Source organism: Myotis myotis, unplaced genomic scaffold (genome assembly GCF_014108235.1).
Source record: "Myotis myotis isolate mMyoMyo1 unplaced genomic scaffold, mMyoMyo1.p scaffold_m19_p_3, whole genome shotgun sequence".
NCBI lineage: Eukaryota > Metazoa > Chordata > Mammalia > Chiroptera > Vespertilionidae > Myotis > Myotis myotis.
In genome coordinates, this window is record NW_023416335.1 from 53772269 (window position 1) to 53844357 (window position 72089).

The window sequence follows — 72089 nt, forward strand, 5'->3', positions numbered from 1 at the left end:
GCTCTATTTTCAATGCCATACACAGTGGTTGGAATTGGAGCATAATGGGATCTCATTAAACATTTTTAATGTATTTTATATTTTAAATAAAATTCATGAATTTTTTTTGTTTATATTTCTGCCTTCCTCTTGAGGGACCCATAAGAAGAGTGACTTTGTTTTAGTCAATAGCTCAAACAGTGCCTGCTACATAATAGGCATTAAATTAATTCTTGTTCAATGAATGAAAGAATGAATGAGATAGTGTGGAATGGGAGAAAAAGTAGGACTTTGAAATCAGGTAAGATAGGGTTAAAATCATAATTCTTCAATTTTGCTGGCTGTTTGGCCTTAAGCAAATCATTTAATGTTTAATAATATCCATCTTGCATGGCTGGTGAGATATTGACAATAGTGTACATAAAATATCTGGCACATATTAAGTGTTCAGGAAATGGTGGCTATAATTATGTCATTTGCTTTTATCATTAAAGGCTTTATGTTAAAATTATTAACGGAGATCAGTTTTCTTGGTGCTAACTGAGAATATTTTTGTGTACCTCTTTACAAAGAATGAAGTGAAACTCTGTGGTGCATACCTCGTTGCTATCAGTGGAGTCAAGTATCTTTAATGGAGTATCATAATATCCACCAAACATATTAAGAATTCTATGAAAGGATTCAGCAAGAAATATTTCAACATTCCTCAGCAAGAAATATGTCAAAGTCATCTAAAAGACTCTCCAAGATTAGTGCTTCCCATTCAACCCCAGAACGCAAGGTCAAAATGGCTATGATAAGACACCCAGGGCCTCTGCAAGGCCAAAATGCCTTTGTGTGCATATACCATAGGGGGATTTGTGAAAACAAACAAACAAACAAACAAACAAAAACAATAACAACAACAAAACAAAACAAAAAAAACAGAGCAGAAAACCCACCAACATTTCCATTTTCAAAATGTTCTATTGCATTTGCATTTATTCTAGATTGTTCAATAAATTCAATTACAGCTTTAAGTTATATGATTACAGAACTTTTTACCTTAAATCATCCTGATTAGTTTGAAAGTAATAATCATTTTCTATCTGGTGTCTATGGATTTCTATCTGGAATCTATGTAACCATGTGTCTTAGGATGGCAAACACATACTGTGCACAACAGACACGTCATCTTGATTAAATGTGTAGCAGCCTACAAGACAAGGTTAGTTTTCACTTTATATTGTTGAAGAAACTTTAGTCCAAAGCAATTTTGACTCTCTCATGGCTATAGGAATCAAAAATCTGGTTGATGTAATGGAAAGAATATAAGCTTTTAAAAAATGTTGGTTCAGTTCTGAGCTCTGCAACTGGTTTTGTGTCCCTGGAAAATCTTCTCTAAGCCTCAGTTTCCTCATCTGTAAAACTGGGTTATTAGTCTCACCCCAGGCTAATTGCCAACATTTATATATATATAAGTTACCTTTGAATGTAGGTACTTCATATATTTTTTAATATCATGGAATGAGAGCATAGCTCTCCGGTAGAGTTTAGTGGTTTTTCAATCCACTCCCATGTTTTCCATGTGAAAAAAGAAAGAAAAAATAGGTAACATGCCATTTTTCTGCTTTGTTTTCTGCTCTTATGGTTGAGTCTTATAGTGTTCCTGAACTACTTCTAAAGGATATGCTCTACTTGCTTTACTGAAACTTGGTCAAATAATTTATTCATTCATTCAACAGATATTTATTAAACACCTATTATAGGCCAGACACTATATGAGACATCGGACTTGCAGTGTTAAATAAGATAGGCAAGATTTATATTCCCTTAGGAAAACCAAAAAAACTACAAAATTAAATAATGAAGCAAAACTAAATTTGAGATATTTGGATTAGGACTTGAGCTATGATAATAAAAAACAGGCTTATGTGTTACAGAGTAACTTGGGGCAGACTTGTGTCTTCCAGACACTGGTGTTGGGAAGATTTAGAAAAGATATCTCCAAGAAAGCAACAAACTAAAATCAGGATAATGAGTCATCTCAGTAAAGGCCACAGCAAGGATTCTGGATTTTGATTTTAGTGGAAGATCACTGTGAAATCTAAGCAAACAATGTTTTCTAAGGGGGTAAAGGTGGAAATCATTAGATGAACAACAGTAAGGGAATAAATATTAAAAAGTAAAGGTGGGTGCTTATCAGGAAGGCTAGGCAGGGAGAGCATCTCTGTGGAAGAATCTACATTTGAGATGAGACCTGAGTGAAATGATGGAGGAAACGTGTTTCAAGTTGCTGGATTAAGAGGCAACAGTGAATGAATGTAAGATGGAGAGATGACAGTATCTGCAGATGGCTAGGGTGTCAGGGGAATAGAGAGACCCTAAGGCTTGAGTGGTCCCATGACTCAGATAGAGGGATCTAAGAGAGAAGGAGATTTTTGAAAGGATGAGTAAATCAAGAATTTGTTTTGTGTGTAGATGATTGTTTTAATTATCTGTTAGATATACAAAAGGAAAGCAGCAAACCTTTAACTAGAAAACCAATTGCAGCTTCCTCATCTGCCATGGCTCCATTTCAAGATCCAGTCAAACTTTGACTGTCCCCCATCCCTGGTCCTATGCGCCCCTCACATGAAAAAGCAGGCCCCTTCATGGAGGATGCTGATAGGAAAGGCCCAGCCAGGAGACACGGACTCTGGGTTGTGTGGAGGTGGAAGGCAAGACCACAGCATATACCTGGAGTATCCTCCTTGAGAATCAATTTTACTCAAAATACTGAGGGGGAAATGGTATTTCTATAGAAACACAACTACAGGTAAATTATGGAGTTGAGTGAAATATTTGCATGGATTTTAAAGGTGAGACAAACTCAGAAATAATTACAATACAAATATACTGGCTTGTATGTATAACACTTTGGGAGACAACTTACTCATAAGTCAAAGGAAAGATTTCATTATTTTAAAAAATGATAATTATTGATTCTCACTTTTAGTGTTGCTGCTTAAAAAGAAAGTATGAAAAATTTTGTAAATTAGAAACTGAGAGCTTATATGCAAACTGTATTAATACTAGGGGCCCAGTGCATGAAATCGTGCACCTTGAAAGGAACTGTGGTCTGTGAGGCTGCAGTAGGCACAGGGGCATGTCTCAGCCCATCCTCCACGCCCCCGCCTGGCCCCTCCCACTGCAACCCCCATCCCCTTTCTGCCTGCAGCCCCGCTCCTGTCTCCCATGTGCTGACAGTACCAGCCCCACTCGCACCCACTGATGGTGTGGAGCAATTGGGGCCGGCGCCAGCAGCAGGTGCAAGTGGCAGTTGCTGCCCCGATCGCCCCTCAGGAGCAGAGAGAGGTGGAGAAGCCCTCAGGGGCCATCAGGGCTGGCAGCCACCGCTCGCACCTGATGACAGCCCCGAGTGATCGGGGCCAGCACCAGGCGCCAGCAGTGGGTGTGAGCACCGGGCAGGGCACATGGGAACAAAGAATTTTCAGTAACCTCCAGACTCATCTCGATGACAGCGACTGGTGTCCCGCCTTTGTCTGGCGCCCCAGCTCACCTGTTCCACTATTCGACCACAGCCAACGCCCGCCTTGTTCTGCGCACACCCCCTGGTGGTCAGCGCACGTCATAGTGACTGGTTGTTCGGTTGTTTGGTTGTTCTGTTGTTCTGCTGTTCGGTCTATTTTCATATTAGCCTTTTATTATATAGGATTGACACATCCTCAGGATTTGGGTATGAAATGGATTGCTTCTCTGTCACAGTTTCTGTGTTTTTTGTTTCTTTTTGTCTGTCACAATTTTTATAGGCATAATTACCTGTTTAATTATTCCATTTTCTCTTTAATTTTTCTTATCTCTAAAATCATAATTCTGAGATCAATTGTATTCTGTTTCTACAGTTCAGCAAACTAATTAATTAACCAACCTATTAATTTTATGGGAGGAAAAGTAATCCAGGCATTTATTTGGCATCATATACTAGTACAAATGAAGTCGACCACCCTTAATTGTTTAATTTTTATTTAATTTGATAATCTGCAACTGAAGTCCTAAAATATTTGGGGGACCTGGTTTTCAATCTAGTAAATTCTCTGGCCCAATGTCACGGCCTGTTCCTAGGTCTGATGTCACTGTGCCAGGCTTCCCAGTGGCAGGCTATGTAATCTGTGATTCAGATATATCTGCAGTGCCAAGTTCTATTTAAAGAGCAGAGGAAGTGATTATGTACTTGCCTCCCTTAAAAAAAAAAAGCCTGAGGGACAGATTATGGTCAGAGTAGCAATGCTGAAGTTATTGAGGCAGAAATAACTTGGGTGAAAAAAATATAAAGTGATCCCAAGAGGATTAACATTATTACTAAAGTGCCTCCACTTTAACCGTTCAATGATAATTTTTCTACTGTAAGTAGAAAAATAGCTCACTCAACTTCATAATTTTTCTATGGTAAGTACACTGCATTTGTATTCACAAGGGTGTTAAGAGAGAAAAAAAAATTATTTTTCCTTGCTTTTTTTCCCCCTTGCTTTTTAACAAAAGATTTTACAATGACAAAATAATTTACTGAAAATAGCAGTTGAGAGGTCTGTTAGAATTCTATTGTTACTTTCAGAGCAGATGCCATGTCACATGCAAAATGCCAAGACCACAGAAAAATATTTTTAGCTGGGTAAAAATATGTGACATTTAAGAAAGAAATGGTAGTGCCTTGATTCATTTGTTAATTGAGCATTTCAACATTTTCTACACACAATTGTTTGAAGGCTATAAAATGTAAAAGAAGATGCAATCCTTGCCCCCATGGGATTTGTATTTTTAGACAAGATAAAGTGTTCTTTATAATTTGTAATATGTGGGAGGAATAAAAGAAAGACAGATACATCGAATGTATTCTTGGACTCATCAAAGAGAGGTCTCAATGTTGGGTTTTAAATGACATAAGATTATGGTTTGGGCTGGGCATTAAGGGGAAAATATGCCTTAAGTGAACAAAATGGATTTGTTTGAATAAAAGCTGGAAATAGGAAAGAAACATTGCAGAGTGTGGGATAAACTTCAGAAGAGATCAGATAAGGGTTTTGAGAAGACAAAGGGCGGAAATTGTGTTAATGCATTGACAAGTTCTTCCAGTGATATTTAAGGTAAAGAGATGCAGGGTAGGATAGAAATAGATGACATTTTTTGCCTAAAGTCTGAACATAGACAGACAACAAAAGCAAATATTTTAAAATGTAGGCAGTCTTGGGAAATCTATCATCTATGGACATCAAAGCTAAAGGTAGTGAAACGATTATATGTATTGGGTACACTCTAAATAGAACCTCAATAAATTTCAAATAATTGTAAATGTTGCAAGTTATTTTCTGTCTTCTATGATGGAGACTAAATTTAACTTTGAAGCAGATTTTCCCATTGTTCTGTTAAACAATATAACCCTGGAAGCAGACAATTTAGAGAGATGGGGGGTAACAATTCATGTGTTTAAGGAAGAGCTGGATGTAAGGAATTAAATCAAACATAAATACTACAGCCATGATGACTGAGTTTAGAGTTCTAAATTGGGTGTGTTGTTAGGAATTGTAAGTTCTGCAAATCTTATTTCTGATAGAGACACATTTCCTTTCCTACAAGTGGGTCTAGGCAGCTTTTACATGTATATTGTATCTTCCTTTTAATAGGCATGTATGTTCCCTTGTCTAAGCAGCTACCTAGGGGTGGGAGGTAAAGAAACACTGAATCTAAAGGATATAAGGACCTGAAGTTCCCCTCACCTTGCTACCACTGCTATAGGAGGTAGACTGTGTTTATGCAGTCCACCCTGAGCAGGGCCAGGGATGTCTCACATGTAAAGGTATTTAAGACAAATAACACAGCGTTTGGTGAATGTACTGACACTAAACGATTATTTTCGGATTCCTTTTTAGTGCCATTGTAATCCTGGGTATAAAGCAGGGGTTGTCTCTATAGTAGGCAGAATGGTGGCTCCCTAAGATGCTACTCTCTGAATCCCCATGTTGTTACATTGAAAGGGGGAATTAAGGTTGCTAATCAGCTGACCTTAAAATAAGGACATCATCACGGATTGTCAAGGTGGATCTAATGAGATCACAAGGGAGGCAGGAGAGCCAGAGAAGATGCAGCAATGGAAGCATGTCAGGTGATGCAATGTGAAGAAGACTCACCACCATTGCTGGCTCTGGAGATGAAGGAAGGTGACTACAAGCCCAGCAATCAAGCAGCCTCCAGAAGCTTGAAACGGCAAGGAAACAGATTCTCTGCGGGAGCCTCCAGAGGAATGCCGCCTGCCAGCACTTTGATTTCAGCCCGTTGAGACCCATCTTGGAATTCTGACCTCCGGAACTGCAACATAATACATTTGTGTTGTTTTAAGTCAAAGTCTGTGGCAAGTGGTTACAATAGCAATAGGAAACTAATACAATTTTAAGTGCAGTGGGTTACAGAAGACAAATTATCTCAGAGGGGAGTCAATTAAGGAGAAGGAAGCCAGAGATAGCAATTTTTTTTTTCTCTTCGTAGGGGCCAGAGCTCCTGCCTTGGACTCCATGGCATGGAAATAAGCAGAACACCTTTGTGATGGAGAGTAAGGCAGCTCTTGCCTCACAGAGCTAGACTCAGTGTGAGTCAGGGAAGTGGCCTGGAAAGGGACTCCAAGGCATGTGTGAAGGTCTCTTTCCTTCTCTTGGAAACTTCAAGTAGAGTATCATTTGTCAGGACTGACTGGTCTCGGCTGTGCACTGAGAAATGGAACATGCTCAGTAAGAAGAGTACAGTGCTTTTTGTCCAATTTCCCAGAAAGAGGGTGGTGAGGGCCATGGCAGTCATCAGTAGAGAATAGCACATCTAGCAAAGCTCTAATGCCACAAGGGAATGTGTAGAAGCAATTTTAGATGTTCTTGCAGGAAAACCTGAGGTTGTTATATGACAGTACTCATCTGGGGTCAGCCTCAAATGATTATAATTTGGGTTCTAGCAATAAATACAAGATTTCTGATTCACAGTAATGAACAAAAATATGAAACAAAAATTAAGTAAATTGAACTGAGTTCAAAAATAAAATGGACATTTAAAAAAATCTGATCACAATAAGATCCTATATAATAATCCTATATAATAAAAGGGTAATATGCAAATTGACTGAACAGAACGACCAGTAGCTATGACATGCACTGACCACCAGAGGGCAGATGCTCAATGCAGGAGCTGCCCCCTGGTGGTCAGTGCGCTCCCACAGGGGGAGCACCGCTCAGCCACAAGCAGGGCTGACACTAAGGATGTCCACAAGCCATCAGTCAGACATCCCCCGAGGGCTCCCTGACTGCTAAAGGGCACAAACCGGGCTGAGGGCCCCCACCCTGAGTGCACAAATGTCGTGCACCGGGCCTCTAATACATATACAGTATAATATATATATATATATATATATATATATATATATATATATATATATTTATATCTCCAGCAATCAGAACTACCAGTGGCTATGATGTGCACTGCGACAGCCAACCAGCCTGATCTGGGCCCCAATTAGCCCCTCCCCCAGCCAGCCAGGCCCCCAACACCCCGATCAGGGGCAGAGCCAGATGCCAATAGCCCTCAGCCTCTTCCCTCCACTGGCGGGGCCCAATGGGCCCCCATCGGGGCCGGCCAGCCAGACCCCACCCATGCACAAATTCATGCACCAGACCTCTAGTACATATATAATGAATCTATTTATATAAAGTTTTTAAAATTGCAAAAATATAGTAGATAGGACTTTTAGTTTTATAGCTACATAGGAAAACATAAAAACATACATCAGAATTCAAACACATGGTCTGAAGCAAATTTTTTTTGAAGCAAATCTTTTTAAACATTAACATTTGTAATATTTGTTAGATCTAAGTGATGAATTTACAAGTATTTGTTATACTTATTCCTATCATTACTATTTTCCTCACACTTCATACTTTTAAAATCAAATCCTATATAATAAAAGGCTAATATGCAAATTGTCCCCTTGGAGTTTGACCAGGGGGCGGGGTTGGCTCCAATCGGCTCCCTCCCCCCGCCCCACGATTGGGCATGGGTCTGGCAGCCAACATCCCACATCTCCTTCCCTCGGCCAGCCTGGCCTGATTGGCTCCAATAGGGGTGGGCCAGCTGGACCACACCTGTTCACAAATTCATGCAACAGGCCTCTAGTAGAAAAATAAAGTGACTTTGCTTTGGTTCATTGAGGAATATATTTTAGATACATGAAATGTGATGAGAGGAGCTGGTTCACGTATACAAGATAAGAATACTGCATAACTAGGAGAACATCGTGTTAATTATTCATGCTGTTAAGAGCAGTAAGAAGTCTCATAAGTGCAATAGCAATCATGTGCTAGGTTTCCATTCAAAAGGACATGGACTTTGAAAATTCTCTGGGAAAACTCAAGTTCCTTAAATCAAAATTTTGCAAACTGAACGAAGGTAACCTCGTATAAATCACATTGAGGAAGTGTTCAGTAAGTAAGAATGAATTCTATTACAGCTTCATGCTTCAAAGGCTTTGAAGAAAAGCTTTTATTTCAGTTTCCATGTTCCTATCCATTAATAGAAAAACAATTTAAAGGCTTTGTTACAAGTTCTAATGCCAGATTATCAAGGGGACTGATTCAGAGAAAATAAGGTTTAACCCCAGGTGAGTCAATATATTAAAATGCAACCATGAAATCTATATGAGTGGGTTTTCTTTTCTTTTATGCTTTTTGAAAAGAGCTGTTTAAAGGTGCACATTTTCTTTGTACTTTATCTTCTGATTTCCCAATAAAAAATTTCTTCTAGAACTATTATCTGAATAATAATTGAAAACTTCCAGATAAATAAATCACACTACTTAATCACTCACTGATTTTTGATATTTCACATGGCATTAATACAACTTAAAATTATTCACAAACTAAATTTTAAATTCTTAGATTGTGCCTGCTAATAGTACTTGTGTTTTAATATCATTTGAAACTTTGGATATAGGAGGAATTTTCATTTAAATTTTGAATCAAAGCATACCAATAAACTAAGATGACAGGTATGTTCAATGCAAAGTGAACGAAGTGAAGAAATATTGGTGATTATGGAAGAAGAAACACATATATTTATGAGATCGAATCTATCAGTTAACAAATATTTACAGGTGCCTACTATCTTCCCAGGATTAAAAACAATAATAAAAGATTTATATCAAAACTCTAAGAATATCAGCCAGTTGGAGTGCTGTGTGTTAAACCCAAATTATAAAGCCTGGAGCCTTCCTCAAATGCCAATAACAAAATGCCTGATTTACTTATTTATTTTTAAAGTGTGCACATCTCCTTTGCTAATTCCTGGCACTTCACTCACAGACTTTTAGTTCTGTTGGGCATAAGTGAGTAATATATTGCAGCCATATGCTGGTATTAAGGCAAGATCAGTCACAGCAGGTAGGGGAGAAGAAAGGGCATGGAGAGTGGTTGAGAGTGGGATGTCAAAGAACCAGAGACGGCAAGGAAGGCTCCATTTAAGGCCACAAAAGAAGGGCTTTTGTAGGTACTGGAGGGAGAAATGTTTGTTATGGAGTGAAATTCATGCTAGCAGTTTCCACCTCAAATATTGTATAACAAAGCAGGATTCTTCTTGAGTCAATATTAGACAACCTTCGTGATTCATCCTAAAAGCTGAAGATAGCTGTCAGTGGCCAGTCCTGACTCTATGAGACATAATCGCTTCATCTGCCTTCGCCAGCACCACCTCGACCCTCCCGTAAACTCATCACTCTATTTAAAAGACAAATGTTATCATTGGCAGAATCATTAATGACCCAAAGAAAAAAAAGTACAACTCATAGGAAAGCCCAAACAGACTGACCACTCATCCAGTCCAGCACCCACACTGAGGGAGAGATTTGAGAGATGGCCTGAAGTCCAGGAGAGAGAATGGAGAAGACAATCCAAGTCCTGCACTCTAAAGAACTCAATTGTAGAGGAAAGTGCAGAATGCAACGGGCACATAGGCTTAACTGATACCATATTTTGCAGTGTTTGGGTCAGATATCTCTCATTAAAATATCTAGATACTAGGGGCCCAGTGCACGAATTCGTACACCTTGAAAGGAACTGTGGGTCGAGAGGCTCCCTTGGGCACAGGAGCAGGTCTTGGCCTCTCCTTTGCACCCCCACCTGAACCCTCCCACCATGGCTTCCAGTCCCCTGTCTGCCTGCAGCCCATTCCCACACGCTGATGGCGCCGGCCCTGCTAGCACCACTGACAGCATGGAGCAATTGGGGCTGGCACCAGCAGCGTGTGTGAGCGGTGGCTGCTGCCCCAATGGCTCTTCAGGAGCAGGGGATGGTGGAGAAGCCCTCAGGGGCAATCAGGGCTGGCAGCCCCCACTCGCACCCACTGATGGTGCCAAGCGAGGGGGGCCAGTGCTGGCAGCAGGTGTGAGTGTCCAGCCGGACTGTGGCATGCGGGAGCAAAGAATTTTCAGTAACCACCAGAGGCTCACCCTGATGACAGCGACCGGCACCCCACCTTGGTCTGGTGCCCCTGCTCACCTGCTCCACCATCCTGACACGGCCAATGCCCACCATGTTCTGCACTCTGCCACCTGCTGCCAACACCTGCCATGTTCTGTACATGCACCTTGGTGGTCAGCACACGTCATAGTGACCGGTTGTTCAGTTGTTCCACCCTTCGGTCTATTTGCATATTAGGTATATATATATATATATATATATATATATATATATATATATATATATATTACAGAACTAAAGTCCCACCCTAAACCTTCACTCCCATTAATTTGCAGTATCCTAATATTGGTCTTTATCCTACCGGTGCATGTGAGAGTTTTAATTTTTCTTTTTATATATTTTAATTACATTATAGGATCTAGAAATGAAATAATAATGGTCCAAAATAAGAAAGAGATTCTTTTTTTTTTAAATATATTTTATTGATTTTTTTACAGAGAGGAAGGGAGAGGGATAGAGAGTTAGAAACATCAATGAGAGAGAAACATTGATCAGCTGCCTCCTGCACACTCCCCACTGGGGATGTGCCCACAACCAAGGTACATGCCCTTGACCGGAATCGAACCTGGGACCCTTGAGTCAGCAGGCTGACGCTCTATCCACTGAGCCAGAAAGAGATTCTTTAAAAGAAATAAACATGTTTAAAAGAGGATTGAGGAGCAAGAGGATAGAAATGAGGGAAGAAAAACCAAAATTGGATCACTGACAAATTGTTGGGTGATTTCTGAGTATAATGGAAAACGTGTCCATCTTAGAGGCCTGCAAAAACATCTACACTTCAGATTTCTCTCTACATAAACTGATAAGAAAATAAAATATATTTACTGTAGGTAAGTCTCTTTCTTAATCACTGCCTGCCTTCTTATCTGTGGTTTGTTTGTTTGTTTGTTTTATTGTTCATTTGTTTTAATAAGGAGCGGAGTTTCTTGCAAAATAATTTTTAACTGACTGATACAGGAATAACTCAGTATGAATCATATTATTTAAAAAATCACTCATAAAAGGAAACATTCTCAGGGAGGGTTAATAATTTTGACATCTCATTGTTGAGCACTTACTGTACGCTCTGGCATTCTCTTGTGGGTGCTAGAGATGCTACACTGAGCAAGGTAAGTTTGCCCCATGAAGCTTGAAGTCTAGCAGTGAAGACACACAGTTAGCCATCATTGTTCAGTAGGCACTGAAGGGCATCAGTTTACTTGATTAAGGAATATAGGGCAGGGGTCATCAACGTTTTCCTTTTTGTAAAAGACCAGATGTTTTAGGTGGTGGCCACATAGAATATCATAACTACTCCACTCGCCATTATATAGTAAAAATGGCCATAGAAAATGTATGAACAAATGGCATGTCCCAATCAAAATTTATTTAGGGACACTGAACTTCCAATTTCTCTACTGTTGACATGTTGTAAAATATTTATCTTTTCTCTCTTTTTCAATTATTTAAAAATGTAAAATTCCTTCTTCGCTGACGGTCATAGCAAGGACCTTAGAGAAGACCCTGTAAAGAAGGAGCATGACACTGAGAGCTGGGGATAAATAAAATCAGAAAAAGGCAAGTTGGGTCAGTTGGGGTGGGCGATTGGAGTACTCCATTTATGTACACTGAGGAATCATAGAAAAAAATGTACGAAGATAGTTCACCCTTTTTCGAAGCTGTCTAACCGTAATAAAAGCAACTCAGAAGATACATTACAAGGAGAACTTTTTTTGCAGCTCTCAAATCACACGACATATGAGAGCACCTACTCCACCTACCAGGAAGACTGGACTACCTCTTCCTGCAAACTGTGTAATTAGCACTTTACTCCATTTGCCTGGGGGCCTGAGAAACTGGCAAAGGACTCCCTCATTTTCTTGCTACTTTAGCAAAACAATCATATCAATGCAGAAAAAATAGTATCACAAGTGTGTGTTGATTAGCAAGGCTTTGGCAATAAGTTCTTGAAGATCTTTAAGTCCACTAGTATAACTTTTTGTGACATTGGACACCTCCCTTCATCTCCTTTGCACCTCCCTTTGTACCTGCTAGGTAAAAATGATCACCATCAAACCTACCACAGTTATCCTTAGAGCACGCAAAATATTTCGACACGCACGTCACAAGAAAGTCTCTAATTTTAGAGCGATTAGATGAATATGTATCTAGGGTCAAACATGAATATTTTCCGAAGACTAGTCCAAATTCTGATTTTTAAAAATCTTACTGGGTGTGTTGTTACATTTTTGAAAATGAAATATAGTTTTTACTCTTTGGCTGTTGCCAAAACTAATATATTTATGTATTTTAGAAAGAAAGCTACAGTTTTGTTGTTTTTTAACTGGTGTGGAAAATAAAGTAGATTTATTTACTGTAAAGTAACATTCAAATTTAATCAGTACCAAATTTCTTCAGTGTGCTAAAATGTAAAGATAATCTGGCAAAAACAGACAGCATGTGTTTGGCTCTGGGTCCAGTACTTGAGTGGAGAGGAAGCAAAAAGTTTTTTCTGGTACCCAAACAGTGCCTGCAATACTAATATAACCAGTCCCTAAGGTGTTAAAGTGCTATCAAGGGTTTGACTCTACATCAGTTAGTAAATAAATAAATAAATAAATAAAACAGCCCTTCTGTTCATTAGGAAACCATCCGAGGGCAGGGAGAGAGAATCAAGTTTCTAATTTATGAGTCAGCCACTTTAAAAAAAGGCAAAGCTAACAGGGTCATCATGCAGCCTTTCCCCACTCTGATCTTTCTGGAAAAATAAATTCCTACAGGATTCCTTGGAATCACTACCAGTAAGTTCTATTATACTGTCAGATTTAGAAGGGAAAAAATGTCACTGAGACTTCAAACATGAGATTGAAGAAATGATTATGGCAAATTGTTCCTAATTCATTAAAATGACTTATATGACATGCAGTGTAACTGCACATTTCAAAGTGAAAAATACATCCCAGTGGTAAAGTAGATTCATATTCAAAATCAATGAAATCAAACTGGAAGAATAAGTCCCCATTAATGAGCTCTCCCAGTAAGCCTTCCATTTCTTCCTTGTTGGCAAGGTATCGACCAGTGGATAGAGATTTACCAGGAAATTGCTGACCACAATAATTAAACTCCAAAACAAAAATTCTCAGATTGGACGTCATGCTGTTGACCACAAGACAATTGAGAAGACGCAATCTATTTTGCTTTTAATTCCCAAAAGCAAGAGTTGTTGTTGTTTTGTTTAATGCAATTAAAATAGCCCATTAAGATTATGTTTTATTCTATTCTCATTGTCTGTTTTGCTCCTGGTTCCTTCCCTTCACCACCCCTCCTGTCCTCTCCAATTCTGACCCGCTCTGGTCTTTTGGCATTATTCTGACATTTGCTTGGCAGAACATAAAACAACAAATATGTTCAATTTGAGTGGTTTCCTGCAATGTTATTCTATCAAACTGGCAATTTCCGAAAGGATTTAGAAAGGAGCGTACAATTCCTCAGACACCAGGGAGGTCCGACAGTGACTGCCAAAGCAATCCATGCGTCCAGCGGGCCCTCATATCTGAGCACATAGAACACCCCTTTTCTCAGGTTTATTTTTATGCCTAATATCAAGCAGACTTCAGACATCGTCTAAGTGGCCTGAGAGCACTATATTTAGCACCTTAAACCTCAAAGGAGTTTAGGGTATTTTGGTACGCCCGGCACATGGAGACACAATTCTCCCCCCAGCAGTCATGTAAGGCAATGAAATGTTAATCAGGATGTTTACATTATATCTAATGGACTGATGGTCTCCCATAAGGACCAGATGCAAAATTCATTAAAAAATGGTTCTGTTTAGTCCCTGTGTGGTCATTTTCTGCTCCCCCGCCCAGCAGTTGACATTTCCAAGATGGTAGCAGCTTTGGAAATTTTATGATTTGATTGTGGCTTGGCTTGAATTCAAATTATAGGGTCTGAATTTCATCACATTAGACGTCTAATGCCTCAGGCAGAGCAGTGCCTGCCAATGTCAATGGTGGCAAGATGTACCACAGCACTAACTGGAGACAGAAGCCTGCAAACTCCTAGGGTTCATGATAGTACACTACGTATCGGCAAAGTAGCCAGGCTCGAAACCCATAATGGGTGAGTGTGGCCCATCATGTATTATTATTTTAGCTCTTAGCTGAAATCTTCTGACCCAGAAACATGGACTTCTTATGGGCCAATTCACTTGTGTTCCCCCAAAGTGTCTAACAACCAAGTCCTTTCCCCTCAGTCCTGGCAGCAGCAGCATGAGCCGTGGGGTAGGTGAGGCCTGCTCGCGAGGCTCCCTCACTTTCTGTTGTACTTATTGTTTCACTCTTCTGTTTCAGGTGAAGTTTTGACACTGGGTTGAAAGATGTTCCAGTGTCCTTTTTTGCTCTAAAACCAGAGAAATTGAGCTGATGGGTTCCTGCTCAGTGGAGACTGGAATAAACAAGCCCTTATGTTTTTATCAAAGACTCTTCTCATTTTATTCCCTTCAAACACAGACAGTCTCCTATCCCGAAATCCAACCAGCACAGGGACTTCTAAACTAACCTTGGGCTTCATACAGTGTGACAACATGGCCCTTTGGCTAAACATCCTGGCACCAGGCAATGTCCTAAATAATGCATTGTCAACAGTGGTAAAACCCTTAGTTCTGGAAGGGGTCCCATTCGTTTGTCCTCTCCCAAACTTCTGAAGCCCTGCTGGCAACTAGAGCAGAGAAAAAGATCCTATGCCTCAGGGCAGTGATGGCGAACCTATGACACGCGTGTCAGAGGTGACACGCGAACTCATTTTGGGTGACACACATCGACAGAGACAAAAAATTGCATAATTCAAATATTTGTCCCTCGCAAGAGCCAGAGTTGGGCATCACTCGAGTAATATTATTACTCACGTTACTCATGATCAATAATGCAATTCTAAAACCGGATGTAAACATGCACAGCGGTGTTGCATAGCAAAGATACATAGTGAAAACATCCAAGATACATTGTTCCAATATTGACATTAATATAAAAAGGTTAAGAATTGCACTATAAAGAGATTAATCTTTACTCATGACATTTTATTTTTACTCGAGTGATGAAATGCCCAATTCTGGAAACAGCCTCGTTATTGTCAACATGTGCCTCGGGTAAGCTTCCCGTGCGTTCGGGTGCATTCGGCAAACAGACGCACTTGATCGCCATGTTCGTTAGGAGACAGGAGTGGGAGGGTTAGAAGAAAAAGATACAGTGCAACAGTGCTCGACCAGACATTCTGCGTGTCAGATAATTGATTACAGCACCATATATTTGTTGGTTATATATACTATCTTTGAATTGTTTTGCACCAGAAGTCAGTGCAACAACACTGCAAAAAGTTAATAGGTAAGAAACCTATCAACCTTTTATAAAAAACGCCATGATTTATATTTATTTATTTTTGCAGCCTTGTGATGAAGAATCAAAAAAATAAAAAAGCAAGATTGAATGATAAAGGAAGTGGAAGTAGCAGTAGCCGACCCTTTCAAGACATATGGACCGAGATGTACGGGATTGTCGATAGAAACAACAGATCATTTACATACTGTGTAATGAAACGGTAGTAAGCAGAATGTGGAACGTAAAGAGACATTTTGAAACTAATCATTGTCAGCTCTTGAAAAAAAGTATCAATGAAAGGAAGGAATACATTTCTAGGCAGCTACACCTCTATAAAAGTCAATCAAATTCCATAATTAAATTTGTAAGATGCTCTACAAATTTAACATCAGCAAGTTACTGTATTGCTTACTCCATAGCTCAGCATGGAAAAGCCCTCAGTGACAGAGAATTTACTAAGGAAACATTTCTAAGATGTGCACCAGCTCTATTTCATGATATTAAAAATAAAGATGATATTATTAAAAAAAATTCTGAGTTACCACTAAGTAGAAATACTATCAAAGACAGAATAATAGATCTTAACAAAAACGTACAACATTAAAAAAAGACTGAAATAGTTGTAAATATTTTTCGATTTCTCTTGATGAAACTATTGATGCCACATCAAATGCTCAGTTGGCCATTATTGCTAGATATTCTGACGGTCTCACAATAAGAGAAGAGTCAATAAAGTTAGAATCAGTGCCAATATGTACATCAGGAAACGAAATATATAAGGCTGTTATAAAAACATTCAGTGACCTAAACATTGATATCTCTAAAATTGTGTCAGTCACGACAAATGGGGCACCAAATATGGTGGGGAAAAATGTGGGATTCCTGAAATTGTTTATGGAAGCTATTAGACATCCACTTGTACCTTTTCATTGCATTATCCATCAGGAGGTGTTGTGTGCCAAATCGGGATTCTCAGAATTGAATGATTTAATGTCAGTTGTAACAAAAATTGTGAATTTTATAGCTTCTAGACCCCTTCACCAGCGAGAATTTTCTACACTTTTACAGGAAGTTGATTCAACCTACAGTCGACTACTGATGTTCAATAATGTGAGATGGCTGAGTCGAGGTAAAGTACTTGAGCGATTTGTGGAGTGCTTTAATAAAATTACGGTATTTGTTCCCTCATATATGAGTAACATTCTCCTTGCCTTTGTGATAATTGCATAGCCATCACTTTACTGTGCTCATGTTAATCGGAATGCTACACTGGAAGTTTGGGACTTCACCTCTGCTTTTGGTATGAACTAGACCTTACAGACTTGTGCACTCTGGACTGCTCAACCATTTTTTTCTCTACCTGAAAAACAAGAAGGGAGATCATTTCACAATTTGTAAGATCTGTTATTCTATGACTGAGTCCTGTCTCCAGCCTGGTGTCTTTGGAAAAGTCAATGAAAGCAACCATAAGATGATTAGATGCTGAACATTCTCTTGGTGTGGACAGGTCTGATTCAAACCTGGAAACAGAAAATCTCAGAATTATCTAACAGGAAAACAAGTTAATGTATATTTGATTTTCCTCAAGGTGTGCATTTTCAGTTATTAATTACTATACAAGAGGTCATCTCTATATTGGAGGGCTTTATTTAGTTGTCAAATAACTTCTCAGTCTGTCCTCAAGTGTCTGGCCTTTTAACTATGTCTCTCTGCTGCTTTTAGTGTCCAACTATCCACTTCACTCAGCACTATCTGACCTGCCTTGGTTGCTGTCAGATCCTCCGTCACGGTAGAGTGATTTCCTAGTTGAAGAAAAAGATAAAATAACAAAACGATTTTGCTATAATATACCACTTCATCTGACATATTCTCTGCTGTCCCTCAATCCTCCCCCAGAACCGCCCCCCCCCCCCCGCCATATTTAAAATGAGAAGTGAGGTAAAGGATGATCTTTTCTTGGTCCAATGCAGATGGTTGACAAGCCAGACTAAGAACTACACTTAGGAGTTCAGATAACATCATCATAACAAGGAGATGGAGGCTCAGGGCCTGCAGTTTTATTAGATCCCCAAACTGGGTGCTGCCGTAGTTACAATAGCCCTGGTTTCTGTTTTATGCATCTTAAATCCATCCTAAAAGTTTAATAAGAAAAGCTTGCTTTTATAAAAACAATATTGAAGTTGCCATTTCATATGTTTATTTTTTCTGATATCTGAGTTTGGTTTTTGTAAAAAAAAAAAGATTTTGTTTCATATTTTACAAGAAACATTATATATACAAATCCTGCAGTGCAAAATGACTCACATTTTAAATAAATTCATTTTCAGAAAGATTTAAAACAGAGCATTTGTAACTAAGAATTTTCAGAGAAAATATTTTTAAAATATTATTTCAAATATATATGTGTATATATATATATATATATATATATATATATATATACACATATATTTGTGTGTATTGTTTTTGGAAGAAAAATAGGTATATTTTTCTTGAAGAACTCAAGTAAATACATGTGAAATCAGAAAAATAATTGTGACTTTCTCACAAATGTGCCCTTTTATCCAGAGAAAAATAATTAAAAAAACTTTTCTATTTGTTACGAGGCATATTTTAAATTTGGATCACTTAGTTCAATGATTAAAGTATGGATTTTTCTATCTTAAAATTTGACATCACTGTAAAAATTTATCAAAAAATGAATGAGTAATATTTGCTGAATCCTACACATTTTCATATATTTTTATTGATTTCAGAGAGAAAGAGAGATGGAGAGAGAGAGATAGAAACATCAATGATGAGAGAGAATCATTGATCAGCTGCCTCCTGTATGCCCCGCACTGTGCATTGAGCCCACGACCTGTGTATGTGCCCTGACCAGGAATCGAACTGTGACCTCCTGGTTCATAGGTTGAGGCTCAACTACTGAGCCATGCTGGCCAGGCTGAATCCTACACGTTTTCAAATGCCTATGATACATTGGCAAGTAATATATGTTCAGTGACCCTGCCTATAATATAGGTATTTTGTCAACAATGCCCATGATTAAATTGTATACTTAGGTATTTATAGTTCATGGAAGTCAATTTTGGTTAATCTACTAGTTTAAAGAAATTATGTCTTAATAGGGCTAAAAACCATTAGTGTGCAAGATGTCATTTCTTTTATAATTTCATTATGATAAGAGCTGATTCATAAATGTCAATTGACCTTCTGATTCATATACAATATTTAATGCTTGTGCAATCTTTCCAATTAACCTTTGTCTTGGGATGAAATTTGAGCCGTAAAACTCACTAAGAATATTCCTAGAGAGAAAAGAAATGCGAGTGCTTAGACATACAGAAGAAAGTAGAAATGGGATAAATATATGAATTCATCCCAGTGTGATTGAAAACGAAAAGCATGTGGCTGGATTGGTGGCTAACACAGTCCTGTTAAATGACAGATCCACAGATCTAGGAATCATTTATGCCTCCTTTTATTATTCCAGTTTTATTCCTTTAGGCAAACCCATTTAATGAGTATCTTCTAGTTGCTAAGTACAATGCCAGATGTGGTAGATACGCAGAAGAATAAGTAAGGATCCTGCTCACAGGGAGCTTAGCAATCATTGCACTAGTGTGATCAAGGCTAAAACAGAGTTATGCAGAGACTAAAATCATGGTGATAAGGGGAAAATAGGGGCAACCAAGCACAGAGTTTGAGGATGTGAGTTCTGGAGCCCAGTTGCATAGGTTCACATCCCTGTCATTTATTACCTACTAGAGGCCCAGTGCATGAAATCAGTGCACAGGTAGGGTCCCTAGGCCTAGCCAGCGATCACAGCCAACCTGTGAGGTGACCGGTGGGGCAATAGGGGCCCTCGCTCACACCTGCCTTGGCCTGGCACCCCCGCTCACCTGATCCACTATCCCACTGTGGTCCCATACTCATTGGGGCCCATCAGGGCTGGCAGCACCTCTACTGCTTCCCGCTGCCAGTGCTGTGTCGCTGATGCCTGCCATGTTCCACGCTGCCCCTAGTGGTCAGCGCATGTCTAACTCCTGGTTGGTCGAACTCTTGACCATGGGGGAAAATTTGCATATTGTCCTTTTATTATATAGGATATTCTCAAATGCTCTATGCCTCATTTACACAACTGGGGATGAGGCTAACCACACACACCCTAGGGTGGCAATGATGAGAAAATGAGTGATTATTTATAATGTACTCAAAATCAAACCTGGCATATAATAAGCAGGATGCAAGTACTTGTTAAGTAAAGAAAGTCATGTGGCTTAGGAAAATGATTAGAGAAGAAGAAACTATTTTGAGGTATGTGGTTCATTCTTCATGGTGAAGAAAGACATGCATTTACCCATATCAAGAAGCAGATTTCAAATGGCCACATGTTGTTTGACCCTTCAATCAAAGCTAGAGCCTATGTCCCCTCTCCTGGATCTGGACTGGTTTCTGGCTCCTCCAACCAACAGAGTATGGTGAAAGTTTCACTGTGTCGATTCCCAAATACAGGCTTCAGGAAAGGAGCAGCTTTCATTTCCTGTCCCCTGGAACTCTCACTCTAGGAGAAACTGCCATGTAAAGGTATGACTATCCTGAGACAACCATTCTGTGGGATGGCCCAAGCTAGCCATGTGGAGAGGCCCCGTGGAGAAGGAGATGCGTAACCAGCCTCTTGCTGTTGCAGCCATTCCAGGCCAGGAACCAGACTGAAATGTAAGAAGTTTAAGATATCTTTACTTAAGATAAACCCAGCCCCAGTACCATCTTACTGCAATTGCATGACAGCTCCTAGCTGAGCCCATCAATCTCTATAATTGTAAGAGATAATAATAATGGTGTCGTTTTGAGCAATTAGTCTTGGCATAGTTTGCCACATAGCGATTGTGGACCCTAACAAAGAAGTTGCCACTAAGAAGGACTCCTGGTGGCTCACTGGACTCAAATTAAAAAACAAACAAACAACAACAACAACAAAATTAGAGCTCAGTAGCCATTTCTACACAGGGACCTCTCACACAAACCACACTTTAGGGGGAAGCCTGCATTAAGCTACGGCCTCTGCACTGAACTGCCTGCCTACACTGTGCTCCTGATATCTGAGCCTGTCCTTATAAAGGATTTCCTAGAATTGTATTTCAACCAAGAGGACTGAGGCTTTCCCCATGCAGTTGGAGCTGTGCAGTTGTATTCCCATCAGCACCTTCATCTACCAACCAGAGCAGCCCCACTCAAGATGGTGCCTTTTGAACCAATCAAACTGCAAGGATTTGGAGTTCTCATTTGCATGAGGATGGACCATTTAGGGACCAGGGGCAGGGATTCTGTCTATATAAGCCAATTCCCCTCTGGCTAAGGGAACACCCTTTCCCTTTCCACCCAAGACTGAAGACTATGTTTCCCCGCTGGAACCGAAACACTGAAGATGTCTGAAGAGCAGACCAGTACAGGAGCAGAGCAGAGCTGTCTAACTAGAAAGAGGGCTGACTCAGGGCTGCCTCACCCCAGGGCCTTCTAATAGACCAGCTGTTCTCACAGCTGTTCTTTGTCACAATTGAGCTGTTTGCACTGAATAAAGTTTTCTTTTTTCATTGCATCCCAAATTGGGAATTCCTGATTGGTGAATTGACTCAACCACCAATCATTGGATAGATAACTGGAATATCCCCCCTGGAACACCCCTGTGCTCCTATTTCAAATTAGTTGAAGTTACTCAAGTAGCCCGAGTTGTTTCTAAACAGCTTTTCCATCGACTCTTCCCTTTGCTTAGAGAGTTCCTGCACCAAACCACAATATTCAGTATAACTATTAACACCGTTAAAACTCTCTTTTACTATTGCATTCAGGTACAACTCCAGACTGACTGACTGTATGTATGTGTGTGCGTGTGATACACACAAATCACAGTATGTTCAGTAGTTAACATATTTAGGCCTCTTGCTGTCCCCATTTTATAGATGAGGAAGCTAAGGTACAGAAAAGTTAAGGAACTTGGCCAAGATCAAACAGCTGGTAATTGAAAAAGCCATGATTCAAACTCAGAAAGTCTGTTTCTGGATTTTGTGCATGAAACTACCACATGCCTCTACCTAGAGCACTTTCCCCACTCCTTCTAGACCTCCTTATAGCTGCCTTTGCTCTTCCGCCAGCTCTCAGCTCAAAAGACAGTTCCGTGGAGAGCTTATCTAAACCAAGTGGCACTGTTCCCTCAGCACCACTCCCCAGTAGGGCAAGTTCTATCCACCCTGTTTTAGTTTCTGTGCAATATGTGTTATTGTAAACACAGTTTTTTAGCAGAGATACTGTCCTTCGTATTTCCCATTATATCCCCAGAATCTGAGTGTTGTCTGATACATAGTAGGGCTTAATAAATATTTCCTGAAAGAAGGAATAAATGTACTTTCTGTTTTCTGCATTCTTATTGTGGACACAGATGAAACCCACCCAGACTGATCATTACCAATAATTTGATTCATGACCACTCAATGTCACAGGAGTTTAAGCCATATCAATAACCTCAGCCCCTTTGTTTACTTATTGGTCTGGGCATATCTGAGTTCCGAGAAACATCCTAAGGACACTTATTTCTTGATAACTTACTGCTTCCTAATAACATTCTCAGAAAAAAAAATGGTGGAGGTCTGTAGGGCTTAAATTATATTAGAAGTGATATTATAATGTCTGAGGCCAATATTACTTAGAATTATAGTGCTGGTTATCTGGCTATTGCAGAGGTCTTTCAGTGTTGGCTAAGATGAAAGTTATAGAAAAAATTATTTTCTATAATGAAAACATTATTTTCTTTTCCTCTTTATCTCCCATCAGCCAGCCTTTCTTCCTCCCTCTCTTGCTACATCATTTTTACCTTGATATATCCTCATCATATCCTCTCTTCTTCCCCCCGATCTCTTCCCCTCTCTTTGTACAACATTTCATACAATATTTGAGAGAGGTCATCATATACCTTTGTTCTCTTGCTAGTGATCTTATCTTTTAATTTCATAACATCTTCTTTATCTTCCTAACACTGCATCAGATAAAACTCCTAACTTATCTTCCCTAAACCCAGCAGCAACCTCATTCCTCTGTCTGCAATCTCTCCCTATTCTAATCCTACACTTACCCTGTCACCAAAGCAATGTTTCCACAGCACAGGGCTGATCTCATTATATTCTAGTTCTAGGGATCCAGCTTTCAACATAGTGCTTGCTCAGTCTATAATTGACTCATGAATAAATGTTTTCTAGATATAAATCATATCTTTGAATTATTTAACAATGCAAATAATTATTCATCAGGTTGTCACCATCACTGAAATCTATAAAGTATAAAGCGTTCCATTTATAAAATAGCTGAAGGAGAAATTTGTGTGAAAAGCTTAACTATACCTATTCATTCATTAAATACCCGTGTTCCACAATTTATAATGGAGGTCTCCAATCAGAAGGGTTTGAGTATGCTTTGTTTTGCTTCATCTTGGTTAATACCATTGCCTCGGCTCCCAGTTTTTTCATCATCATCACCCTTATTTCAGGGGAAAAATATATCATGTGGACTCCGTAAATGCCTTACAATTTTATGTGCCCAGAAGATACTATCCCCATGAGTTCTTAGAGTCACCCCAGGTGTCTGTAAATGTCTGTAGCAAGTGATTTGGAGACCAAAACAACAACAAAATCTTCTGCTGAAACCTTCTCAATAATACATATTATATCTCAGTTTAAAAAACAAACTAACTCAATAACAACTTATAAAAGAATTGTAAACATAGCACATGAGTTTCCTTATATTCCTCACTTCATTTCCTATCATGTAAAGATCTTACGAGATCACAGGATAATTGTCAAGAACAGGATATTAACATCAGTATGATATTATTAAAAAGATGACAGTTCTGATTTGAATTTCACCAGTTTTACCAATGTTCTTTTTTTTTCTGTTCCAGGATCAGATTTAGAATCTCTCACTGCATGTAGCAGGGTCCATTTCTCCTGAGCCTCCCTCTGTCTGCAATAGTTTCTCAGTTTTTCTTTACCTTTCATGACCTTCACACTTGAAAAAACAGTAATAATTTATTTTCTAAAATGTTCCTCAATTTGCATTTGTCTGATGTGGTCTCATATTTGGACAGAGGTTATGCATTTTGGGCAAGAATATAATAAAATGATGTTGCATACTTCTCAAAGCATCATAACCATGAGGTTCATGATGTCGATGTACTATGATCATTTGGTTAAGTTGGTGCCTTCCAGAATTCTCTAAGTCTACTGGGTAATTACTATCTTCCCCAGTTTTTTATCAGCATGAAACCAGAGAGGTCTGGTTAAAAGGGCACAGGTTTGAGGTTAAGCAGATCCTAATGTAAATTCCAGCTCTGTCACCCTCTGCCTCAGAGAAATGAGACTAGAGCTTAGTGAATCTCACTCTGGGTCTCAGCTTCTTTAACTATGAAATTGGGGTTCTACAAATACCCTTCTCATAAGGAAAGTGTGATTATTAGTCTTTCCTTTTTCTGGGGCCTTCTGTGGAGGTGGTATAGGATTCTCACTGCTCAGGGGATCCGCCAATATCTCTGGGAAAATACCTCTTCCTCTTCCATATTTTTACCCATCAAAAGTATATGTCTGGCCCTAACCGGTTTGGCGCAGTGGATAGAGCGTCAACCTGCGGACTGAAAGGTCCCAGGTTTGATTCCAGTCAAGGGCATGTACCTTGGTTGTAGGCACATCCCCAGTAGGAGGTGTGCAGGAGGCAGCTGATCGATGTTTCTCTCTCATCGAAATTGATAGCCCCAAAAGAAAAGGTTTTGACACAATATACTGTTATGTGGTTGTGGAAGTATTTAGGTTGAGACTAGACCCCCCCCCCCCCCCCAAATGTTGGCGGATATAGCTAGAAATAGGAAAAACTAATTTTAAAGGGGAAACTATTTCTCTTTTGTTTCTGCAGAGGTGGACATACATGTTAACTTTTGGGAGTAAATTGCTCCTTTATTTTAGAAAAACAAGGTTTGCATGGGCCTTTGGTTTCAAATGTAACACAGTGTTTTTTCTGGAATGGACAGATTTATGATCACGTGGTTCTAAAAAGGCAAAACTCCGCTTCTTTTGAATAGTTGCCTTCCAGGTGGACAACGGCGAATCTTGGGAGATCACTTATTTTAGGAAAATGTATCTTTCTGACTAGAATTTACAATGTGCTTACTCCAAAATGTATCACTTATTCTTGAGAGTGTTGTGCTTTTGTTCTTGTCAAAGTCCTCACATAGAGACGATGATTAGATTCCTGTGAGCAGAGTCTCAGGCAACTGATGGACAGAACCTGATCCCCGCACACTACCGGGGGTGGAAGCTACACTGAACCGAACTGTTGAAGTTGAATAACCCACAATATGCTCAAAACGTGCACCTGACAGACAACTGTTTTGTAAGCAGCTCAAAGGCAAGATGATACCTCTAACGATGCCTTTCCTTTGAAAGGGCTGCACCATTCCACTCTAAAACATTCCTCAGAATATCCATCCCCAGAGGAAATGGGATTCAGAGGCAGACCCTGGCCAGGTACGAAGGCAGAAATGTCTTTCTTCCTCCAGGTTAGAGGCACAGACGGTCCTCAGCAGCGGCTTGGAATGGAGTAAGAGCACTGCCGCTGGCAACAGTGATGGGGAGTAACCCCTCCCAACATGCTGGTAGGACCACCTTAGACAGAGGTCCCCAACATGGGGCTCCCATGGACAGAGGTAGGCTGTGGACTCTGAGAAAAGCCATATAAGATGATCAGCTTAAAGACCCTCCTATTATCCTTAATATTTTGCTAAGTGATGGTCAGATCTAGCTATCATTTGGGAGGTTTGAGCAGAAGGTCTGAGCACCAAATTGAGATGAGCTGTTGCAGGGGAAAGCGGCAGCCGACGGAGGGAAGCCAGGCTCGAGAGGCAAGACGGCAGGAGCAAGGCCCTGAACTTACAGAGGAACAGACTGCTGAGTGAGGGGAGGCTAACAACCAGGGCAGACAGGGAATATCCATGCCTTGCCAAGCCAGAAACATCTGGGAACTGCAAAAGAGAAACCCTGGTAAAGGACTGAATGTCCAAGACTCCTGTGTCATCAAACTCAAACACTGTGATATGAAAAGTAAAAAGTGACCTTATAGACAAATGAAATACTTAGGTAACATAAAGATTGAATTCAAATTACATAAATTGGAAGTACGAAATATTAGTTTATTTTTCCTGGCTTCTGAGTGAGCAGAAAATCTGGGAGAAACAGAAGACTTAAAAATATTCGCAATGGAGTGGCTTGTTTATGAGCTAATGTTGAATTTGCAACTCACAGATCAGGTGCAACTTGGACATACATGGTCATGGGAGGTGGAGAGATGTTATTTTTTTAGGCCCCTGTAAACTGGAAGATTATAGCCAATTACATGGTCAATACTTAAAGTTCCCTCAGAGGACTCTTATGTTAAAAGTTAAATGGTAAAATAAAAAAATTAAAAAAATGAGAAAAGACCTAGCCAGTTTGGCTCAGTGGATAGAGTGCCGGCCTACAGACTGAAGGGTCCCAGGTCCGATTCCAGTCAAGGGCACATGCCTTGGTTGTGGGCTAGATCCCCAGTGGGGGGCATGCAGGAGGCAGCCAATCAGTGATTCTCCTCATTGATGTTTTACCTCTCTCTCCCTCTCCCTTCCTCTCTGAAATAAATAAAAATCTATAATAATGAAAGGGTAATATGCTAATTAGACCAGATGTCTTCTGGAGGTCATTCCGGATGTCCTTCCTGAAGAAGCCAGGGCTGGAGGGAAGCCAGCCTGGGTCCCAGGTGCCTGCGGGTGGCCTGAGGGAAGCGAGCCCGGGTCCTGGGTGCCTGCTGGCAGCCAGAGGAGGGAAGCCCGGGTCCTGGGTGCCGGAGGGAAGCCGATACCAGAGGAAAGCCTGGGGAAGGAAGGCCTACTCTTGCATAAATTTTCGTCCATCGGACCTCTAGTATACTAGTAAATAATAATAAAATGAGAAGAGTCATCTCAGTGTAAGAAAGGACATCTTAAAGGCTTCCATTTTGATTCTTCCCTTTTGCAGAAGATAAATTAACCTCAAGCACAGTTGCAGTTGCAGAAAAAGGTTTGCAGGTAGTCAGAAGCAAATAATAGCATAATAAGCTCTAAGTGAAGGCCAAACTGACATGACTTCATCCAGAAGTATTATTGTTCCTCCAGGATCCCCTAGAAGGTGACTAATCTGATTGACAATTCATTGGTTTGTTTGAAACAACAACAACACAACATTTAGTAGGAATTTGCCAGGGTGGAGATGCAGGTTTAGGCACTGGGAACCAGGGAATACAGCCCAGCTCTGTCCTAGGAAATTCATGCATAGGAGAGGAGATGATAGCTAAGTTTATCAGTTAACTGTTGTGTAGAATGACTGCTGAAATAATAGAGGTGAGCACAAGGTCTGGAGGTGGAATAAACTTTGCCTTCACAGTGGCTAAAAGAAAGCTACAAGAGCTTAAACATTAGTAACAAAGCTAAACTAAACTATTACGTATAATGCTTTCACAGGTAAAAGAAATTCTGAATAAAATTCATATTATGTGTGATGTTCCATCACACTCACATTCTCTCCTTTGGCGACTCTGTGGACTATTCAGGAAAACACAGAAAATGTAAGAGTCAACTCACTATATGGACATTGAGATTATAGACACCCCTCTCCCCCCCAAAATCCCAACAGTCACTGTGCCTATGGCCATGGCTCCTTCCTTTCTGAGATTGATACCACAGGCACTTTAAAGGTGCTACATCTGTGCTTGAGCTGCCCTTAGTAGTTAGGATTATTTGAAAGAGACCTTCCTTGTCAGAACAGGGCCCCGACTCCGAGGCCCAATTGGCAGGAAATTGATCTCTTGCGTCTGTCACAGAAGTATGAAGCTCTGCAGGGTAGAGTGTCGTGTTACAGGTGCAGGTGCATTGCGGAGATGACGTGCTGATGGCCAGGGGGCGAGGAAGCCCTGTTCTCTTTCACAGCTGAAGACAGAAATGTTGCAAGGACAAGGAGGACAACTGGCATGCCTCACATTCCTCAGTGCTGAAAACAATCAGAGGCGGGGGAATGAGAGAAAAATCAAATTTCTACAAAGAGATGTCAGCAGTAAATTTAATGCAGGTGCAATATTCTCCAAACAAAGGACATTTTGTTTCTCCCGTCGTCTGTGGCTCCCTGAAAACTTGCGCCTGCCTCCTCCCTGCTGTGTGTTTTTCTTTTTATCAGTGTCACGTAGATTAAAATGTTGATACCCTTCCTCCGCAAAAGTATTTCTAATGTTCTTAGAACAACTGCTGAAGAAGTATTAACTTCCCCCAAAGCTTAGCTTCACTGGGTGTAACAGAGCTTTCTCTACTTTCAGTTTCAATTTCATTCATTTGCTCAGCTTTGTATTTTCCTGATTGCTTCCTTGTACTATTTTGACATGGTTTTCACCATGTGTTCTCCCTCATATTTATAACAAAGAATATAAAAATCAAAAACCAAACATTTACTTTAACTAAAATAGCAAAGTTATAAACTAAACAAACAAACAAAAAAACCACACTGCAAAATCCTTACTATTAGTTAAGATCAGATAGAAGATATCTTACAAGAGACATAGAGGTGCCAGTTACTTGACCTTTATTTGGGCTGTCACAAGCAGAATGATTGCACAGCAATCAAGTGGCATGACCTTCTGATTGGTTTTGCTTAGTGCTTGCTTAGTGATTTATCAGAGAAGGATTTCCCATGCCACTAGTGGAGCTTAAGTTTAGGCCTCACTCAGGTTTGTGAGGCATTAGCAAGCCATGAGAGGGATTTTCAAGTTTTGTTGTGTAGTGACTCATTTAACTGGGGACATATAAGTGACATACCACAGATGTCATGGTGTTGTATCTGGGTGAACTGTACACAGGCAGTAGGAGTGTTTCTCTACTGGGCTAGCCAGCAAGAACAGAACTGTACAGAGAAGTGACTGCAAACTATGACACCATATCCATAAGGTTTCTAAAAATTTGCAAAAGTATCTTCAGTCCCAGTTGGCCGCCCATTTTCATTCCAATATCCCCTGTCAAGCTCACTACACCTACCCTCCTCACCCAAGAGGCAGTGGCATTTCTGGGGTTGTGAAAATTGGAGGCATGGTGTTATTTATGGTTTTTAGTCACTTCTTCAAACAGTTAAGCTATTGCTAACGGTTCTGGTGTAGAAACACTCCCACTGCCTATTGTGGCTGTTCACCTAAAGAAAAACATGACAACATCTATAGCTTATCAGTTCATGGCCCAACTAAATGAGTCACTACACAAGAAAACTTGAAATGCCCAATGATCCTACAGTTCATATATGACCAAAAATTGATAGTTTTGAAAATTGACACCAACCTAAAAATTAAAATGATATTACCAATACCAAATTGTACAATTGAAATTAACTTTCTAAAGTGTAACTAAAAAATATGTATATTTTTTTACCAACTCTGAAGGGTTGACTGAATATCTTCCTTGTTATATAGAAAATATTGCCCTGGCCAGTATTGCTAAGTAGTTAGAGCATTGGCCCATGCATGGAAGAGTCACAGGTCTAATTCCTAGGGCAAGTACCTGGGTTGCAGGTTCAATCCTTGGTTTCAGTTGGGGAGCATGTAAGAAGCAAACAATCAATGTGTTTTTCTCACATTGATGTTTCTCTCCCTTTCTCTCTCTCTCTCTCTCTTTCTCTCTCTCTCTCTCTCTCTCTCTCTCTCTCTCTCTCTCTCTCTTTCTTCCACTTGCTCTAAAAAATAAATGGAAAAATATTACAAACTACTCTTCTATGAAAAGGCAATTAAAGAGCATGCAGACCAAAAGTATATGAAAAATTATATTACAGAAGTGAGTCACATAGTTAATTATTAAAGATAGTATGTTGTTCTACTGAATTTTGTGATAATTAAGGTTGTCAATTTTTAAAAATTTGTAGTGGTCATAATTTTTCTCATTCTAAATAAATGTCCACTTTTATAATTGAATTTGACTTTATAATTTTATATTATATTTCGTTTAAAGGATTCTTCAAATTATATCTGTTTAAGTTCCCGTTAAAACCTAGATCTGCTATGAGATTGGCAAGAGATGTTTGGAAGGGGACTTTTTTTGACCAAAGGTCACAACATGGGAAATTAGCATTGAGCAGTAATTATCCATCCAGTATAGTTTCCTTAAAATAGTCAAATCAAGAGTGTAAAGACCACAGAATGTGAAATTTCAAACTAAAAATTGGAGATTTAGCATTCAGAAGAAGGATAAAACTAGATCTACAGTGTCTACCAGAAACCTAAGGCACCCAAGAATCCATAAATATATTAGATACATTGAAAAGTAGACTAGATTTTTTGTCATCTATGAGAAGGAATCAAGCCAGCTTTATTTGAATCTTATAGAACAGGAACCACAGCACGCTGGAGTTGTTGAGGACACCCAGAAGCAGAATGACCCTTGCTTTATATACTACCAGAGGCCTGGTGCACAAAATCATGTGTGGGTATGGTCCCTAGGCCTAGCCTGTGATCAAGGCCATCTTCCCTGGCTACCAGCAGCCGGCCCCACCCCCCGCCTCCACCCACCCCGGTTCCCCATTCACCATCCAGAGATGGGAGCCTGACAGCCAGGGGAAGGACTGAGAGGTCGGCCGTTTCCACCTACTCGCCAGCCCTAACCCCATCGCCGGTCGCCCTCTTTGTGTGTGGGGCAACCAGCGGGGCAGGGGTGTTGGCCTGGCACCACCTGTATCCCTTGCCACCCACCCTGGTTCCCCGTTCACCATTGGTGGCGATCAGAGCCTGTGGGCCAGGGGAAGGGACCAAGAGGTCAGCCCATTCTGCCCGCTCACCAGTCCCGTCCCCCGCCGCCACCCACCCTGGTTCCCCATTCCCCATCCAGCGAGGGGAGCCTGACAGCTGGGGGAGGGACCAAGATGTGGTCAGTGCACCTCATAGTGGCTGGTCGAGCGGTCGTTCTGCCATTATGGTCACTGGGCTTCTATTATATAGGATTATCTCCACTATACAGTTTAGGAAGTTGAACCTAAAATTAACAGCATATTCTAGGTCACACAACAAATATGATGAATGGCTGTTTTGTTCTAAGCAGTAAGGCAACAAACTTGAGGACAAATGCCACATGGTAATTTGGATGGGACAAAAAGGATAAAAGGGACTCCAGTCATTGCTGCTCTCACTGAGCTGCTTACCTCCACTTCTTTCAAGGAGGAAAATAAGCTCTAATTTGGTTAAACCATTGTAATGGGATTCAAGTACATGCAGCTGGTGACCCTTATTTTTCAGGAACAAAACATTTGGTTCAACTTTCACCATAGTGAGTATTGACCATGCACAAACCAAGGCTGTTGTACTAGGGAAAACGGTGGGAATAATTCAGGATGGTGGGATCTGCTCTTTCCTCTTCGAGCCAGTCCCACAAGAGACAATGAGCTCAGACTCCAATTAGACTGTCTGCAAGCAGAGATGAATTAACAAAATAACATGGCTGAGAGTCCCACTTCCTGCAAAGGACCTGCAAACCAAGTTGAGTGAAATTCTCATGGTTTGAGCCTTGTAGGGTTGGATGAGCTAAGTTTTACTCTGTCTGAAATAGAAGACAATTTATTAGAAGAGGCAGTTTTAGATTTGGTACCTTGGGCCTTTCCCACATTCCTTCTACTAAAGTTCTATGCCAAATAGACCACGTGATTATTGGAAAAAATGTTACTCTAAATGTTTATATCCCCATCCAAGGTTGTTTCTAATTACATCAAGGCACTGACCAGTTAGAGTTTAGGAAAGTGATCAAGTAACAGGAGCCAGTAGATAAAAAACTTTAACTCAGAAAACTATGTCCACACAGGATCTTTGGCTATATTTACTCAAAGAATTGACTGAAGCAAATAGCCTGAAAGCCTACAAAGTTTTGAGAGAATTATATTTTCTAAACAAACAAACAAACAAACAAACAAACAAACAAACAAAAGAAACATCCAGGAAAGGGCAGAATCTGCCTATGACTATTCAACCCCCAAAGCAATCCTTGGACTCTGAACTGTACTAAGAGCAAACCACCCCTATAGGTTTATGCTCCTATCCTACTGCTCAATGGTCAAAGGTGCTAAAGCTGCACTCCTATGCCACTGCTCAGCATGGCAATGAAGAATAATGGACCAGAGAGATCTTCCAAGTAGCCAAACTGGGGGCTACCAGCTTGGTCAATGAAGAGTTACACTTATTCGTATCAGCAGGATCTGATACATGCCATGAACTATTGATTTAACTTTTTTCCAAAATGTTAATTTAAATCGCAACTAATGCTGTTCTTATACCACCATTGTATATAGGATGTTTTACAGATGGATAACTAGGCTATCGTAAAAGTGACACAATCCCAGAAATTCTTTATGTGACCTAGATGAGGGACAGTTACAATTTTAGGATATAATTTCCTTGCAGGAAAGTAATATTCCTATGTTTGAATGGCAGCCAATATTGGAATTATAGTTAAGATAATTCTTTGTTACCTAGGTGCATTTAACATATTACAGGACAATTAATATTACTAGCTCTTAGACACCAAATGCTACTAGCACGCACCTCACCTCCCCAGTCCTCTTGACAGATAAAAATGTCTTTACACATTTTACAATATTTCTGAATACAGGATCCTATCTAATAAAAGAGAAACATGGTAATTAGCCGTACCTCCGCTACCCTTCCCATCAGCTAATCAGGGCGATATGCAAATTAACTGCCAGCCAAGATGGCGGCCGGCAGCCAGGCAGCTTGAAGCGAACATGAGGCTTGCTTGCTTCAGTGACAGAGGACTCCAATGTTCCCCGCCTGCTGCTGCCGGCCTCTGAGCTTGCAGTTTGAAACATTGTTACACATACAGAAGCTAAACAAAACCCCAGAAACCTGCTTTCAGCCAGCCGGGATCTCAGAACTGGAGTTGAAACAGTGTTTCCATTATAGAACCCAAACAAACCAGATACCTGCTTTCAGCAGCCCTGGAGCCAAGCCTCAGAGCTAAAGCTGGCCCAGAATAAAAAGAAAAAGAAAAAAAGGAGTGGTTGGGAGCTTCAGTCACCCGCCAGTCTGAAAACAGCCCTCAGCCCCTCACCCAGACTGGCCAGGCTCCCCAGTGGGGACCCCCACCCTGAAGGGTGTGTGACCAGCTGCAAACAGCCATCATCCCCTCACCTAGGCTGGCCAGGCACCCCAGTGGGGACTCCCACCCTGATCCAGGACACCCTTCAGGGCAAACCAGCCAGCCCCCACCCGTGCACCAGGCCTCTATCCTATATAGTAACAGGGTAATATGCCTCCCAGCACCGGGATCAGCGGAGCTGCGAGGCCTCCCGGCACCAGGATCAGCATGACAGGGGGCAGTGCCCAAACCCCCTGATCGCCCTGCGGGTCTGTGTGTGACAGGGGGTGGGGCCACAACCTCCCTATCCGCCCTACTCTATTCATGACAGGGGAAGGTGCCCCAACCCCCCGATCAGCCCTGCTCTGTGCCTGATAGGGGGGAGCTCCCCAACCCCCTGATCGCCCTGCGGGTCTGTGTGTGACAGGGTAGAGCCATAACCTCCCCTTCGGCCCTGCCCCGAGTGTGACAGCTTACGGCGCCCCAACCCCCTGATCCGCCCTGCTCTGTGTGTGACAGGGGGCGGTGCCCCAACTCCCCTATCGGCCCTACTCTGTGAATGACAGGGGGGAGTTCCTCAACCCCCCGATCAACCCTGCTCTGTGAGTGACAGGGGACAGCGCCCCAACCCCCTGATTGGCCCTGATCTGTGCGTGACAGGGGGTGGTGCCACAACCTCCCCATCGACCCTGCCTTGAGTGAGTGTGACAGGGGGCGGTGCCCCAACCCCCAAATCAGCCCTACCCTGAGTGTGACTGAGGGTGGCATCGCAACCTCCCGATCCATCCTGCTCTGTGCATGACAGGGGGCGGTGCCCCAACTCCCCAATTGGCCCTGTTCTGAGCCCGACCAGGGGCTGCACCTAGGGATTGGGCCTTCCCTCTGCCACCCAGGAGCAGGCCTAAGCCAGCAGGTCGTTATCTCCCTAGGGTCCCAGACTGCGAGAGGGCACAGGCCAGACTGAGGGACCCCCTCCCCCCCCACCCCCGAGTGCACAAATTTTTGTGCACTGGGCCTCTAGTAATAGAATAAATGAGTATCTGGATATTGAGTAGCCAATGCTGTAGAAACTGACAAGTAGAACTATTTGCCCACCAGAAAAGGAAAACCTGGGTCCCGTACAGTGTGCTTGGCTACTGTACCAACCGAGTCTACTCCTCTCCAGGCTTCTTCATGAGCAAAATAAGTAATTTCATTATTTCTGTCTTTTTTCGAGTCCTGTTACTTGCAATCATACTCACTTCTGACTGGATAACAGCAACATTTTGTGCCCTTATCTCAATAAAATTTTCATAGGCTGGGGTGGGAGAGAGGTGGTAAAGTGGAAGAAATGAGCAACAAAGTAAGTTACAACTGCATAATTTGAGAAAGGCACTTAAACTCTGTCCCCACAAAAAACTGAATGCAGGCAGGACCTAAAGGAACTCAGGGTAAATGTGGAGCTCCAACTAAAGAGGGAAGTACTTACGGAATTTGTCTTGTCAGTAAGTCAGATTATGCTTGCCAATGCCATATGTATAACTTACATGAATGCTCAAGTATTACAGGGGCAAAATTGGGTTCATTACTGTTATGAATTTTTACTCTGACTCAAGGTAAACACACATCCTTTGCCTCAGCTATAGGGCATTTCTTCTTGTAGCAGGTGTACTTTACATTTAGCCCAATGAATTGTTTGAGACCTACCAAATATGAATAGTTCATTGCAGGCATGGCTATCACTAAAGCACTAAATCCTCCCTCCCTGCAAAATGTCAGCATTGAATCAACATTCTCCTTTTACAGATTAAGACAATACCTACTTTAAAGAGATAATCTGCCATCATACCACCTGGGAAATTTAAGGTGAGATCAATGAGGAGTGTCACATGCCTGCAGTGTCTCACTCTGAAATGAAAATGTCCCTGTAAGAGCTAAGTGAAGCTGGAACCACATACTGAAAATGCAATGGCAACAGCTGCCCTCTGAGAGCCTTCTGCGGAAAGGAAAGAAAATAAGTTTTAATTAAATTGTGTTAATTGGTTTAGCTGATCTGAAATAGAGAAAGGGCTCTGCCCTAATGTTGTTTGTTGGCTCAAGTCCACTTATCCTTGACATGAGAATAAAGGAATGAAGCAATAATAAGTCTAGAGATGCCCTGGTAGAGACTTTTAAGCTGTCCAAGGTTAAAGATGCTATCTCGGGGATGAACTTAAAATTCTGTTGCCAACTTAGAGAAGTCAGAAGTACAAGCAAGAAAAAGGGTGTGATTAAAAACCCTGCTTCCTTAAAGCTCTGCAAAGCTGCAAAGAAAAGGCAGGCATTCTTTCCATAATAGTGAGCACTTGTTAGAAAGAAAAGGAGAAGGTTGTGAAAGCATCAGGGTATAATGACCTTATTTCAGGCCACTCAGCGTAAGTTTTCGTATATAAGGTAACTGGGATTTGTGAGCGTTGCTTCACACAGTGTTGCTATGTGTAGAATGCATTTTATTTCCCTTAAAAACATATTTGATTTCACGATCCATGCCTGTGTTGCAGCATTTTAAAAATCAGTGTTATTTTTAAAGATATTATTTGAAAGGCATAATACTAACATAATCTACATTATTTTTTTTTTGCTTTTGAGTTCCTTTAAGCTGAAAGATTAAATATAATCTCAATTACCAAAAGTTATTCTTTAAATGGCAAAATTCTGTGACGCATAAAAAATATAGGGACTACCTAACATGTAGTTAAAATTTGATGTGGAAAAAATACAGATGTGATAATAAACCTGCTATGAACTGAATGTTTGTACCCTCCCCAAATTCATGTGTTAAAGCTCTAACCCCCAATGCAATGAAATTTGAAGATGCGGTGTTTGGGAGGTAATTAGAGTTAGATGAGGTCATGAGGGTAGGGCTCTCATAATGGAAATAGTGCCTTTATAAGAAGAAATACTAGAGAGCTTGACACCCTTCCCTCTCCCTCCCCTCCCCTCCCCTCCCCTCCCCTCCCCTCCCCTCCCCTCCCCTCCCCTCCCCTCCCCTCCCCTCCCCTCCCCTCCCCTCTCCTCTCCTCTCCTCTCCTCTCCTCTCCTCTCCTCTCCTCTCTCCATGTGATGGCACAGTGAGAAGGTGGCCAGGAAGAGAGCTCTCAACTGAAACCAACTGTACTGGCACTCTGATTTTAAACTTCCTGTCTCAGAACTGTGAGAAAATAAATTTCTGTTGTTTCAACTACCCAGTTTATGGTATTTTGTTATGGCAGCCTACACTGACTAATACAAAGTCATGGGAACAAATAAATGAACAGTAATAAGATTGTATCTCTGACTTGGTTTTCATCCATGACTGGGCTCTGAGAGTGTCGTTATTAATCTGTGACTTCGTGCCCCTCACACGCATGGTGATCATTTACTCATAGCATGATAACTGCTGACAGGAAACAGCTAAATATTGGTGACTCGGGCCAACACTAATAATGTGTACTTCCCATCTATCTTGTATAGTAGAACAAATTGTGTCTACAGAATTCACATCGTGTCTCTTGAGAGAGCTGTATTAGCTGTTTCCCTTCTACTGGAAGGTCCATATGGTTGGGCCTCATGAATTGTGGGCAAATGATGTCATGAATGAGACTGGGTTCTGCACTAGGAAGAGGAGTGGTAGAGGTAGATATTGGGGTAGGCACAGCTCCATGAGGGGGGCAATGCTCAGCTGGATGGAGAAACTTATGTGGGGTAAGGCCAGGGGTAGAAGGAAGAATGAGGAGACTTAATACATAAAAGGACAAGCACCCCCTCCCTCTTTCCCTGTCAGGTACTTTATCTGAGTTTTCTTTCACCTTTTTAAGCCCCTGCCTAGCACAAATACATACATATATGCACATATAGTCTTACATATGGACACATATAGGCCCAAGAGAGGGAGAGTGAAAAATCTGAACAACTCTCTGCATGGCCTCCTCAGATAAAACCACACTGTCAGCATTAGGGCCCTTTCATTCCATCACTTCTTGTGGGTGCAGAAAAGAGACCTTCAGTGTCACAGTACCTCCTTCCCCTCCTTTCCCAGGGGGCAAACCCTTACAGGGGAGTGAAGATTTCTCCCAAATATATTGAAAGTGACTGCCCGTATAGGCAGGCGTGCATTTCAGCATGCGTGCTCTACCTTCCAGACCACTCATTCCTCCGGGAGAGCAAAAGGATGAAACCCGAATGCTAAATGATCCCTTACCCCAGTGAGCTTGTGCAACTAGTCTGTGCAGTGATGACACCCAGTCTTGCCCTTTCCCTCTTGTGCTGGGCAGGGGTCAGTGTCTAAGGAAATTGTTCAAGAAATGTGCGCTTTTAAAAAGAAATTTACTGTTGGTGTTATAAAAATAATACCTTCATTGAGTTAGTGCTACATAACAAGTGATAGTTGGCCCTTGAGCAAGACCAATTTGAATTGCACAGGCCCACTTATAATAAAATGTGTGTATTAGTGGACCCACGCAGTTCAAACCCATGTTATTCAAGGGTCAACTGTATTCTTGATCTTCAGTTGGGAATCAGTGCATGTGAAGGACCAATAGTAGCTCCATGTGGATTTTCCACTGTACAGGAGGTAATGCCCCTAACCGCTCTCTTGTTCAAGGATGAAGTGTACTCCCAAACGTAGCAGCTTAAAACAATACACGCTTATTATTTTACAGTTTTGGGGGGGCAGGCACCTGGATAATGTTTCATGTTCTCTAACAAGATTCCAATCACAGTATTAGGTTGGGTCTGCAGTCTGATCTGAAGGCTTGACTGAGACAGCATCCTTTTCTCAAGGTTGTTGATGGGAGGCCGCCCTCGGTTCCTTGTCAGGTGGGCTTCTCCCAGATGGCAGCTTGTTCATCAAGGCCTGTAAGTCAAGAGGTGATAGAGAAAGTCTGCTAGCAAGACAGAAGTCACAATCTTATGTAATCTTATTATGAAAATGACATCCCATCGTCTTGACTATATTCTGTTGGTTAATAGAAAGTCCAGTCCACACTCAGGAAGAGAGGATTATTGAGAGGTGTGCATTCCAAGAAATGGGGATCATTAAGGGCCATCTTAGAGGCCACTTATACTAATCATTAGAGAACATTTAGAAAATGCAGAAAAATTAAAAGAAGGCTGTGACTATGACAGATAGTCAACCACCCACATTGATATTGCTTCTTTTCTTTCTAGTCTTGTCTTCTATGCATAATATTTTTTTTAAAACTTTATTATTATCATGCTCTATAGAGTAAATCCTGCTTTAAAGGAATTTTCCACAAAATGTAATTTGTTTATTGATTAATTTACTATTACTGCACTCTCTCCTTAAAAACATAATTTTAATGTCTGCATTAAGGTCCATCAGATGGTTTGCTATTAATGTAAACACCCCTTTGTCATTGGTCTTTACTAATTATTTTCATATTATAAATAGTCACACTGGACAGCTTTGTGTACTTTCTTTTCCCCCTATAATTGTCATTCCCTTATAATGGATTCTCAGAAGTAAGTTCTTTAAAGTTAGGATTAGTTAAAGACATTTGGTAAATATTCTGAGCCATTTCCAACATCCCTAGTATTAACAATATGGTGGCAGGTGATAGATGAAAATTCAGACAGATCAATAACTTAAGGGAAGTGCTAATAGAGGTAATAGGTGATATCTCAGGAGAAAGTGAAAACCTGATGATGAAGAAAACGGAGACAGGGAAGAGGCAGAAATTTGGGCAGGATGATTGTTGGTGTTAGAAAGTCTGGGTAGATGGGGGAAAACAACCACTGACCTAATGAAGAGGTAGTGGATGGGATGCCAACATATAAGCGAACAGATAAGAGAAATGAACATGAAGATAACAGGAAGGATGCACAGGTTTTCTAGGTAAATACTCAGGGATGGGTGAATACGTCTGATATTCAGCTACTGACGACGAAGGTAGGCACTTTGTTATGGGGACAGGTCAGAAGCCCTGCTGCCCCATCGGAACATGACTAGGCCAGCCTTTGATTCTGATTATCAGAACAATTAAAATAGTGTTCCTTCAATTCCCTCAATAACAAAAGTATTGTTTCCAACATTTATAATTTGGCTGAGCCTATTGATGCGATTTAATTGGAGAGTGGAGGAATGAGTGATTAGGGAGTCATGCTGCTACTTTCAGCAAGGTTCACTTTGTATAACAGGAACAAAGAAGATGCCAAATTTTATGAATTAAAAATAAAGAATTATCTAATTTTTAAGAAATTTAATTTTAATCATGTCCTTGCATGAATATATAACAATGTACTATTATTTTAATTTGGGGAATGAGAAAGGGTGGAAAATGTCCACCTGTATATGTGGATTTTGCACAAAATATTATTATGAAATTTGCCCCTGGGGAAAAGGAAGGGACAGGCTACAGAGTGTGTTTACAATTCAGATGGCAAGTATGCTTTGGCATAAAATGCAATAAGAATAAAAAATAACTTTTATATTGGTTAGCAAGATCTAGCTAAAAGAAAAATTCAACTTAATTTTATTTCTCCTAAATGAGATAAAACCGTAATGGCAATAATAATTAGAATTCCATTCCTCTCTAAATAGATCTTTGGTGAAGAAAATAAACACTAAGAGAGAAGCCCCTCATATCTCATGGAACAAGGCTAAGGAGAGGGACCGGTGATGAGTTAGTCCTGCAACATGATAAAAGGTCGGAGCCCAGTTCATAGACTGAAGCTAAGAGTTTGGGATTCCAGTCACAGTGTTTGGATGCTGCTGCATGGAGGCTGAATGCTGCTCTTTCATCTCTCCCCAGCAGAGGAAAGAGGGGAGACCACATATCTGAGCTGTGGTCCAAGAGAGGCCAATCACATCACATTTGGAATTCTGCCATCCATCCCATGTTGCAGAACACCAATTCACCAGGGTATCCTACCTTGGACTTTGGATGAGAGAATGAAAGGTAGGTATTTGGTTCTATTTTTTTGTTGTTGTTCCCCAAACCCCGCAAAATAAACTGTCCTCATTGTTTGTAGTGGCTTGTTGTAAAGACTGCTCAGTTTGGCAGAAGTTTCTGTGGAAACCTATTGTTAACACTGCTTGTATGGCAGAAGCTTGTGTGTGGGTGGACCGGGAAGACTTAAAAATAAAGCACCTGTAAACTACTCATTCTAGTTCAGAGGTCAAGTATACAACAATCCATAGGAGAAACTTGGACTTCATGACAAAGACAAAAGAAAGTGCTATGCAAACAAATCTGCTAGCTGAATATTGAGAGCAAACATTAAAGCATAGGCTGATTGTCATTTAGAAATTGTAATAGGATAACCTAATAAAAGTTATAATTATAGAGCATTTACTATATGAAACTGATAGCACTACCTAATAAAAGCAATATATGGAGTGTGGATAAAATGTTGCCTATAGATGAACTCATGTCCTTTAATAGCTTTTTACTAAACATGATTGGATAAAAAGATAAACATTAAAGCTCACAAACATAGAAAGCAAATAACTAAGTCATACTGTGGAAAAACACATTTAAGATAAACGTAAACTTTTTAGATAAATGTAAATGACTAAGGTGAATTATTTCTCTCTGGTGCTCCTAACCATTGCTTTAAGACCACTAGTATTGATGATATTAAAGTAAAAAAATCTCCCAAATACCACCAGTCTTATGTATGCCATGACCTAGAGTCATTTATTGCACAATTTCTAGTATGTGGTCTTCTTTAGGGGAGGTTCTGTGTCATCTGGTATCCCTAATGTCTAATTAAGTGCCAGGACATTCAATAAAATGTTATTAAATGAACATTGGAATAAATATGTCCTAAAACCATGTATTATTTAAGCCACATGTATTCTTGATACAGCTTGCCAAATAAATATTTTATCCAATTTAATCCTTACTCAGATCTCTTCTCATTCTTAGTTTTCGGAACAGAGAATTCTCAAGATCTAAATGATAAAAGCATATTCATCACCACTTAAGAACATTGTACTTCTCCTTACATCTAACCTTGTCTAATTCTCACATGTATTTCAGAAATATGAATAACGCCTTCATGCAATTCACTTAAGGCACAGAAAATAGGTATCATCATTTCTGTTTTAATTACAGATTTTGAGGTTAAGATGACTCATGAACAGCTGAGCAGCCAGTCAGGAGAAGAAACCAAAATAGAACGGAAACGCCTCCATTCCCACCCCCACGCTCAACCTCCAGCGCACCCTCCTTAGCTGATGGGAGCGTGATGTGCCTGGGAGTGAACTGTGAAGAGCTTCCTGCAAGTTAATGAGCTGCGGAAGGAAGGGTGGGCTCTCCCTGGAGACCAGTGAGCACAGCTCACTCTCAATGCAGCTGATAAAAATGGAAGACTTAGGAAAGCAGCTCCTTGAATGCCTAGCTCCTTTTATTTGAGGAAGATGATTCATTTACCTTTAACTGAGTAATGCTCAGAAATCGCCATCCAAGTCACCTGAACTGAGTAATTTTTACATCCCAGAAAAAAGTAACCTTAAAAGGCAAACTACCTTGTGGGTAGATGGGCAAAAGTGAGCATTGGTATACTCTCTGTGAGAGGAAAATTAATTTTTTTATTAAAGGAATTTCTCTGATTCTTTTATCTACACAAGAAAAGAGTAGTAAGGCATGCTTCCATAGCAGGCTATATACTAAATTATTAAAAAAAAAATCAACAATAGAATATAGCAGGTGTCAGTCTTTGACATTCAAACAAATTATTTTGGGAATTCTTAAGGAGCTTAAAGGTAACCTGTAAAATGTGTTTTAAAAATATTAACAGTCATTCTGTAATCACAAATAAAATGGCCCTGGGTAGATGAATTCAGAATTACATCTGTAACAGAGTTGATAAAGTTAAGATGCACCTTTCCCTCCACCATCCAATTCAAATAACGATGTTGTCCAACGCAAATACTAGTTTCCAGTAAGCGGAGTCATTCCTTTCCCTACACCTCTGGAACTGAAGGCATGCAAGTCTATCTTACTTACTGTGGCTGCTTTCATAATTCCAGTGGGCTGGGTTCTAAGAGAAATCTTATAACTGTTTTCTTCTCTATGGATTCCTTTGCCACAGTACTTATAGCAATGCCCCAAACCAGACAAATAAGGCAAAAAGATAGTTATTCAAACCTTTGCTTAATTCACCCCAATTTTCCTATTACTCTTACTGTCCACCCCACATTCACATTGTTATTTAATTGCCTCTCACATCCTACTGGTTTGACCTCCTCGGCCCTACTCTCAGTGCGTATGGTTCTCTGTGTTATCTTTAATCTCACCATTCCCTGAGTCTAAACTTCTAGAGTTTGTTTTCAAATGTCCAACCTCCTACCTCCTCTTAAAAAACAAACATGAATATAAAGCGGTCCAGCCATTGGATATAAGGAGAGGGACCTACAAGCGAGAGAGACACTTACAGAACGTAAACCAGACACACGGGTTACACTCACATTTGGCCCGAGTCTGACAGGAGGACTTCAGCCAAAACAGAAGGTTCTTGCGGTGAGACAGCTGATACGGTCAGGCTGGGAAAGCCTCTCCATTCCTTCCTGCGGGCACCTGGATTCCACAGGCTTGCAGGTGGCAAGAATCACTGAATTTTCTGTGTGCCAGTCAGAGGCTTTGCACATGGCATGTGGCTCACAACATGATGATTTCAGTCCTTGAGCAAACTCAGATAAAACAGGGGGGAGAATGTTTCCCTGCTTACCCTGGACATCATCCCATGAAAGCCAGGCAGTACAGTCAAGCAACGTTTCTAGGGAGAGTTAGTAAAATATGACATGACTCCTGTATAATCTAGCAGGTTGGAGGTTCGATGGCCTCCAGTGGCTTCAACACACTCTATATGTAATATACACAAGAGGTGTTGCTCTAAAGACAACTACCCTTTGGACTAATCCAGGGGAAATGTTATATTTGGCTCATGGATTTGTTTTAAAGTCCCCATAGCCACACAAAGTTGACAATAGTTTATTTATTTTTGGAAGCTCTAAGCACAATGTGGATCCTGAGAAATGTTACATATGATATTTTAATTATGAGGAAGGTGAAACCTAGTGAGGTCGGCTCTATCGGTATAACTTCACTGCAAGAAACAGATTCTTGGGACAATTCTTTTGTTTTATATTTTGTCTTGTCACAGCTTCACCGAACCTCAACTTCTGTGAAGCTAATACCATACCATCTAGGTGCTTACACTTCTGTCCATCTAAAAGGGGAATTTGATGTAATGGCTGATGTGTGAACAGAGTGGCAATGTTATATGGAAGCTGACCTTTAGAATAAAATGTTCTCTGGAGCAATAAGTTGGCATTGATCAATCTCTAGAAATTCTTACTTGGACATCTATGAAACCTGTGGAGAGGACCTTGGGAGATACTCAGAGTACCCGGGAATACCCCGAAATTACATGCTTTCTCAAAGGGGTGCGTGACCCAAACCTCTTTAAATTTCATACACAGAGTTTTCTTACTTTATTTTTACGTTGTGTTGCTTGTTTTTTTTCACCAAATTTTTTTCCAAGGATGTGCTATTTCTTCTCTCACTGCCATTGCTTCTTCCATTCAGTTCTATAAATGCTCATTTTCCATTCACTCATTCACTCTGTTATTCAACAAATGTTTTCTGAGGGTCCTGTTTTGAGTGCTGGAGTAAGATTAAGGGGGGTGGGTGTCCATTGCTCTAAGAAGCTGACAATCTAGTAAGGGGGATGATCAAAACTAATAAACAAATAAATAAGATAATTTCAGAGAGTAATAAGTGAATAAAACAAATAAGCTAATGAGTTTGAAAGTAACTGGAGACTCCTTTACATAGGATAGTCAACATAGGTCTCTCTGAGAAGAAATCATTTGAATTAACATTAGAAATATAAGCTACATCCAGCTTTGAGGGAGCTAAGAGAAAATCATCCCAGGCAGAGTAAATATTAACACCAAAAGCCTTGAAGAGAAAAAGAATTGAGTGTATCTGAAGGACAGAACAAAGACTTGAACATAATAGTTGGTGAGAGAGGGTACTGCATGAAACTAGGGATAAAGGCAGAGGTCAACTCTTCTAGAATATTATAAGCCATGGGGAAGAGTTTAGATTTGTTCTCAAATTTAATGGGGACTCTAAGTGTTTTAATCAGGGGAGGATATGGTCTAATTTACAGTTTTAGAAGATCACTCTGTTTTCTGTGTGGAAATAGATTAGCAGGTAGAGAGAGCAGGGAAAACTGTGTGTAAGCTATTGGAGTAATTCAGGATGATGGGGCTCTGAAGAGCACAGTGCAGCGCAGATAAAATGAATTAAATGGGTCCTAGATATGTTTTTTTTTTTTTTAAGAGCTTACCTTTAGTTTAGACACTGTGCATGATGGGAAGGTAGGTATCAGGATTTTATCTTCAGCATTTAGAGGGATGGTGAAACCACTTTCTGAAATGGAGCACACAGCTTTGGAGGGATAGAGGAAAGACAGAATTAATAATTATCTTAAATTTGAGATGTTACCATAGGTGCTCAGGAATAGAGTTCCAGTCTGGCGAGTCATCCGCCCACAGGTGGTCTTAAAGTCTATGGGCCTGGTTCCTATCATCTGTAATGAATACTAAGAACAGAGAGTATAGAGGTCAAATAGATTAAGATAAAGGACCAACATACTTTCTTGAGACATGAACTACTATGTATATTGCAATAAATAAGTGACTACTACAGGGTGGGGCAAAAGTAGTATATATGAATAACACTGAGTTGAACACTTAAATGGATATATGATACACTATGTGAATTATATCACCATAAAGCTGTTTTAAAAAAAGAATGAGAAAGGCTGAAGGACTTGCCAGGACAATCCTGTGGTGTATTGTTATTTCATCTTCGAAGCTCTTAAAAAGCTTTTAGAGTCATGTGAGAATCACAATGGCCCAGAATCCTGAACCCTACCAGGTACTCCTTTGAGTTATTCTCTCTTGAAAATTGTAACATGCCTACTCAGGGTATGTTCTCAAATAAATAAGGGGAAAAAATAGACTTCAAATTTTGGTAGAATGTGTGCCTTGGACTTTTTGAGCAGGGATTTAACCTGATATCTTGGGTGTAGAGGAAGGGAGGTGTGTGGGAAGGGTCTTCATAGATAGTATCAGCAACCCTCCTAAAATTATATGTCAGTTATGAACATATGGTTCAATGAATTATTCTGGAAAGACATACTTTTATCATAGTTTCGGAGGAATCTATTGTAGATAACCATCCCCCAAGAGGAAACCTTTAAAAATTTGAAATATAAAATGCTTACTATTTTTTAAATGCCACTTTCTAGTATATATCCATTATGCTTCCCTGGCTGGGGGAGGAGGAGTGGAGGAAGGACCTGGAGGAGAGGGGGAAGAAAGGAGAGGGAGAGGCAGAGAGAGAACACTAATTCTCAATTTCTGAAAGGAGGAAACATTATTTCCTAAGGCATAATCTAAATTAGACTCAGTGGGACAGGAAGGACTGATTGAATATGCTTGTTCTATCTTCTTTTCCTGTAATCATTTTAGGACAGGGTCTGGTTTACAGGGATAAGCATCAACTCTGATGAAGCAAATAAAATGAATGAGAAAGCCATACTTCATCTAAACACTGCAAATCAATGTTATCCCTCCTCACCCTCTCATTGAAGATGCCTGCCACATGAATGATTCATGGTGAACCAACAACTCAGCACAGTCACTCTGCAAGAACACCAAGGGTTTGCTTACACATAATTACTCAGAACTGAGTAGGAGGAAATCCCTGTCTCGGATCATGGGAGATAATGGAATTCCAACTAAGGATGCCTTGGCAAAGTAGAAGTACTTTCCCTTGGACCTTTGAAATACTTAATGAGTTGAATCATGTCAAGTAACAAAATAAACAAGGATGAGAAACATCAGTTGGGTTTGGTCCAAAGTCTAGCCTGCTTAAGATTGGGCTTCCCCCGTCATTGCTTAAACATTATACAGTTTTCTATCAGCCAAGCCTGTGGTTTTAGTTCATTTTTTCCTTTTTTCTTAAATCAGATTTCAAAAGCCAGGCACTAGCTGATGGTAATTAGTAGGCATCAGTTGAAGTTTATTCTTGCCATTCTTTCCAGGCATGCATAATTTTTGTGAAGAGAAAAGAAAATCCAATTATCCTCAAATCCAGCCAGTGTGGCTCATCTGCTCTTGTGTTAGATCTTTAGAAATGGTTCTTAACAATTGAAAGGAAGACATATGGTACTTGAGAACAGCGTCTTGTAACCTTGTTTATAGTAGTAAGAAAAAAGGCCTAGTCTCATGACCATTTACATCCCTCTTTACGAAAATCTGACACAAGAAATATCGATCCTATAAAACATGTGACATAGGGGCTTGCTCATAGCATAAGGAATTTATTGGTGATTTTATTTCTAAGCACCCTCTTACATTTTAAAGGATTCCCTTAAAAATGCTTGACCTGACATTTTCCAGGAACACTTATATAATGAAAACTAAAAACATCTGATATAATGTTGGAAGACTCCGATTTTTCAAGTCAAGGAAGGTAGGAATTTATACTCAACTTTGCATGGGTTAAGTCTATGACAAAAAGTTCAGTTAATCAAATTATATCAATATTTATATTACTTTTTGAAAAGTTGATTAATTTTGAAAATTTCATTGATCTTTGAGTTTCCATAAATGCTTTAGTGTTACAAAAGTAAATAGTAAGTAAAATTTTGGTAATAAAATATAACTATTATCATTCAGATTAAAATATTTTAGGTCATATATTTCTTCTGCACAATTTATCTCTAAGGAATAAACATGGCATTAAAGGCAAACCATACCAAGGAGGTTTTTTATCCTTTTTTGCTTGAGAACAGTTTTTTTCTTGCAATTGAAAATTGAAAAAAAATAGTTTTACATTTTTAAATTAGCCTGCAGTGAACCCTCTGATAAAAAGCATTGTTCAATCAACAACACTTTGCATATAAAACCAATTTTCATTATCCACCTTGTTTCTGAATAGACAACTTCTATGTTCTGATGACTTCATGTCACAGATTAGCAGAAATCTCCCAAAATGGCAAGATCCTCTTTGGCTCCAAGGAAGACACTGATTATGGACAGAATTCTCTGCTTATAACAACGTTTCTTCTTGTCTGGGTAATAGTTTGGTCATACCCCCTTTCTACTAAAGGACTTCGACCAGACTCTGACACTTTACAAAATGAAGTCCAAATTCAATAACATAGTTCTCGAGGCTCTCACCAGCGACCTCACCTGTATGTTCACTTTACTTCCCCCTGCAAGTCAAAAATCCGTCTTCTGTTCCAGTCAAGGCAGTCTTCTTACATTTGATTTGAACCTTGAAGGATAAATAAGATCTACCATAAGCATTTGAATTTCTTATGGTACATTTATAATATATATTATAAGTCTTCAAAAATATTTGTTAAGTGAAAGAGCTAACAAAATGCTAAGCTAATTTTTTTAAATCCCCACCTGAGGACATTTTATTATTGATTTTAATAAAGAAGAAGGGAGAGGTAGAGAGAGGGAGATAAACATCAATGTGAGAGAGAAACATCGATCGCTGCCTCCCACACAAGCCCTGACCAGGATCAAACCTGTAACTTGAGTATGTGCTCTGACCAGGAATTGAACCCACAATCTTTTGGTGTATAGGACAATACTCCCACCAATTGAGCCACTCTGGCCAGTTTTCATTTTTGTACAGTTTTCTTTCCCAGTTTTCACCACAGCCTTATGAAGTTGCTTTCCAAATAAAATACAGATCCAAAGGCTGATCCAGTAATCTGAAGATCTGAAGCCATAGCTATTTTTCTGGCCCTAAGGCTTTTGTTCTTTCTACTCTGCCCCCTATCATCTTTTGAATTTCCTGACTGCTCCTATCATGGAGTGAACTCAGAGCAGTGAACTCAACAATAATTATTTATTGATAAACTGAAGCATATAACTTTGATGCCAAAATTTTAATACAGATTTTTCAAACACTCCAACAGCTACTAAACTGGGCCATTATCCCTCTTAAATTTGGTCCCTGGTCATTTCCCTGTCTTTATACTTCCTCAATCAGGGATACACTGCTCGCCTGTATGAAAACAAAGCATGCAAGCTTTAAGCAACCAGCAGTGCCCAGTGTTAAAGAATCTCACTCCTGAGCTATCATCAGAGGAGTGTTAGGAGGAGCAAGAAGGGAAAGAGACAAGTCTCCAGCCCCATGGGAACTTCTCAGAAGCCCCTTATCTTTTAGACAAATACTACCCTCTACTCTGCAAGTTTTCTCTACTGCCCCAATTCATGGTATGAGACCTTTTAGTTGCTCAAGTGCTACATTCAGAGTTTCAAGGCCACAGCAGGGATTCTAATTTCTGTGTCTCTTGAATTACTCTCTTCTAGAAGGAATTGAAACTCTGACTCACTGTCAAACTTTCCCAGGTCTTTATAAGTAAGCCCATATGAGGTAGTCTACAGGCAAGTAGTAGGGTGGGTAGCGACTGGGGAGAAATGTTCTCCCTTCCCTTTCAAAGATATTCCTAGAACACTCCATTGACCCTTGTGCCCAGAATGATGAAAGGACATTCCTGGGTGGGCTGCTGTGTTTCTCACATGTTCTCAGATGCTTTCCATGAATGACTCAGGCAAGGGTAAGCTGCACAAGATTCTGGTGCAGAGGAAGGGAGAGAGCTGTAGCCTGCTCAGCATGAGTGTGCGTTGGAACAGGCTGAGTAATGCTGTTCTGAAGGTGACTCTTTCAAGGAGAAGCCAGGGAGCAGGAGTCAGGCTCTCTGACTTCAAACGCCAACATGGGCAGAACAAATATGAACAGGCGAGTTCGTTGTAATATTTAGTCTCAATTATGACCACTGACTCTACCCATGAAAGATCAGATTTGGGAGAGAGAAAAGGCAAGAACAGACTTTACTAAGGGTTTGTTAGAGATACACATTTCTAATTTGTGAAGTGGGAAAATTAATGCCCCTGGGATGTAGCAGTGGGAAAGGTCATGTGCAAAATCAGATTGACTATTATTTATGAAACGTTTGATGAAGAAAGAGTGGGTGAAAATACTTAGTCATTAGAGGAGGTGCCTGAAGAAAAAAGACATTGTTCAGCCTACGTTTAGTGTCTGGTGTTAGGGAGATGGTGGTAAACAGATGTGCTCTTGCCCTCAAGGGCTCACATGGTAATTTAGGAGACAGACGCTAAAGAATTAATTACACATTTAATTATACAATTAAAATTGTGATAAGCACACAAAAGAAAATTATAGCATTACAAGAATGAATAAAAACAGAACAAGATTTAGTTTAGTCTCAAGAAGGGGTTCTATATAGGAGTGACATTAAAGTTGAATTATGAAAGATGAAGGGTAAAGGTGAAGTGCAAAGATGTGGGAGATGCTATTTAGGAAGAAGAGGTGCTATAAGCAAAGGTCTCTGAGGCAGGAAGCACATGGCAGGAATACAGAATTGAAAACAGGCTTTTGGGGCTAGAATAAAAAGAACAAGGGACAGGGAAAGTGGCATTGATGAGGCTGAGAGACTGCTGGGGACCAGCTCATACAAGGCCTTGAAAGTGAAGGTGAGAATTTGGAATGTTTATTGTTAAAAAAATGGGAAGCCTTACAATCTACAAATAGGAGAAAATATTTGCAAGCCATATATGTGATAAGGGATGGATTTCTAAAGTATATAGGGGACTCTTACAACCCAATAGTAAAATACATACATACATACATAACCCAATTAACAAATAGACTAAGGACTTGAATGGACACTTCCCCAAAGAAGATATACAAATGGCCAACAGATATATGAAAAAATGTACAACATCACTACTCATTAAAGAAATGTAAATCAAAATTATTAAAAAAAAAAAAGAAATGTAAATCAAAACCACAATGAGGTATCACCTTGACAGCTGTTAGGATAGCTATTATGAAAAAAACAAAAGACAAGTGTTAGCGAGGATGTGCAGAAATTAGAACCCTTGTACATTCTTGGAGGGAAAGCAAAATAAATAGGGCAGCCAGTATGGAAAACAGTGTGGAGGTTCTTAAAAACATTAAAAATAGAACTACTGCCGAAACCGGTTTGGCTCAGTGGATAGAGCGTCGGCCTGCGGACTGAAAGGTCCCAGGTTCGATTCCGGTCAAGGGCATGTACCTAGGTTGCGGGCACATCCCCGGTGGGGGATGTGCAGGAGGCAGCTGATCGATGTTTCTCTCTCATCGATGTTTCTGACTCTCTATCTCTCTCCCTTCCTCTCTGTAAAAAATCAATAAAATATATTTAAAAAAAAATAGAACTACCATATGATCTAGCAATTCTACTTCTGGGTACTTATTCAAAAGAACTGAAATCAGGATCTCTTTTTAGCACTCTTATGTACATTGCAGCACTAGTCACAACAATCAAGATGTGGAAACAACCTAAGTGTCCATCAATGGATGAATAGTAAAGAACATGTGGTACACAAATACAATGGAATATTATTCAGCTTTATAAAAGCCTTATAAAAGAAGGAAATCCTGTAATACGTGGCAATATGGATAATCTTGGAGGACATTAAACTAAATAAAAAAAGCCAGTTAGAGTATAAATATTGCATGATTCACTTATATAAAGAATCTAAAATAGTTAAACACACAAGAGTAGAGAGAGGAATGGTGTTGCCAGGGTTTGGGGAAAGGAGGAAATGGGAAGTTGTTTTCCAGTGAGTTTTAGTTATGCAAAATGAGTAAGTTTTTGCATAATTTTAGAGATTTGCGGTACAACACTGTGCCTATACATAACCATACTCTATCGTACACTGAAAAGTCTGCTAAGGGCATAGATCTCATATTAAGTGTTCTTATCATAATAAATATTTTTTTAAAGTGAAAACAAAAAAATCATAGTCTTTAAAAGGTTTTAATGAGAATAGCATGATCAAATTTTTAAAAAATTACACTGAACACATGGTGGAGAGTGAATATGAGTGAACAGACTTCCAGTTCCTTCTTGTTGTGCAGCAGGAATCCAGGGTCTTCATCCTAAGACCCCTAAGACCTGCCCTCTTGAATGGACTGAAATTTTTATCCTAAACATTCCAGGGCTGGAATCGAAGGCAGGTTTTCCTGAACCAAGAAGCTTTTGTGTGTCACTAGATGAGATCAGGAGCTGTTATTAAGGAAAAATGGGAAATGGCTGCTGGAGGGCTGACATCCATAGGGTCTGCCTCACATATAAACATTAAATAAAGGTAAATCATAAAACAACTGAGCACATGAAGATTTCACATTGTTCTCTTTAGACCCGCAGTATTGGCATCACCTGTGAACTTGTTAGAAATTTATATTCTGTCGCCCTACACAGGACCTACTGAGTCAGAATGCTTGCTAGTGGGCCCAGCAATCTGTGTTTTAAAAAGCTTACCTGGCAATTGTGATGCGTGGGAAAGTTGGAGAAGCACTGTTCTGGAGTTAGAGAACATACTAGAAAGTTAAATGACACCAAGCAAGGAGTAAAAAATATGGGGCAGAGGTGTGGGAGAGAAATCAGGCCTTGGAAATTTTAAAAAACTTTAAAAAAAATGTACAGTATTTTTATTGATTTCAGAGAGGAAAGGAGAGGGAGAGAGAGAGACAGAAACATCGGCTGCCTCCTGCCTGCCCCCCAATGGGGATTGAGCCAGCAACATGAGCATGTGCCCTTGACTGGAATCGAACCCGGGACCCTTCAACCCACTGAGGCCAACGCTCTATCCACTGAGCCAAACCAGCTAGGGCCAGGCCTTGGAAATTTGATGGACCAATGCAGACACAGGCCTTGGAGCAGGCCTTATAAAAGAGACACTTTGCAAGGGAGCCATTTGCTGTCCTCTGAAGCATACTACCTTTCTTATCTACCAGTAGAACCCACGCTGGCTGCCAGAACAAGATAAATGGGTAAAGATAAGAAAATATCCTGCAAAAACTAGATGGGGAAAGCATAATGAATAATTCATTGGGAACAGTGCCCAGGCATGAAAGAGTTTACTAAGTTTAGAATTTGGGAAATTGATTGTGAATTCTGGAGCCCAAATATGAAAATGAAGACATAGAATAACTGCAAGCCATGCTATTTTACAGAACCAGAATAACAATTATAGGTTCTTTCTCTGGACATTCCCAGAATGTTGATCAAAGAACTCTTGATACAGCTGCAAACAGCCAACAAAAAAAATCTTATGGAGATTTCTATTCTAAAAGACAAATACTTTTTGGAGTTGATTTGTGGGAAAGGGGATAAAAGTTTTCTTGTATTTTATCTGTACATGTGGGGCCACACACCTGCTACAGATGTTGCTCAAAGGAACATGTAATCCTGGTTTGTAACAGGTTGACGTGTTTTAAATATGAAGTGCAGGAAATAAGAGCATCTACTTACTGTCATGAATATCATTCTAAGCAGGTCACATGGAAAAGAAATCTGAGGACTTCTGTTGTCTCAACAAATCCCAACATTATGGCCCACTGACTCTGCCCATGAAAGATCAGATTTGGGAGAGAGGAAAGGGAAGAACAGACTTTACTAGGAATTTGTTAATACTTATGAGGTAAAAGAGAAAAACCAGTTAGGCTTCACGTAATAAGAATAATCACCTCCAAAAAGTTCCTTGGCTAGCCTCAACCCTACTCAAAATGGAGTGTACTAAACTAGTTTAGTGTACTAAACTAGTTGTAAAGAAACTTTACATTTTCTTTGAGCTTCATCTTAACCAGTGGTTCTCAAATTTTTGTGTGCATTGGAATCAACTATCAGGCATGAACAAAAGCATAGCTTTTCCATTCCCCCCTATATCCCAACACACACACACACACACACACACACACACACACACACACACCACACACACACCACACACACACACACACAACATGAGACTAGAAATTGTTCCATAGTCCATAAATCCTGAGATTATTGGTGGCTGAAGACAGCTGGATATGGTAGCAAACAGATGTGTTCTTGCCCTGCACACCAGCCATCCAGTATGCTTAACATATAGAAGAGCAGGGAAGGAAGGCTCACCAGTGTGATGATTCTTCTTTATTTAACAAACAGGAATGAGAGCGTCTTAAAATTCAAGATAGAATATAGGTATTATATTAGGAAGCAAATAAGGAAGGAAAGACAAAATTAGTTTGTTTATAGCTTTAGAGGATAGCATGGGACTCTAACAGAGAAGATTGGATATATAAAATCCTGGAAATAAAATAGATTAAGAGTATGTAAGAATTGCAACAAGCCATAAGACATACATTTATCATTATTTTTAAAAGGATGATCAATATTACCAAAGATGACTGAATCTGGACTAACTGAAAAAATGGTCACAAGAATGAGGTTCTCATCATTTTTAAAAAAGTGTTATGATTCTGAAGTTTTTCATTTGTAAGAAAAAAACATGAGTTCAAGAACTATACATGTAAAGAGTAACCATTTAAAAATGTAAAATGAAATTTTTAATAAAAGTTTTATTCTAAATATAAAAGATAAAAAATAAATATAGAATATTTAGAAAATATTACTAAAATTTTAAAATCATACCCATAGTCTCACTGTACAAATATAAGTATTAATATTTTGCTATATTTTAGTCTTTTTTCTAATTTATTTAGTTTTGATACTTAATTTATATATGTAACTTTTTTACAGTACTTTTTTCTCAAATATTATAACACGTATTTTCCTATTATTATAATTAATGCATTAGCATATTTAATGCATGCATATTCATAAAGGAGATGCATCATAATTTAATTAAATTTTCCTTACTACCAAACACTTTATGTTCCCCTTTTTTCACCTATTATAAATAACTAGAGGCCTGGTGCATGAAATTCATGCACAGGTGGGGTCCCTATGCCTGGCCAGCGATCAAAGCGCTAGCGTCTGGTGTGGAAGGGAAGGTCCCAGCTGACCTCTGGACCCTGGGCAGCACCTGGGCCGGCAGGCTCCCCATGCTCCCCCCTATGCCTGAGTCACAGTGCCCGAGACCCCACACAGAGATGCAGTGAGTACAGCTGAATGCCGCAGGCCAGGGTGCAGTGTGGGCCTCTGGGCGGGCAGCACACTCTCTCCTGGCCAGCCTTGCATACCAGCTCCTGTGTGACAGGTGGCGGCGGGTGTCCCTGTGTCCTGCACCCGCACCTGCCACCCTCCATAGTGTTTATCTGGAAGAAGCAGCAGGAGCAGCAGCTGCAGCTCTACTCCAAGGAGTGGTGAGGGTGGGTCAGGGTGGCCAGAGAGAAGATGTAGGTGGAGAGCGAGGGACCTGGTGTGGCACTCATTCCAAGGCCATGGCTGTAAGCATGTTCAGAGCCCGGGTGGGGGCCTTAGACAGAGACTGGGGTGGGGTAGAGGCCGAGCCTGATTGGGGCCAAGATTGGGTGATCAGGGCTTGCTGGCTGGGGGAAAGGGCCAACCGCTACCGCGGCAGGCAGGTGGCGGGCCAATTGGGGCCTGCCAACCAGGGGGAGGGACACTGGAGTTTGGCCGCCAGCCCCAAGGAGGGAGCCGGCCCTCAGCCCCCTGGGAAAGGGGTTATGTCTACCGCCATCCACCCCAGGTTCCCCATCCCAGCCCGGGGCCTGGCCCTGATCAGGCAATGGGGCCTGCCGGCCAGGGGCAGGGGCTGCGGGAGGTTGGCTGGCAGGCCCCATCTGGTGATCGGTGCCTGCAGACCAGGGGCAGCCCCTGTGTTGAGCGTCTGCTCCTGGTGGTCAGTGCACATCATATCACCGGTCATTCCGGTCATTCTGGTTGTTCCAGTCATTCCATCATAATGGTCACTTAGGCTTTTATATATATACTAGTGGCCTGGTACATGAAATTCATGCATGCGGGGGAGATTTCTCAGTCCAGCCTGCACCCTCTCCAATCGGGGACCCCTTGGGGGATGTCCTAAACCGGCAGTTGGACATCCCTCTCGCAATCTGGGACCACTGGCTCCAAACCGCTCACATGCCTGCCTGCCTGATCACCCCTAACTGCCTCTGCCTGCCTGCCTGATTTCCCCTAGCTGCCTCTGCTTCAGCCCCCACCACCATGGCTTTGTCCAGAAGGAAGTCAGGCGTCCAGAAGATGGCCGGTCGAACCGGTCTAATTAGCATATTACCCTTTTATTAGTATAGATAGATTATATAAGATAGAATTGCTTAAATGGGAGGCAAAAAAGCCTTTTCAGCAGGAGGAGATGCTCTTGGCAGACAAAAATATATAATCCCTATATCTGGACTGATAGCCAGCCATGTGCACTATACTGCCAAACCGGTCATTAAAAAATTGAACCGCTTTCTCACACCTTACACCAAACAGCTATTGCCCTTAAAACCCCTCCTCAGCCCTCACCTTAGGTTCTGACTTTGCAGTTCACCAAGATTTGGTTCTGATTGGTTGGTTTCTATTACAGTAGCATCAAAAGCTCCGCCTCCTAGGCAGGCATTGGTTCCTTACAATTCACCCAGATTTGGTTCTGATTGGTCAGTTTCTATGTCAGTCAGCATCTCTGGGTCTATCTTCAGGCCTGATCAGAGAGGCAGGGCTGATCAGCAGCCCCTATGGCTGCTGGAAAGGCCTGGAGATAAAGAGGCAAGGGCTGATCAACAGCTGCCACAGAAGCTGCAGATCAGACCCTGCTTCTCTCTCTGGGCCTCTCTCTGGGCAGTGCCTGCAGAATGGCAGTCAGTGCTGGGTCGCCATGGCGATCCAGCACTGACTGCGGGACTGACTTCCAGTGTTCAGTCGAGCCTTTGGTTGTTTTGGATGTTATGGACCCTGGCTCTTTATATATATACTAGAGGCCCGGTGCCAAAAATTTGTGCACTCGGGGGGGGAAGGAGGGTGTCCCTCAGCCTGGCCTGTGCCCTCTTGCAGTCTGGGACCCCTCAGGAGATAACGACCTGCTGGCTTAGGCCTGCTCCCTGGTGGCAGAGAGCAGGCCTAATCCCTAGGTGCAGCCCCTGGTTGGGCTCAGAGCAGGGCCGATTGGGGAGTTGGGGTGCCGCCCCCTGTCATGCACAGAACAGGGTGGATTGGGAGGTTGCAATGCCACCCTCAGTCACGCTCAGGGTAGGGCCGATTTGGGGGTTGGGGCACCGCCCCCTGTCACACTCAAGGCAGGGTCGATGGGGAGGTTGTGGCGCCACCCCCTGTCACGCACAGAGCAGGGCCAATCAGGGGGTTGGGGCACTGCCCCCTGTCACGCACAGAGCAAGGCCCATCAGGGGGGTTGTGGCTCCGTACCCTGTCATGCACAGAGCAGGCCAATCAGGGGGTAGGGGAGCTCCCCTCTGTCACACACAGAGTAGTGCCGATAGGGGAGTTGGGGCACCGCCCCTTGTCACACACAGAGCAGGGCGGATCGGGGGTTGGGGCACTGCCACTGTCACACCCAGGGCAGGGCCGATGGGGAGGTTATGGCTCTACCCCGTCACAGAGCAGGGCCCATGGGGGGGGGGGGGTGGTTGGGGGCACTGCACCCTGTCACACACAGAGCCGCAGGGTGATCAGGGGGTTGGGGAGCTCCCCCTATCAGGCACAGAGCAGGGCTGATCAGGGGGTTGGGGCACCTTCCCCTGTCAGGAACAGAGCAGGGCCGATAGAGAGGTTGTGGCCCCGCCCCGTCACACACAGAGCCGCAGGGCGATCAGGGGGTTTGGGCGCTGCCCCCTGTCATGCTGATCCCGGTGCCAGGAGGCCTCTCGGCTCCTCTGATCCCGGTGCTGGGAGGCATATTACCCTGTTACTATATAGGGTAGAGGCCTGGTGCACGGGTGGGGGCTGGCTGGTTTGCCCTGAAGGGTGTCCTGGATCAGGGTGGGGGTCCCCACTGAGGTGCCTGGCCAGCCTGGGTGAGGGGATGATGGCTGTTTGCAGCTGGTCACACACCCTTCAGGGTGGGGGTCCCCACTGGGGTGCCTGGCCAGTCTGGGTGAGGGCCTGAGGGCTGGTTTCAGGCTGGTGGGTGACGGAAGCTCCCAACTGCTCCTTTTTTTCTTTTTTCTTTTTTTATTCTGGGCCAGCTTTAGCTCTGAGGCTCCAGCTCTTAGGCCTCCGCTCCTAAAAGCAGGTATCTGGTTTGTTTGGGTTCTATAATCGAAACTCTGTATCAACTCCAGCTCTGAGATCCTGGCTGGCTGAAAGCAGGTTTCTGGGGTTTTGTTTAGCTTCTATATTCATTACAATGTTTCTTAAACTGCAAGCTCAGAGGCCGGCAAGGCAGGTGGGGAACGATGGAGTCCTCTGTCACTGAAGCAAGAAAGCCTCATGTTAGTTTCAAGCTGCCTGGCTGCCGGCCGCCATCTTGGCTGGCAGTTCATTTGCATATCTCGCTGATTAGCCAATGGGAAGGGTAGCGGTTGTAAGCCAATTACCATGTTTCTCTTTTATTAGATAGGATATAGCTAGCTAGCGAGCTAGCTAGATAGATACTACAATGAGTACCTTTGCACATAAAACTTTTTTGGAGAGATTCCCAGATATAGAAATATTTTCTCAGGCTTGGAAATTAAAAAACTTTTCTACATATTATTAAATTATTTTCCATAGAGGCTGTAACATTTCTCTCCCACTAGCAACATACTATGTCCAATATTGAGTACCCTAATTTTTTCTAATCTCTGTTAATTTGAAAGCAAAAATTATATCTTATTTTTGTTTTAATTTGCGTTTTATAGTTTACCAATGGATATTTTTCATGTTTTAATTAGGTGTATTTTCTCATTTGCATTGTCTGATGATATTTATTTCAGTTAACTTTCAATTCAGTTATGTATATTTATTTATAGAAACATGAGTATTGATTTATGAGAATCAATGACTTAAAGCTTGAAAACATAAAACACTTAGTTGATGTTAGAGAACCAAATGTTATATACAGAAAAACTCATAGTTCTAATTTTTATATTTGGAGCTCAGACATCAGTACTGTGTTTAAGAAAAATAAAACAACTGTCACATTAGGATAGCTCTATGCCAGTGCACTGAAATCTTTCCCAGTATAAGCACATACGCAAAGCCGGGGCAGGCTTCAAGACTGTCACCCTCAAATGGAAGAAATATGCTCAACATCAAATGATTTAGGTTCTTATGTGATCAAACTAAAAGTGGGAGAGGGTTTAAATGTTCAGGGGCAAACATCCTAAATAATTGCTTCAAACTCTTTAGTAGGCACTAGAATGCATACATCTGCCAGTCCATTGCTTAACGAACATTGCCTGGAAGGTCTGCAAGCTTGTTGATCTCAGTAGGTTTTCAAATTTTGTTTGCCTGGGGAAAGGTGACTGAAAAGGTGTCAAAAAGGCTAACGCAACACCCGGATATACACTGCATCCTGAAGCCTCTTTTTTCAAGATTCATCCTTGGGAGGAAATACTTGGGCTTGGTCAACAGGGCAATTCATCTCCAGGGCTATTGACAAAAGGCCATAAACGTATGCTCATTATTCTTGTTCTGTCAACAGCCTTTGACATTTCTATTTGGCCCATCATAGATTAGTCATGGGGAAATAGAAGGTGAGTTCCTTTTCTTTAAGTTCAGAAATTAAATTCTTTACAATTTGGTACTTTCGTTATTCTTCCTCAAGAAGTGTGGCATAGTTAATGCTACACATACATGTTATATTTAGTGGGCTTTTTTCTGTTTAATAACATGTCATGATGATGTTCTATATAACATTCTCTGATTAATTTATATTAGAATGCAATTTTAAACAACTAACCATGCACAACTTGAATGTTCATGCTTCTGAAACGTATTGTATTTGCATCAATTAATTTGCATCAGTGATGCAAAGTTTTCCTTAGAAAAGTGACAGCAGTGCTCATAAAGAGAAGACAATTACTTCATAAAAAATACAAAACCCAAAACTCTTCCAACATTATAGTATCTATGTTCAGGATGGAAGTGTTTATGTGTAGCTATCCTAACATTTCTGTTTCCTTTTCCTGCATGTCCATAGGGAGTATATGAATAATTTAAAATAAAAACTCCCACTTACCCACATCTCCTTTGGCCACCTCGCCTGCCAGCTCTTCTCTTCACTGTTCATTGTCTCCAGGGAATATTGATGTCTTCGGTTTCCAGAAGCTTATGCCCTTAAAGGAGTAGTTCTCCACCGATGGTTAATCCAATAGGGCCACTTGGCAGGGTCTGGAGACAATTTTCACAACTCAGGTGCTTCTGGCATCTAGTGAGTAGAGGCCTGGGATGCTGTTAACATCCTACAGCAAACAGAATTAGCCCCCTGACAACAACAAAATATCGAGCCCCACATGTCATTAGCGCCAAAGTTAAGAAACCCAGTGGTTAAGCAAGAGCGAGGACTCTGTGAAGAACAAAATAAATGGGAGGGAAAGTGTATGACAGTTGACCTCTCTCCTGCTACAGTCTAGGAAAAGATTCATTTGACGGGAAGAATGGAGGATGAATGGAGGCAGGCGTGTTAAACAGAGTTAGCCTGGGGTTGCAGAGAGAATGCAGCCCCTCCAGCTCCGTTCTGTACCTCCCAAGTCTGGATGTCAAGAAGAGAGGGACCCTGGCTGGGTAGGTTGATTAAAGCATCATCCCAATATGCCACGGTTGGGGGTTCAATTCCCAGTCAGGGCGCATACAAGAAGCAACCAATGAATGCACAAATAAGTGGAACAACAATGTTTCTCTCTCTCTCTCTCTCTCTCTCAAATCAATCAATAAAAATTTTAAAAAAAGAAGAGAGGGAATGGCTGTTTGTTTTGTGCAGGCAGATCAGACCATAAAGAAATGACAATTCCTGTCCAGTGTGGGGCAATAACTGAAAACTAGATGAGATGATGGATATCTTAGTAGAGGGTCCTGTTCCTAGGTCCTTCTCCAATGTCCATGGAACATATACAGCCCTGGAAAAGGGGGTATCCCAAATTTGTCAAGCCCCTGCCCCAGGGGAGGGAGACTAAAAAATGAAATAAATTTGATTTTGTTGTTGCTGTCGTTAAGTGTACAACTTGCACATCAGATGCTATGGTCTAGAGTTAGTATGTGGTACAAGTAGTTCTGTTCTGAATTACACTGGTAGATTGTAAATATATAAATCTATCTCAATTCAACTAAAAGGAATCCTCCTTTACATTTTATTACATTGAATTAGAATAGGTATTACTAAACTTTCAACATGATATTGGTATTTGATTCTGTGATGATCTTCCATCACCAAAAGTGTGTTACAATTTTACTCTGTGTTTAAGTATCAGGTCCAGTAACATCACTGAAGGTGGATTTATGGACCAGGGCTAACTTATTATAAACTATCTGGTTTAAACCCATTTCAAATATTGGATTGCTATAATCTTAAGAAGACTTTAGTTTTGTTGTTTTTTATAATTATCTGGTGTAACAAGTATAGTTTTGGGGTATTTGATCCGGCTAGTCTTTAAAAAAAAAAAAAAAAAACAAGGTTATGTAACACCCTGTCACAGATACCTCTGTTAACTAAACCAGTATTATCTTTCAAGGGTGTCACAATTCTATTGATATAAGTCCCCACCCAGAAACCTAGGAAATTTACCCAACTATTCATCAAGAATTCTGGACACTATTATCAAAGGAAAAGGACACGTGTTGGCAGAGGACACACCACCATCTGCTGCCAGCCCCGGCAACAATCCAATGTTTGTGTACCGACCATGGGCCAGAGGAAGGCTTTGTTCCTATAGGACATCTACTACATCGTCCCCTCTGGGTGCAAGCTGCTCTTCTCCCTCTTCTTGTGGCCAACCGGTTTATTTGCTTTCTCCAAATCAATGGAGACTAGATGGTAAGAAGAGAGCCTGGGAATCCTCCTTCCATGTTGAGGACAATTATTTATTAGACAATCCTTGATACTATGTTCATCTGCCATAGCAGCAAGTTAATGTGTAGATGCCTGACACTGACACCCACTCCACTTTCCTCCCAACACATGTGCATCTGGATTAGATACCTTTCCCAAAGCATCACTGCTTAGGGCTAACTCTTCATTAACACTGATGATACTTCCATTTATTCCTTGAGGCTCTGGGACACATTATACACATTAAATAAACAAAAACATTACCCTGATATCAAGACATTTCTTAGAGTTCAGAAATAACAAGTTCAGTCGGAGCTCAAAGCTACATAAAGGCGTTTCTAATCTACCAGCCAGTCTTCTTCCCACGATTATATTTTGCCTTCCTCCACAGCCTGGAATTACTGAAAATGCGCCAGATTTTCTTCTCTTCTTGGGTAATATAGATGTTGCTTTACTATTTATTCTGGAACCTCATTCTCATTTTTGACACGTCAAAGTGACCTCTGACTTGCATTGAACTTTATCTAGCATTACCCTCAGCCTTCACTGAACTCTCCTACCCAGTTGGGAATCACCATTATTTTACGAAAGTGATGGTATTGTCAAGTGTCATTCACAGAGGAAACAAAAGTTAGAAGGGTCTTAAACAGATGCTCAGGAGGAACATACAGCATAGAGGAGGAGATGTATGGAGCAGAGGCTTCACAATTGACTTCATATTTATGACAAGTTATTACAGTTGAAATACTTATATTATACTTCTGCTATGAAGAACACACCAGGGGGGAAAGAGTCAAAATTTATCAGAAAAACAGTACCAGTAATAAGGTTGTTGGCACCTGATATCATTGAAGAATGGAAAACAGAACAATGTTGGAAGTGACCATGCCCTGTTGGGGCAGGAATCATGATGACTCCTTTCTTGTCAGTAGAGTAAGTTCCCCAGTTATCCTAGCTGAAAGCTCCTCTGAGTAGAACTTCCTAGTTTACTATCCCTCACAGTGTATCTGAGATGGGCATGGAAGCGGGTATCCTTTTGGGACCTGCATGACTCATGTAGCCTGCCTCTCGCTGGTATTGGTTTGAAGGCCCAGCAAATGCTTTGGGATTGAACAGGATTTTGTTGTTTTTGTTTTTTGGGGGTTTTTTTGGAATATACTTTCTTCAAAAACCAAATGGACTTACAATTTATTGGCTTCTGGTCAGCTCTATGGGTTAATAACCACAGATAGAAATCTTGTAGAGTCACAGTTTTTAAGACTGAAGACACACAGGTCTTTTACTTATCGCCTCTGGGCTCTGCCCATTCTTCTTTTCTCGGGTTTCAGGCTGGCTCACTTACTGCCATTTGAAACAAAAAGCTGGGATGAGAGACAACACTCTTCATCTGATCTTGGCCACTGAGCTGGCTCCCATTGTCTGTCTGGCAGAGACAGACCTCTTAACTGCAGGTGCTTGGGAAAGACTCAGAGGCCCCGGCTTATCTTCTGCTAAGTCTGCCCCTTTGCAGCCTTTACTTAGAGCTGCTTCCTTCTGCAGTACAAAAGCAATCTGTGTTTTCCATCCCATAAGGCCCTCATTGCTGACTGTTTATTGCAACAGTCAGGGATACAGACTTTGCACCCAGATTGCCTACTTCAAACCAGGTTCCTCGTTTTACCGATGTGCAACTGGCAAATTACTTAACTTCTTTGGTCCTCATCTGTAAAATGGGGCTGAAAACAGTATCAATTTCATTGTGTTGTTTGAAGATTAGCTTACTTAAAATAGATAGAGCACCAGAATTGTGCCTGGCACACAGGAAGCTGGACCATATATGTGTGGTTAGTATTAATTTACTAATGTAAGGTTGCTAGACTCTTCGTCACTGCAGGGTGGGGTCTGCTTCCAGACGGATTAGCTCACATCTGAGTTTATCTTATTTATATACTGCTAAAGCAGTCAGAAGTAACCAACATAAGACAACATTTTCTATCGCTGGGCCATGGGATGTGGTCTGTTCTCCAAAATACTATAGTAATTGCTCCATCAAATGTTTTGACACAACATAACAAGGGTTTTTAGCCTTTTGGCTTCCACTGTCTGAGCCATTAGCATCTAATTTTAGGTTTTGTCACGGCCAACACTCTACTTTCAGGCATCAAATTCTATATTCATTAGGGTTCATATTTGTTTGCTCATAATAAAGATCTTCAAGATAATGATTCTTTCTGTGTTTTTTGTTTGTTTGTTTTTTTGCATAAAAGTCTGGATTGAGGCAGTTCGGGAGTGGCATGGCAATTCCTTAGTCAGATCTGGGGCACATGTTTGCTTTCAGTTTCCCATGCCATCATTGCCAGAATGTTTCTTCTCTTTACAGATCAAGAGGAATAGATGGTCATCACACCTACCTCTAAGCAGCAGAAAGAAGAGAGGGAAGAAGGAGGAATATGTTCCAGAAGTTGAAGACACATATCCAAAACTTGTCACAGGGCCACATCTAGCAAGGGAGTTTGGGAAATGGAGGGTTGCCTCCAGAGACGAGTGATGTGCCAAACCCCAAATCAGGCTGCCTATCATCATAGGAGAGAGGGAAGCAAGCCTTATGGAAACAGAGTCTCTGCCCCATTCACTGAAAATGATTGTATCTCTAGTTTAATACAATATCTATTTTTAAAAATGCATAACACATGCCTTATTTAATCTCTATTTCTTTATTTCCTGCTACTACCAAAAAAAAAAAAAAGTAAAACCAGTGAGCACATATGTATTCAATAAAAACTAAAATAAAACCCAATAGCCTGTATCAAATGACAATTCTATCCTGGAATAGTTTATGGTTTTCCCTTAAGATATAATTGCATTTCCCCAAATTGGAATTAACTTGCACTTGTAATTTTTGAAAATAAAGACTAAACTATTTGCATGTTTATATAACATATGGTTGATAGAGGTTCATTTTATTTATAGAAATAAAATATCTATTTTAGCCCCAATATGCTTTCTAAACTTGCATACAGTAAGATGATATTTTTAGAAGGGTTAATGACCAAAATATCTGAGGTGAAATGAAAGACAGGAAGTCCTACTATATTTGAACATTTTAGAATGAGTGTGACTGAATATCTTCCATTCATTTTTGTATTCTTTTTCAGTGTATCTTCATGAGGCAAAGAGAGAATCAAATAAGCAAAAAATTAATATTTGGGGTTTATAACTGCCATCACGCTTCTAATAAAACAAGCACCAAGGAGCTAAAGAAGAATAGGCAACATATAAATGGTTTGTTTTGTTTCTTCTTCTTCCTCAACCAACATTGCTGTATCTGCGTGTAAGCTTCTTCTTCTTCTTCTTTTTTGGTTGGTTGGTTTAGTTTGGTTTTGTTTTGGGTGATGTTCAGCATTCTGTGTCCTGATAGGAATTTTAATGAATGTGAAACAAAAGCACTGGTACCAAGCTGAGCCCAGTGGATGAATCAGGTAGGCGTGTGTATTCACAGCACTGATTACTGACAATTTTCCTGTGCCACTGTGGCCCAAATGTTGGTCACACAGACATGTCACCCAAGAGGCATGTTTTTAAAAGATCCTGGATATTGTTTTTAAAAGATGTATATTTCAGGGATGAAATTAAAGCAAACTTTGCAAAACCACTAAGCAAGTCTGAGACATTCTGAAGCGTTCCCTGCTTCAGATGCCATGGAAGTGGAAGCAGGAACCAGACTGAGAAAGCATCTGCCTTGGACAGTAACTCTTAGGCGTGTCACTGGAGACAAAGCACTTCCCTGCAGCCACGAGGCATTAACCATTTCCTTTTGCAGTCAGTCCAGTTCATGAATAGAGTAACAGCTCATTTATTTTCCCCCTTCATCTCTAGAATACTAATGGGGGCAACAGGTATCCAGAGTTTATTAGTGTAATGCATTTTACAACAAAAAACGGAATTCTTACGGGGCAGAAAAAAGACTGATCCATTTGGACTGGTTAATATTTATTTATGTCTTACTTAACCTTGTCCAGAAAGGATTCAAGGTAACTTGAACTTTCAGGTTAACTCATAGCCCTTACCCCCGTCTGAAGGTGATTTTGATGCCTAAGTAATGCTTCCCAAGTCTCAGTTTTGCAAGGTCTAAAACGGAGATGGTCCATCCTCAGGCTCTGCTTTAAAACTATTTAAGGTTCTTCATCCTCCCTGGTCAAGCTCTTTAACATGGCATGCAAGCTCTGCCTGCCCTCCCCTCTTCACGCCACCAAAGTTTCACATTTGTCCTGGTAGCATATGACTTAGCCAGAAGCGATTTCATGAAATAAAAATATTTCTAAGAACATCTTCATGGAAAGAAAGCAGATCCATATGAAAAGAAAATTTAAATAATGATCAAGTGGGTTTTAAGGTACTGGCCAATTGTGCATTATTTTGCTACTCTATGTGTATTAAAATTTGTGTCAATTTTTAGAACCATTACTTCTTTCTATTTTAATTAATTAATTAATTAATTAATTTTTGTTAATCCTCACCTGAGGATACTTTTCCCATTGATTTCTAGAAAAAGTGGAAAGGAGAGAGGGAGGGAGGGAGGGAGGGAGGGAGGGAGAGAGAGAGAGAGAGAGAGAGGAACATCAATGTGAGAGAGACACATCAATTGACTGCCTCACACATGCGCTCTGACTAGGGCCAAGGATCAAGCCTGCAACTGAGGTATGTGCCCTTGACTGGAATCCAACCCATTAGGTATTTTTAAGTTATAATTAATTTTTTTTGTTTTTGCATTGTCATATAGCAAAAAGTTGGAATAGCATAAATGTTCATCAAATGTTGGTTTTCTTAAATTCATTTTAGTAGGTTATAATGTAGAACACATAGTATCATCTCATTCTACAAAAGAAATCAGTAATATATAAGACTGTATAAAAATTATATGAAAGGATCTAGATAACATTCAGCAAGATATTTATAGCAGTTATTTTTGAATGGATGAAATTATTGTTTCTTTATATTTGTTTTATTGTTTTGGTTGTTTGCAGTAATAATTCATCACTTCTTTGAATAAGCAAAAAGTAATAGAAACTAATGTTGAAAAAACCTACCTTTTATTGTGTGCTGGACACTGTGGCAAATTGTAGTTGTTTTTGTTTTTAAAGAATAGTTTATTGATTTTTTTTTTTTTTTGAGAGAAAGGAAGGGAGAAGAGAGAAATGTCGATGTGAGAGCACAACATAATCGATTGGCTTCTTCCTATATGCCCTCAACTGGGGATCAAGGATGCAACGTGGGCACATGCCCCATAATGGGAACTGAATTAGCAACTTCCCCCAACCCCTTGAATGCATGGGACAACACCCAACCAACTGACTGCACTGGCCAGGACCAAATTTTAGTTTTAATCCTCAATGATTCTGTGAGACAGATAATATGAATGTTATTCTATAAATGCAAAAATATGAACTTAGTGATGCTAAGTTCAAGTTCAAGACCATGTTGTGTCTATGTCCAGATGTGGGATTTTGCCCACAGGTTAACCATGCTCCCAAATAGTCATTATACTTCCTGCTACTGATGGATATTTAGGTAGTGCTTTCAACTATTACAAACAGCATGAGGAGAAAAAAAATAGTTCAGCAATTGATTTAAAGAATTATAAAGCAAAATTAAAAAGCCATTTTAAAAATCAATAATAGTTCAAGCCATGTGAGGGACTAATTTAGGTGCGCCAAAATGAGCAACTTTGGAGAGGAAAAATGAAAAAGTAACCAGAGACACTATTCCAACAGAAAAAACATTTAAACAAATTATTATATTGAGCAGGTTTTTTTAAATGTGTAACCCACTTACTTTAAAGACAAATTATCTAGAGCATTCTGGCTTCCCTAGGCACTGGAGCCCCTAGTCACTTTGGATTATTAATACTCTCCACACACAGCAAACAATTATTTGAACTTTGGCATTTGCTCATGTTCCAGATTTCTCTTTCTGCTGCTTTGTAGCTCTGATTCATTCTTCAAGGTCCTGGCTCTTCTCTCCCAACAGGCTTCGTTTTCTGCCCTGGAGATGAGTTAAGCTCAATGCCGCTGTTTTCCCACATTCAAAACATAATAGCCAATATGGCAGAGCCCTTGGCCAATCAAAACAGATCCAGCCGTGCAGTAGCACCAGTGCACACCAGCTGAGTATCTACTGCCAGAAAGATCACATTGCGTATATCTCTCCAATAGGAGCCTACGCTCCTTGGGGACAGGGCCATCTGATATTTAATTGTATGTACAGTGCATACTGGCTATGCTAGAGCTGAATTAGGACAGCATCTGGAGCAATGCTCAAGCATATACAACCGTTTCTTTGTTCTAGAATGCTTAGGATACTCCTTACCCATCACAGAATATGTGGTGATTCAGAGAAACAGTGATCTGGCTACATGCCTGCCTTCCCCGGCGCTCCAAAATGTCGTGGGAAAGAGCATGAAACCTGTTCACCATCCGTGTTTGCTATGCAGACGTGTCTGGTAGGGGTGGAGGCGGGGAACAGGAGCCAGACTCCACTAAAAGACATGGTCCCTTACAAGGCAAAAGCACCATGCCAAATCTCACAGCTAGGACTTGACATCTCGTCTTGGTCTGTGTATGAAAGGGAGCAGTAGGTTCAGGTACAAGTGAGATGGTGTGTGACCAATTGCCCACTCAGCACTCTCTACAGCAGTCTGGAATATCTGGGCCCCAGATGGAAGAAGGGTATTTATCAAATAAAATAGGTGTATCATTAGGGGCCAAAGCATTTCTCTGTGGGATCCACCCTCCCTCCTAAACGGTATTGATGTGTGAAAGTCAACATGCCCTCCAACCTGGGAAAGAGTACCCAAAATTCAAAGTCAGACACATGATGCTCTAGGAGTGAGTATGAAAATCCCATTTCCCAAGGCTGTGGACAGATGGGACATCATCACAGGGATGCTGCACTATATTGCTATGGCTGCCATAACAAATTGCTTCAAACTTGGTGGCTTCAAATGACAATAAACATTATGATTTTACAGTTCTGTAGGTCAGAAGTCTGACATGAGTCTCACTGGGCTAAAAGAAGGTGTCAGCAGAGCATGCTCCTGTTGAAGACTCCAGCAAAGCAGCTGTTACCTTATCTTTTCTAGCTGCTAGAGGCCAGTGCACCCCAGCTATGTTCCGTCCAAAGCCAGCAATGGTAGGTCATCATTCTTACATTGCATGACTCTGGCCTCTTTTGCCTCCCTCTTCCATCAAAGAACCCTCATGAGCACATTAGCCCTGCCGGGATGATTCAGAAGATGTTCCTTACTTTGACGATTAGCGATCTTCATTTGATCCGCAACCTACATTTTCTTTTGCCACACAGCATCACATATTCATTGGCTCTTGGATCTAATTCATAGGATCTAATTATGGACATCTTGGGGGAGAGGAAGGGACTATTATTCTGCCTACCATTCATGAATAAGCAGATTACACTCCAAAAATCAAGCGCAATAACAGCGTGGCGTGGAGAAAGATGTCTGGATGTGTCTGGCTGTGGCACAGGTTCGGAGAAAGACCTCAGAGGAGCAGTAAATAATGAGGCAGAGGGAAAGCCACACACAGGCAGTGAGAGCAGGAGCCAGGAAAGAGGGGCCTTGAAGCAGCTCCACAGGATTCCTAGAGAGTCAGGCAAGGAAGGGCTGACATTCTGTCTCTCAGTTTTTGGCAATCAATCCAATGGATCTACAGACAAATTAAAAACTAATCTTACCGACAACGTTAATATTGGTAAATTCTGGGCTACTTTTTGCTTTCACGTATAGAACCTTTCATGAAGGTAAGGGCTTGGAGAATCAACATGTAGAATTATTGAATTGCATCAAATTTGTTCTCACTGGCTAATAAGTCATGGATATTAGTCTTTAATAAACATCTCCAGGGTCAAATTACATTATGTAAGCAGCTTCTCTGTTACTATATGCTAAATAAACGAATGAATGATTAATCTCAGGTCACATTTGACAGGATGGACAGATTGTTTTTGCATGGGGCTAAAAAAATAATTCTTAAATTTTATTTCTATTAAAGCCAAAGTTTATTTCCTCTATTTGTTTAATTTTCTTTGACACATTTACCTCTCCAAACTTTGTTATTTTTTTTTAGGAAATGGAATTCAAATGCATTTAAAATTACATACTGATTGGCTAAAGGATGAGAATTTTTTTTTCAAAAAAGGTAGTGTTTGTATTAACTACTTGATCTATAAAATCAGTTTGAAAATATCAGTTATTATACAAAAGAAGTTGTAAAACAATGGCTTTATATATATATAAATTCAATGTGATTGCAAATCTTAAGTAAAAGATGAACTGCTGTAATTATAGTACATCTGCCATGTGATGTTAATCCTTCAAGTCATTTCTCAAAGAAAATTCTCTTAATTGAACTTTAAAGGATGGATTATAGATCTGGGCAAAAGATGCTTTCTATCATTTACTTGTGGATGACAAGAAGAGAATTCATTTTACTCTAGAGACTGAGACGTCTAATAGCCTTAAGTGCTGCTCTATTTTTCTTTCTGATTCAGGTCTGCTAATCTTTGTCTAGGTGAATTTGTAGAACACTTAGCAGCAGGATGGCGGGATGAATAGTTAAATACAGCTCTTCTATTTTCAGGCAGATATGCATTCACTTGTTCTGAGATATTATACATAGATTAACATAAACAGCAACATCTTTAAAGAGAAATTTGTATGATTCAATTCATGGATCCAAAAGGTATTTTTATATTAATACTCCTCTTGGCTCATATTGATATTTATTTCCTTTTTATTGAATGTATTGGGGTGACACTGGTTAACAAAGTTATACAGGTTCAGGTGCACAATTTTACAACACATCATCTGTATACTATATTGTGTGTTCACCGCCCTCAGTCAACACTCCTTCCATCACCATTTATCCCCCCTATGCCCTCCTCCACCTCTCCTGCTGTCCCCTGGCAGTCCCTACCCACACTGTTGTCCTTGACATGAGTTTTTTTCTCTTTTTTTTCCTCATTCCTTCCACTCTTCCCCCCAACCGCCCAACCACACCACCCTCCTCACTGCTGTCAGCCTGCTCTCTGTCTATGGGTATGTCTCTATTTTGCTTGATAGTTCATTTTGTTCATTAGATTCCACGTATGAGTGAAATAATATATTGTTTGTCTTTCTCGGATTGGCTTATTTCACTTAGCATAATACTCTCCAGGTCCATCCATGCTGTTGCAAAGGATAAGATTCCCTTATTTTTTTTAATGGTCAAGTAGTGTTCCATTGTGTAAATGTACCACAGCTTTTTTATCCACTCATCTACTGATGGACACTTGGGCTGCTTCCAAATCTTGACTATTGTAAACAAAATGCTAGAATGAACATAGGCGTACTCATATTCTTTCAAATTAGTGTTTCAGGTTTCTTCAGATGTATTCCTAGAAGTGGAATTGCTGGCTTTTCCACTTATAAGGCAGTTCCATTTTTTTTATTTTTTGAGGTAACTCCATACTGATTTCCACAGAGGCTGCACTGATCTGCATTCCCACCAACAGTGTACATCCTCACCAACACTTGCTGTTTGTTGATTTATTGATGAGAGTGATTCTGACATGTGTGAGGTGATAGCTCATTGTGATTTTAATTTGCATTTCTCTACTGATTAGTGATGTTGAGCATCTTTTCATATGTCTATGGGCCATCTGCATGTCTATTCAGGTTCTCTGCCCATTTTTTAATTGGGTTATTTGTTTTTTTGATATTGAGTTTTGTAAGTTCTTTATAAATTTTGGATATTAACCCCTTATCAGATGTATCATTGCTGAATATGTTCTCCCATTCCAGTGGGTTGCCTTTTCATTTTGTTGATGGTTCCTTTTGCTGTGTAAAAACTTTTTAGTTTGATGTCGCTCTATTTGTTTATTTTTTCTTTTGTTTCCTTATTTTCTTTCTTTTCCTATCACATACTCATAGTTCAAGGAAGAAGACTTCTGATTTAGGTTTCTTTATACAAAACAAAATTTATTTAGTCTATAGCATATACTCTACAGTGACTTGTGATCACACAAGTTAAATGTCTGAGTTCAAATTAGATTTGCTTGACCAGCTGTCTAACTTTATAAAGTAACTCCTTGAGAGATAAAAACTGAATTAGGATTTGTCAAAAATCAAAATCACGTAAAGAAAGGCAGTGTATTGGGTGTTTCATAAGATCTTATTTTGGGATTTTGAGTGAGACATCCTTTGCAGGGGGTAATCACAGAGAAATGATAACAACAGTCCTAGGAAAATGAGATAACGCCTCAAGGAGTTTGCAATAGAGTGTAGGAAAAATGAACACATAAGCAAAAACTACAGAGTGATGCAAGTCCTAAGAGAAGTGTAACTAAGTGTTTGGGGCTGAGGGAAGAGTGTGATCAGTCTTGCCTGGGTGGTGAGAGGAACAGCTCAGAAGTGTATTAAACTCTGGAGTCAGACTTTGGAGGATATACTCACCAGAAGAGCAGGGGGAAGGGACATTCTGACCAGGGAAAGAGAAAGAGGAAAGGCTTGTTAGTGGGCAAGTGGATGGCAAGTTTGGGACACCAGATATGGTGGTTATAACAGAAAGAATATGTGCATCAATAGCAGGAGGAAACGAAGCAGAGGAGAGGGGAATGAAAGAAGGCCGTGGCTGTTTAGTGAAGTGTCCTTGTGTGTCATGGTTACTTATAAATAAATCCATTTTTAGAAATATGTTATTTAGTGTGTAATGGATCACAATAATTATATGATCTTAAATGATATATTAATGAGTATATTAATTTACTGTTTACAGAGTTTGTTGATGTCTTATTGAATTCTTATAGCAGCACAGGAAGATGGGTCTTGTGGTCCTTGGTTTTGCAAACGAGGACAAAGTCGCAAAGGACATTAAGTTGCATGCCCAGGGTTGCCCCGCTTTGACTGAAACCAGCTGCCTGGATATTCATTCATATTCAGCAAACATGTTCCGAGTTCCTACTCTACTGCCAAGTGCTCTGATAGATGCTGGGAATACAAAGAATGCTCAGATGAATACACAGAGAGGAAGGAAAAATGAATGTGTAAACAATGAATTAAAAGATACTGAAGTAAAAACTACTATAAGGATGTGTATGATATTGTTATTCAGACTATGCACAGAGGAGCACGGTCAGATCTGCCCAGAACAGGTGCCAGCTGAACTATG